This window comes from Lineus longissimus, chromosome 6 (genome assembly GCF_910592395.1).
Source record: "Lineus longissimus chromosome 6, tnLinLong1.2, whole genome shotgun sequence".
NCBI classification, from domain to species: domain Eukaryota; kingdom Metazoa; phylum Nemertea; class Pilidiophora; order Heteronemertea; family Lineidae; genus Lineus; species Lineus longissimus.
This window is the reverse complement of record NC_088313.1, coordinates 2,753,204-2,825,292: the sequence shown is the minus strand read 5'-3', so window position 1 is coordinate 2,825,292 and position 72,089 is coordinate 2,753,204. Positions and strand designations below refer to the sequence as shown.

Sequence of the window (72,089 nt, the reverse complement as noted above, 5' to 3'; positions counted from 1 at the left end):
TCTACATCCGGGGTCTACTTGATTAGCATTCAGGAGCGCGCAATGACCCCTGGGTAAACGAGGTTGAGTGACAACGGTCTTTCTCTTGTGCGACATTTTTATTATAATTATGTTTAATGAAACATCCCTGTGGGTTGTATCTTCATAACCATAATGTTACATGGGCTTTTCATTATCATATACCGCCATACTGCATTCTGGCTACTGTGCTGGTGGGTAATGACCAACTCAGTTGCCTTCATTGAGCGGTTGATTTGTGAACATATACCTTTTCATATCTCTATAACTACATTGTACATGTATTAATGTCGTTTCACATTTTAGTGGTATGGGTGTAGTGTTTTTTTTTCGTTGCTCATCGATCAAGAGGACTACAAAGAATATTAGAGTGTCTTGTTCTCAGTTGTGGCGAGAAACAACTCGGTCTGAATCTGGAGCCTCCTGATCACCTGAAGTGAAATAGAAATTTAGAATTCAATAGATAGTTTTACCGATAATTGATTAACTGAATGGTCTTTTTAGAAGCAATTATCGTTCTTTCCAAACGACATCCATCTATATATTTATCACTATCATCTATTGACCAACTCGCGTTGCAGCCAGCAAATGAACCCAGAAGTATTTAGGTAGCAGGAAGGGTTGGGCGTTTGTGGTTTCTGAGTCTGAGGGGGTTGGTGTCTGTTGACTGTGCTTTAAGAGAGACTAGGCATGGCGCCAGTCTCTCTTAAAGCACAGTCAACAGGCATTTGGTCTCAGTATTTGGGTAAGTACAGAATCAAGGCAGCTTAGAGAGCAATGATTGAACGATGCTGTGGACAAGTCCAAGGATACTGCATCAGTCACGACCAACTTCTCATCAGAAAGCGTCACCACCAGCATTCAGTTCCAACCTGTACCAGTCCAATGCACGTCTGTCATGGTCAGCAGTGGTCAGCTTAGCGCGATATGGAACATTCTTCCGAAACTCAAGCGAGGGAAGTCTGCTCATTAGCATATCTCGCGCACTGCTCCTTTTTGTCAAACATCGTATAGTGAAATCGTAATGGAAAACGTCTGGCTTTGCGCAAGACATTGAGACTAATAAGTGAAGAACTAATAGGTAAAGAACTTCTACTTGCGCGAGACTGCTGTGATAAAATTATCATTGCAGAGACTCCGGTGACGTACACATATATTTTTTACAATCAAAAATGCCCTCAAAAGACGACATGGAATGATTATTTTATTGATATTTCCTACTATATACCTTCCGATTATCACTTTATACAAATAGATCGGCGTTAGGTCGCATGCTTTTCTTTCCTGGTGACACTATAAAGCAAAATAGTTGCAACCCCGTAAATGCGCTATAAGTCCAATAATAAGTGACGGTGACCCGTTATAAATGTTTTGCCAGCTTCGCTTTTTTGCCGCTACGCGGCGCGTTGGGCCCTTGCGTCTAGGATAAGGCATTGATAACAGCAGTATCCGACTAGTCAGTATCACACCAACAGTTCGCATTATTACGATGATCCTCGTCATGAAATCATCCTTTCGACTATACCAACAACGTTCAATAAAACAATCCGTTTTCACCAGATCTTCCGAAGTAACTAGCTCGACAATTCTCAGGAACGTCGTTATTCTCCAGATCTGCAGTATAATTTTCAACTAATATCAGTTGGGCTACTTGGGACAACAAGGCTAGGGAACGGACGTAGTCCCTCGAATACCATTCTAGGTCGCCATATTGAAAAATCAATCCTCGTCGTCACCACGTGACGATTATGACGAGGTCGCACGAGTGGCAGAGTGAATCGGCTAAAGTAGTTCTCCTCAAAATTATCTCACTTTTTGATATTTGTGTGATCTTTTCTCAATATATAGTTTTCAAATAGTTGATAAAGAATGTTTGCCCACCAGGCGCAGACCAAAATGGGCAGCTGCGAAAACTGTGAAGAAGCTGAAGTTTTCTCAAACGGGATCCTGTAGCAGAAAGGAGTACAGGGATACATACAGCATAATCCTGGTGTCATTCTTGCGAATGTATCCGCAGTGACGCCTTCTGAACGACGTCATTAGTTTGTGTAGTTTACACGACAAGTGCTACCGGAAAGTAAGTATACGGAAAAACGCAAGAACTATATTCCATGCGGGAAGCAGTACGTATGATATTAAACAATTTAACTTGCATTTGCAGCTAAATTGAGACTCTTCCATCTTCTATCTCTATAATATCATGATTTGAGAAATATTGTAGATCACGTTGATGTGTTTTTTTGGAGAAATTAGAAGTTTTGCGTTGCCAGGTATCTCTTCAGCTGTTTACAAATTGCACACGGATGAAATCGTAGGTGAACCTCAATTTTATGTCCTACTTATGTGTCACTTACCCGTAGGCGCCATACGTATTTTCCATGCGGATACTTGACGCAAGGGCCCAAAGCGCAGCGTAGCGGCAAAAAATCGAAGCTAGCGAAACATTTATAACGGGTCACCGTCACTTATTATTGGACTTATAGCGCATTTACGGGGTTGCAACTATTTTGCTTTATAGTGTCACCAGGAAAGAAAAGCATGCGACCTAACGCCGATCTATTTGTATAAAGTGATAATTGGAAGGTATATAGTAGGAAATATCAATAAAATAATCATTCCATGTCGTCTTTTGAGGGCATTTTTGATTGTAAAAAATATATGTGTACGTCACCGGAGTCTCTGCAATGATAATTTCATCACAGCAGTCTCGCGCAAGTAGAAGTTCTTTACCTATTAGTTCTTCACTTAGTAGTCTGGCGCAAAGCCAGACGTTTTCCATTACGATTTCACTACGATGTTTGACCAGAAGGAGCAGTGCGCGAGATATGCTAATGAGCAGACTTCCCTCGCTTGAGTTTCGGAAGAATGTTCCATATCGCGCTAAGCTGACTACTGCTGACCATGACAGGATGACAGGCGTGCATTGGACTGGTACAGGTTGGAACTGAACATTGAATATGCTGGTGGTGACGATTTCTGATGAGAAGTTGGTCGTGACTGATGCAGTATTCTTGGACTTGTCCACAGCATCGTTCAATCATTGCTCTCTGAGCTGGCTTGATTCTGTACTTACCCAAATACTGAGAGTGAGACCAAATACCTGTTGACTGTGCTTGAAGAGAGACTAGCGCCATGCCTAGTCTCTCTTAAAGCACAGTCAACAGACACCAACCCCCTCAGACTCAGAAATCACAAACGCCCTATCTTTCCTGCTACCTTAATACTTCTGGATACGTTTTGACGGTGCTGAAAGTCACTAGTATTAGTGTCTTGTACAATGTATAGCGCCCACTCCCAAGAATCCTGCTCACGGGCGCTTTCACAGAAGAGCAGCGTCTTCAGTCCTGGCTTGAAACTGGTCATAGAACCTCTCGCACTAAAGAGTCGATCGCGAGCGAGTTACTCATTCTGCTCGTCTGTAGTGCACTGTGCCTTTTGAGAGTTTCCGTACTAGTAATTGTATCAACGCTTCCTTTTTATATGACCGATTGGAATGGGATCGCTGAACATGTGACCGGATTAAATTAATCACTTTTCTTACCGGAATAGATTTGTTCTGAAATACAAGATCCATTAATCCAAGTACAATTTGGAGAGGGAACCATTTTGCCGCATTATATATTTTAGCAGAGATATGTATTGCTAATGAAGAAATCACGAGTTTGTCAAGCTGCCAGAGTGGAATTGCAATTGACCCAATAGTTTTTATTACCTCATTGTGTTTCCTGCTTTTCGATATTTTTCCAACTGTTGCTGTCGTCCCAAACTGCAAGGATGTGTATCTTCAGGGACAGGAACCGACTGCTCTCCCCGGCAGCTACGGCGGTTTGGTTATCATCCATTTGGCCGCTCCGCACATGTTCAAAGAAGAAGGATATGTTATCGGATGGCAACTGTACAACAAAATCAACAGCGAAACGTACTATGTGGATATATTCAGACCCGTCCCTGGCGTTTCCAGGACGTTCGACCTGGTCCACTCAACAGAGGTTACAAACTCTACGATCGGAAATAAGACATTGTTTTCGATACCCTTTAAGGTTACTGTCTGCTTGTTTCTAAATACTTAGTAGTCTGCCTGTCGCATCGACGCCATGACTTGTTTTCCACTGCAGCAGGAATCCCTGTCACTCACGAATTCTATATCAAACTATTGCTTGATCGGTCAGGAGTCAAGAACGATTGTCTATTGAAACTAATTACAATGTACTTTGATACGATATGACATATTTGAGATGTTAACCATAAAAGTGGATTATTCCTTTACACCTAACATAGAAGTAACAAATATTAGCCAAGAAAACATCTGCTGGGCATGCTGGGAAAGACACCAACACGGTGTACATCATGTATTGGTACTTCATTAATCAAAAAGATAATAAGGCCCTTATATCGTAGTGCTCGCATGGCTTAACGCCCAATAAAATAAAGAAATTCGTTGCCTGCTTCTTTTGTGTCCGCTTGCTACGACCAATCACGGTTTCGTGTAATTGGTCTCTCTCGCCATAATTTTTCCTTTGATTTTAATACACCCTCTGCAAGTGACCCGCACTCATAATAAAACAATAGTAAAAGGCTTGTCGTTTGTTACTAATAAGTAGAGTATAGAGTTGAAAAAACAATATAGAAGATGCAGGGCTAGAGACAATATCCAATCGCATGACATTGTGAGCAAATCAGCAATATCAATGTCAACTTTTAATGGCGATCCAGTCGCCCTGTGCGCCGTGTGTGTGTTTACTTACCTCTTTTTCAACCCTGCCTACTCGTGTTTGTACTACGTGAAGCTGTTATGTCTTTACAGGTCCAAGCTGGTGATCTCACTGGTTATCACAGTGATAAAGGTACGCATCACGGTTTGGCAACTCAGTTTGGCGTCTCTCTGAACGATTGGCGGACGATTGGAGTAAGGAAGCACAGTAGCTATTTTCTTTCAACAAAAAGGATATACATTGGACGTCGGGTTAAAGGCAGGAAGGTAGCCCTGAGGGCGATTGTAGTTAAAGACGTTCGAGGGAAAGGCATGAAAGGTTAGGACCTGAACCGGCAACGGCAATGCTGTCGCCTATAATATTGAGCAACGTGGCCCATACCAATGCATATGGTTATACAATAGACATGTTTAGTGCAGGAGAATTGGGCTAAAAACTACGAAAACGGAGATGTGGTTGAAATTATATAGTCCTTCAGTTTCGGGAAAGATGTGTTGGTACAAATATGCAACACGACATACCAGATACGACCAAGTTTGCAGTACTAACATGGAGTGTGTACTGGTAAATCTACGCAAAGCTTAGTCGTTTGTAAACTGCACGTCTTATCTTACTTTCAGTTCGCGGTTGCCAACAATACTTCTTGAAACTTTTCAACCCAACTACCACTGCAACTCGACTCATGCAATCGGAGACGTGCAGCAGAAAGATGGTGTGTTTGCAAGCCTGTATCAACCATTCCACGTTCAACGGATTTAGTTATGATACCTCCACAAGGCTCTGTCACTTATACTTGGCCATAAAGACCCTGACCACACAACCTGCCCTTGCAGAACCCATTTTGTGTCATTCAAACTTACCTATGGAACACTTTTGCATGTTACTCCATTTGGGCTCAAACACAAGAGTATCCCTTTAATTTTCTAAAGGGAGAACTGAGTTAACAGCTCGGCCGCCAGGCGGCGCCCTGACCGATCCCGCGAGATCGCGCCGATCTCATGCCGCCATATTCAGTCTTTACTCTTGTGCTTCTACGAAGCACATCGTTTTTTCAAAGCTGCCGTGAATTCGATTTAAAACCAAATTCAACCAGCCAAGTCTAGACGATTTTTGGGTTCATTCACCTACGGCGTAGACCGCCAAACTAATCTTGGCATTAGTATTGTCCAGTCTATTTAATTATAGACATTTTCTTAGCTAGCTTAGTCGACCCGGCTCCATTATTTTGATCTTGGTAGGGTAGAGTTAAGTAGGCTATTCTCCGCTCTATTGTAATGAACAAGACTCAGATCCATTGCAATAGTGTTTAATTCAAGTAGGCATGTTTTCCTTTCCATTAATTATTGCGTCCTTTCTGGCCTACTTGGGGTTCCCAGTGTTTTTATTGTCATTGGTACCATTTTTTATATGGCGTACCCCTCCGACGGCATCCTTTGTCTCACCACAAAGGAATGCGTCTGGTGGCGGGAAACGGGCGGCGAAGACGCCTAAACCCTCTTCCGGTTCCGTTTCCGGGCATATAACCCGGAGGTCTAGCAAACCTCCCGCCACCACCCCTTCCGTCAGCCGAGTTCCGGTTCCGGCCGCGGCTGCGAAGGATGCGGGATCTGACATTATTAATGTCTGTGGTCCCAAGGGAGACTTACATCCAATAAGTCTCCAAGGGTTTAATATACCCCGGACCTCAGGGAACCTTCCGGTTCCCCTGTCGTCCGCTCCCCCGAGTACAAGCCCTTTGTACCCGCGGGAGCACCCTGCTTCCGGTCCGCCGATTGCAGTTCCGGTTACTGACGCGGGTTCCCGTTTTTCAGTAACCGAAGACTCTACTGGGGGTTTTTCTCAGTCTTTACTGCGAAATAACCCCAGTCCTCACGGTCACAGTAGAGTAGGGCCGGACCTTATAACGCCACCTCCGAAACGCCATGCGTCTTCGGTAACAGCGTTTCCGCCCTCCGTACCTCCTTCTAAAAGGGCTTCCGGTAGCTCCATACCGGCGAAGGAGTTACGGGCATTTCCGGTTTCGGACTTCGTCCTACCGGAAATGCAGGCACCTTCCTACGTTGGCCAACCTCTTGGGTGGAACCAACCGGAAGTGCCACCCCCTCCTCGTAGCAGAGGCGTCGTTCCCATGGAACGAGCTACGCAGAGAGGACATCTGAACTCTAGTTCAGAATATGGGCAACTTCCGCTTCCGGAAGACCCATTCGCCCGCACATACGGCTTCCAGGGTTCGCTTATGCGCTCACCCTCGCCTCAACCGCCCGTCGTTGAGAGAAGCCGCACGTCGGGTCCGGAACCCGAGTCGGGACAGCAACTGTCCCAGCTCATCCAGATGGTAGCAGGTCTTTCTGATAGACTCAGCCATCTGGAGCAGGGTTCCTGTTCCTCTGGTGCGCCTGGTCCCATCGGATACCCACCATCCGACTCCTCTATTTTAGAGGAATTTTCTGAGAACGAGAGTTCTCAGCCAGGCTACCGCTCCCCCAATCAGGAGGAGCTGTCACCAGAGGAGGCCAGTATCCTGTCGGATATAAGGACACTCAGATCCTTGATCAGAGCGTACCTCCCGCAGGATCTGTGCCCTACCCCGCCGGAACTGCCAGCCTTGTCAACACCGACCTTTTCACTCTGGGGACAGGAAGTGGATCCCAATCCACAGGTTTCTCAAGGCTCCACTCGGGCACTTGAATTCCTTCCTCCCTCCCCGTCGGTGTTAGCAGTCTCTGAACTTTTGGAGCGTACAATCAGAGACTCACAAGGCGCCCACCAACGTACTTCCATCCCTGTCCTTCCGGCAGTCGGACCGGAAGCTTGGTGTAAACCGGGGAAGTTGTTCACGGCACAACTTCCTCCCGTTAGGCAGTACCGCGCTGACTATTATCGAGTCAGCTCGGCCGGCTGTCCAGCTGCAGCATCGACTTCCATATTAAAGGACGATGTACAGCTGGACCAACTCGTGCCTAGGGTGACCTCCTCCTCGGCTTACCGAGACCTTAGAGCACAAGAGGGTCTGGCCAAAAACACGTTAGCGGTGCTCTCCTACGCAGAGCACACTAACCTGGCCGTAGCCAGATCCCTAAAAGATAATGAGTCACTATCTGATGACACAAAATCGCTTGTGACATCCTTGTCACATTCGATTAGGCACGCTATTGCGCTGTCCGCCAAGACCGCAGCAAATAGCGTCCTACTCCGTAGAGACGCCGCACTGGGCTCTCTCAATGTCATCAGATCCCTCCAGCTGGAAGGGGCCTTAAGAACCGCTCCTATGGACGGTTCTTTCCTGTTCGCAGATTCTGTACAAGAGGCGGCTCAAGCACAGAAAGATTGGGACAAATTATATGCCCCCACTGCGACACAGAGGGCCAAGACCTCTCTACCTAACGCTAGTAAGATAGAGAGGCCCCAGCAGGCATCGGGTTCAATCCCGTACGCCAGGCAGGTCCTGCCTAGGCCTACCCCGCCTAGTCAGCCTGCTCCTGCTGGATCCTTCCGACGGGAAGCGGAGGGTCGCCGGACTGGAAAGAGGAAAAATACTTCCTCTAACCAGGGTGGATCCGGTCCGACTAAGCACTCCTTTCGCCCAAGGGGTGCTGGCCGGAAGAGGTGACTCCCCCCTCCTTTCTCCTCCCGGACGCAAAAAGGAGCCGACTCCGGTAGTCGGGGGCCGTCTGCAAAAATTTGCAGACATTTGGGACGATTGGTGCCCAAAGGGGTCCCCAGTCCCAAACATGTTGAGGTACGGAGTGAAACTAGATTTCAACCGTACCCCCCCCGACTACCATATATCCAACCCCAGTTCAGCCACCGAAGGACCCAGTCAAGGCCTCTGCCCTCCAAGCAGAGGTCGCGACATTACTGGAGAAGCAAGCTATCCAGGTCCTTCAAGATCCATGCTCCCCCGGCTTTTACAGCCACGTTTTCTTGGTTCCCAAGAAAGCAGGGACATGGAGGCTGATCATAGACCTTTCCAGGTTAAACACCTTCTTGAATGTTCCTCATTTCAAGATGGAAACCACCAGGTCTATAGCAACGGCGATACAGCCCAACGATTGGGCGGTATCGATGGATTTAATGGATGCGTACTTACATGTACCGATCCATCCAGACTATCAACACTTCCTTCGATTCCATTACGAAGGAAAGACGTATCAATTCAGGGCCCTGCCGTTCGGTCTGGCATCGGCACCCCTAATTTTTACGATGATAGTCACAGCCTTCGTCGCTCCCTTTCACGTGATGGGGTTCAAGCTCCATCACTACCTAGACGATTGGCTACTCCGTTGCAAATCGCGGGAACTACTACTGCAACAACTTCAGGTTCTAAAGCAAAAAGTAGTTTCCGCAGGTTGGATTATCAACGAAACAAAGTCAGAATTCATACCATCCCAAGACTTCGTTTACGTTGGAGTTCGGTTCCTTACGGCCATAGGGAAAATGCTGCCCCCCCTAGACAGGATAAAGAAAATTCTTCATCTCGTCGCAGAATTCAGAGGAAGGACTCAAGCTCCCGCAAGGCGATGCTTGAGCCTTTTGGGACTTCTGAATTCGGCAGCAGACCAAATCCCCCTTGGCCGTCTATATATGCGTCCCATCCAGATGTTTCTAATGTCTCTATGGAAACCCCACAGGGACCCATTAGACAAGTTGGTATTGATACCTCAATACCTACTCAAGAACGTCTGGAACTTCTGGGAGTCGGAGACTCGTCTCCAAAGCGGTTTAGATCTTGCTCCACCGCCCCCAGAAGTGTCCCTGTTCACAGATGCTTCCCTACTAGGGTGGGGAGCACATCTGAACAACGGGGACATGTCCATAAGAGGTCTATGGACAAGGGAGGAGACCATTCTTCCAATAAATATATTGGAAATGAAGGCTGTCCTTCTTGCCGTGAGGGCTCTTTCCCTTCGCCTGAAGAATCGGAGAGTAACCCTGTTCTCCGACAATTCTACAGTAGTAGCATATGTCAGGAGACAGGGAGGCACAAAGTCCGGCATTCTTTGCCAGCTAACTTGGGAGCTTTACCATCTTTGTGCCGACCTTGGAGTATCGATATGTGCCAGACACATACCGGGCAATCGCAACATCCTTGCCGACGCCCTGTCCCGTCAGAACAAGCTAGTTCAGACAGAGTGGACACTCCATCAGGAGATTGTAGACGACCTTTGTCGCCTTTGGCAATCTCCGAAGGTAGATCTGTTCGCCACCAGGCTGAACAATCGCCTTCCCATCTATTACTCTCCACTTCCGGACGAAGAGGCCCTGGAAGTCGACAGCCTTACAGCCTCTTGGGTCGGGCTGAACGCATATGCGTTTCCACCCCTCCCTCTCATCCAACCAGTCCTGAACAAGATCTTGACCAGCCATCCGGTGAGAATAACTCTCATCGCACCTTGCTGGCCAAATCAGGCCTTGTTCCCAGCCTTGCTGGAGCTCCTGATAGATCACCCCAGGAGTCTTCCTACTTGGAAGCACCTCCTGTGGCACCCCCTGGGGAGATGCTACCACCAGAACCCTGGATTTTTCAAGTTTCACGCCTGGAACTTATCCAGTTGCATCTCCACCAGAGAGGCTTTTCGGACATCGCTGTCAAGCGCATGTCCGCACCTCAAAGGGGGTCTACCCTTGATGTGTATCAAGGAAAGTGGTCTACCTTCACTTCCTGGTGCAGGGAGAACGGAGTTAATCCGATCTCTCCCTCTATATACAGATTAGTTGATTTCCTTATTGAATTATTCACGGAAAGACAACTATCTGTCACGGCTATAAAAGGGTACAAGTCCGCCATCGCTTCTACCCTCCATGTTTTAAGCACCTGGGATCTTCGTTGGGAGGACCAAATAACCCCTCTTTTCAGAGCAATGTTATTAGAGCGTCCTAGACCGGTTCACAACACCCCTAAATGGGACCTTTCTGTTGTCCTTAAGGTGCTCATGAGGCATCCTTTTGAACCCATGTCTATTTCATCCATGAAATATCTGACACTCAAAACGGTCTTTCTAGTAGCCTTGGCTACCGCCCAACGGAGATCAGAGCTCCATGCACTTTCTTTTAAGAAGCTGGCTTTTAGAGAGGGAGGGGAGGTTATCCTGGCTTTTATACCAGGATTTCTGGCGAAGAACCAGGGACCGGCCGCCTCTCGGCCCCCGGTTACTATTCCCTCTCTGTCAGGAACGATCTCTTATGATCTTCCTGACAGAACTTTATGTCCCGTCAGGGCCCTAAAGTTCTACATAAATAGGACAAAACCTCCCGGTATCCGCCAGGGGAGAGAGCGTTTGTTTTTGTCCTATAAGGAGGGAAATAAACGAGAGATAGCGGCCGCCACTATTTCAAGGTGGATTGTGGAGACTATTCGTCTTTCCTACAACACCTTGAAGACTTCCTCTGATCTTCGTGCGCTAGCTAACATCTCAGCGCACGAAGTTCGAGCACTAGCCACCTCCTGGGCTAACTACCGAGGAGTTGCTCTTCAAGAAGTCGTTTCCGCTGCATGTTGGAGTAATCACTCCACATTCTCTCGTTTCTACCTACGAGACGTTTCTTCCCTCGTAGATGGCATGCACACAATCGGCTCGATTGTGTCTGCGGGGCATGTTGTTTGATCCTGGCTAGATCAAAAAAGGGGGGGAAGCCCGATTGAAGAGTCAAACGCGCATCTTGCGCCATTTTTGATATGCCCTATCTTCAACATCCAGGCAACCCCTAGTAGACTAGAAAGGACGCAATTTCTTATTGTTGTTTAGCAATAATTCATTCTACACCCTTCAACATGCCTTACTTGCTCTAAGCTCTGTTGCCGGAAAGAAGATGGTTTTATTACGCAATTCTAGCGCTTTCCGGAGAATGGGTCTATTACTCTCTATAATATGATTGTAATACCGAGATCAAAATACCGGTCCTCCGGTTCTCCCCATTTCTTTCCCCTGGCGGTCCTCCTTAGCTAATATGCCGGTGGTGCCTCCTGGATGGAACAACAGCTCAGCCTTAGGTAAGTCCTCGTTTCCCACCTCCAATAGGTTGCTGGGATTCGATGCAAAAGTGTTCCATAGGTAAGTTTGAATGACACAAAATGCCCATTTCCTTACAAGAAATGGCCATTTTGTTAGTTCATACTTACCTATGGAACACGGCCCTCCCGCCGTCCCCACAAACGGGACATACTCTTTATTAACGCTCAAGAGTAAAGACTAAATATGGCGGCATGAGATCGGCGCGATCTCGCGGGATCGGTCAGGGCGCCGCCTGGCGGCCGAGCTGTTAACTCAGTTCTCCCTTTAGAAAATTAAAGGGATACTCTTGTGTTTGAGCCCAAATGGAGTAACATGCAAAAGTGTTCCATAGGTAAGTATGAACTAACAAAATGGCCATTTCTTGTAAGGAAATGGGCATTTACGCGTCTAGACAATGAAGTAAACATACTCCGCGCAGTACATGTAATAGTAGCGTGACAAGGCGGTTCTACTATATTGTGTTGTGTCTGTTTGGAGAATGTGAAATAATAATTGTAAACCGTCAAGGAATTTTCACGCCTCTTCGTTTTTGTGATACGCGAAGATTTCAGAAAAAATAGAATTTTCACGGGTTTTGTTTCTTTGGTGGATTGCGAAACCTCTGGATCTTTATTTTCAGTACATACATTAATAAAACTGAGGAAGATGTGCCCTATGAATATCATCTCATATATCGTGTGTAAGCCGGGTTCTCCTGTTAGAAAGAAATATGTGTTACGCATAGATATTGTATTGGAAATTATCAAGTTGCAGCATGCTTATAGCAAGAACGTGTCGGTAAGGTTAGCATCATAACGGCAATTCTTATTCGGTTTGTTGTCCTTTGCATAGTGACGCTCGGTTTGTTGTCCTTTCAATAGTGATGTTCAGTTCGATTTCCTTTCCATAGTGACGCTCGGTTTGTTGTCCTTTCAATAGTGACGCTCGGTTTGTTTTCCTTTCCATAGTGACGATCGGTTAGTGGTGCAACATCGACTCAAATCGATAACCTAACATGAAATTACTCGTCGAAAGCAAGTCTCAAACAGCTTTTAAAACGACGCACTCTATTGGTATATCCTATCACAGTGAACAAAAACTGATCCCATATAACACCGTCAATGCTGATTTTTGTTCATGGTGTGGTGACGTAAGAGTCGCATACTTCAGTATCCAACATTTCGACTTGGGGAAATGAACTGATCGCGGCGTATCGCAATTCAAGGAAACACTCGATTTTAAGATGCCAGCACTCTTGTGCCACTGCATCATGAAATGCGTCACTTAAAGGAAGGTAGAAACTAGGAGGTAAATTTGAAGTCTAAAAAACATGTTTGATTCAGCGGTAGGTATAAAGTTTCAATAGTGAGACTGAAAAGGCCATACCGACAACTTCGTGTACCGTAACTAATCCTGACCTACCTTACGTTTGCCGGTAGTTACCCTTTAAGAAGTCAAGTGATGGCCAGTCCAGTGGGTCACAGCAAGGCTGTCAAAAGAGACAGCAAGAGCACATTGTGTCAGAAACTGTTGCTCACAAGGACAATATCTTTCGTAAAATGAATCCTCATAGAGTAGCCGAAATCAACTTGTCTTACCTCATTTCCGTTGCTGACAATTATCCCAACGTCATTTACAGTCACACTGCTCGCAATCAGGCCTCTTTCATGCAGCGATGCCATGGCTTTGGCCACATCCTTTAGCACGCTGCGCATGTCCCGCAGCGGCAGTGAGGGCGTTTCGGTCTTCATGGCGTGGGCGAGGTTCAGCATATTGGACTCCTCCACCACGTAAGGCAGGAGATGACTGCCCTCTGGGTAACAGTTGACTACCTTAGGGGAACCGTCCTCATCATCTTCGTCAACTGAAAGTCAAGAAACAAGAAAAGCTCCAAATGACATTGTTACCACGATATTAGTCGGTTGGTCCACAAAATAGTTTCAAACTGTTTTGGATCTTTGGAAAACATGAGGGTAGAATTTTGCCCTGGCCCAAGGAATCGTGACCAAAATAATATACGGAATAACAACCCAATAGCGTAATTGGTTTGGACACGTGTCTTGAACTGAACTAGCAAAACTTCCCAAGATACTGATGGAATGACAACCTAAGGTTGTTGAAGGGAAACGACAGAAAGGACGCGGGATGCCGTACGCGCTGCGCGGATATTGTATCCCGCGATGCAAAGAGCGCTGGAGTGCATGAGTGGTGCTGCAATACAGACGACTCACGATCGTAATCCTACAGTTGACATAGAAATATCAACTCGTAGGAAGTGAGTGAGATCAGCTGCATCGCTGGGCTAGATTCACTCTTACCCTGCATCATTTGGGGGACAGCGAAGAGGAGGATCAGCCGCAAGTCAATATCTGATATAAGTACTTATTTTTAAAAGCCTTTTTACTTACGGGTAGACACATTCGTCCCAGTGCTTCCAGAGTAATCCAACTGTGGTTCTTTCTTTCCACATATCAGTCTAAAAGAAAAACGTTATATCAGCCGATGGACATTTCAATTGGAAATACTTGGTAGGGCTGGTCGAAGATTAAGAGCCGTATATACGAGTCTCAATCTTTTGAGGAACAAATATGAAATGACGAGTATGTTTATTGGAGTTAACTACTGTGGATGAGGAAGCCCTTAACGTCTTATACAACGGCACTGATAGTCGCTTTTTGGTTCTAACAGAGGTTATAGCAACCCACAGGAATAGCCAGGAAACAGTTACCTTAAACATCACAAGCACGGTTTTAAATTCTTGATTTATTCCGTAAATCATAATGAAATCCGTCCATAGCTCATCTAGAGCACCCATAATTCAAGGAAAGAGTCATTCAAAGGAAATATCAAGTCACCTACTTGATGAGATCGAGAGACGACAGTGTGTAGAGTATTGGGTTCATAGCGCTGTTGATCGGCAGCACAAATACTGCAATCCAGGCGTAGACATCACCAGGGATCGTGACTTTCCCGGAGATCGCAGCCAAACCTGAAAGCGAAACGCAAAACTGAATTATCATGATTCCTTCCTCAACTTGGCATTACGAACTGATCAGCCACATCTAACTTTTTACAATACTCTAAACTAAAATCCAGTTTACACTCACAAGCTTGAGTCGATTTCGTATCTTACCATGTTGTCACAAATGTTATACGACCGAAAGGGCCCCAGGGTAGCCCCTGTTTGAGGTCAGCACCTACATGCATGGATTCCAGAAAGGGTTTGTACAGAGGCATCCAAGTCGTGGCGATGGTGTCCAATTAATTGTGAAATATGCTCCAACGATTTGGTTTACTCCTCAAACGGTACTGTTTGTTCGACATGAGCACTATCATTAACATATTTGGTGTTTGAGTCGGAAGTGTCAAACACCAGTGGACGTGTAGTTGTTCTGCTTGAAACCTGTTCAACACGAATGTGCCAATATTTACTCACCTAGAATTATGATGGGCATCCAGCAAGCAAAGTCAGTCAAGATGATCAGCGCCATCTTGCGGGCAACGACTAGTTCCTTGTTTTCTCCCTTCTTCCGACTGGTCTTGTGTTTTATCATATCTGCAGAGCGTTTGATGATGACGTACATCCAAGTGTATAGTACAGCGATGATCATGAATTCAACGAGGTTGAGTCCTAAAAAGATGGCGACCGAGTACTCCCAGCCTGGGGCGGGTTCTGATGTCAGGTGGAGCGAGAGACAGACGCCAAATCTTGAATAGTACGAATGTCGCAAGTAGTCAACACAGAACGTTGCACCGGCTTAAATGACCCCAAAGATCCATATTGATGCCACCAATATCTTCGCCTTCTTGAAGTTGATCTTTTGCTTACTGAACGGGAACACCACAACCAGGAAACGATCCACTGACATGATAGTCAAAGTGAAGACGGACACCTCGTTTGATAAGACGGAGAGGAATCCTGCAATCTTACATCCGATGACCTCCCACCAGGTCCAGTCAACCTCGATGTAGTACCCCCTGAATGTGGTGTCCGCTGCCGCGATGATGTACAAGTACACGCCCATGAGGAGGTCGGACACGGCGAGGCTTGTGATGATCGTGGTGTTCGCCGTCGTTGGTTCCTTTGTCAATATCCTCAGGAGGAGTACGAGGATATTCCCGCCCACAGCAATGGTCCCAAGTATCCACAGAAAGATCCGCAAGGTGCCTATGCGGATGAGATCAGTGCAGGAAGAAAACGGGTCCATCTTTGGAAAACAATTCTCTTCGGGGACCTGTGGGGCCATACAACAAAATCTAAAAATGATTCGACCGGAGTTCCTTTAGCTCTGGCAGATCCTTGAAGTCTTCTTTACCAGTGAAGTCCCCCAGGGTGTTACCAGTGAGGTTAAGGTGTTGTACCTTGCTTATGCTTGAGCCTATTCTTTTCCTTATCTATATCCTACCACTTGGCGACCTGATTGACAGTTTCTCTACCCCACGTCATGGCTTCGCTGACGACACTCAAGTCTATGTTGCATTGCCAATAGGCAAGCACAGCAGAAAATTGTTCAGTTAGAGGACTGCCTGCTCAAGATTCAGGACTGGTTAGCCAAGAACATGCTCAAGGGGAACCCAACGAAAACTGAACTCAAGTTGTTTGGCTCTCAGCAAGCTTTGAACCGTCTCAATATAGAGTCCCTCTCAGTAGCGGGGATTGACGTCCAAGTGACAACAGGACCAGTGAGAAACCTGGGAGTTCTTTTCGATCAAACAATGTCAATGGAAAATCAAGTGAATAGTGTTGTAAAATCTGCAACGTACCATCTTCGGAACATTGGCCGGATACGCAATTGTCTTACCGAAAGTGCAGCTAAACTCCTTATCCAATCCCTTGTGTTAACAAGACTGGAATATTGCAACAGCCTCCTTGCCGGCATTACCAAGAACCTAATGCACAAACTCCAACTTACACAAAATCATGCAGCCAGGATAATAACTCGAACTCGTCGTGACCAGCACATTACACCCGTGCTCAGGAGGCTACACTGGCTTCCTATTCCTCAAAGAATTGACTTCAAGGTGTCACTCCTTTTGTTTAAGTGCAAAGCTGACCTTGCCCCATGCTATCTATCAGATATTGTGCCACTGTATGAACCCAGCCGATCCCTGAGGTCCCAGAACCTAGGTTTGCTCCAAGTACCCAGGTATCGCCTGGCATCATATGGTGGCAGAAGTTTTGTGGTGTATGCTACAAAACTCTGGAACAGACTAGACATGAATGTGCGAAATGCTCCAACTGTGAGCACCTTCAAAAAGGTGCTGAAGTCGAGATTATGGTGACTTTGTTTTCAAAGTGTAGCCGAGCAATCATACGTTATTGGATAATTGCGCTATATAAGTCTTATTTGAATTGAATTGAATTGTATACCTGAATGTGCCCATGGTTTCATGTTTAGGTGGTTGTTTGATATAAAGAAATTACACGTCATTTTTGCACGGAGAATAGAAATAACCCTTTACTGAATTGTTCCGTATCCCTTCCAAATAATGACCAAAACGAATTCAGATATTTCCTCAGCAGTGGTGTTGATATGACCAGGGCCTCTGTACCAACATGGTTCAATGCTGCTTTATTTGAAGCAGGCAAAGAATTCAGTTAGAACAAATGATTAGAGTTTGACAACAATCCGCCATAAAAAAGCAGTCGTCGGAAATTTGGTAATTATGGCCTGGTACCAAAATGATGTCCATTTCAGCATAACAACCATGATTGGTCAGTGCGATGGTTCCGGGTCACATGATATTTATTACGTCAGCAGCCACAGGCCAACGAAGCACCCAAGCTGCAACCTCTACATCCGGGGTCTACTTGATTAGCATTCAGGAGCGCGCAATGACCCCTGGGTAAACGAGGTTGAGTGAGAACGGTCTTTCTCTTGTGCGACATTTTTATTATAATTATGTTTAATGAAACATTCCTGTGGGTTGTATCTTCATAACCATAATGTTACATAGGCTCTTCATTATCATATACCGCCATACTGCATTCTGGCTACTGTGCTGGTGGGTTACTGACCAACTCAGTTGCATTCATTGAGGGGTTGATTTGTGAAAATATACCTTTTCATATCTCTATAACTACATTGTACATGTATTAATGTCGTTTCACATTTCAGTGGTATGGGTGTAGTGTATTTCTTTTTTTCTCATCGATCAAGAGGACTACAAAGAATATTAGAGTGTCTTTGTCTCAGTTGTGGCGAGAAACAACTCGGTCTGAATCTGGAGCCTCCTGATCACCTGAAGTGAAATAGAAAATTTAGAATTCAATAGATAGTTTTACCGATAATTGATTAACTGAATGGTCTTTTTAGAAGCAATTATCGATCTTTCCAAACGACATCCATCTATATATTTATCACTATCATCTATTGACCAACTCGCGTTGCAGCCAGCAAATGGACCTAGGATAAGAAATTGATAACAGCAGTATCCGCCTAGTCACCATCACACCAACAGTTTGCATTATTACGATGATCCTCGCCGTGAAATCATCCTTTCGACTATACCAACAACGTTCAATAGAACAAATCTCTTTGTAGGTCAGATCTTCCGAAGTAACTAGCTCGACAATTCTCAGGAACGTCTTTATTCTCCAGATCTGAGGAATAATTTTCAACTAATATCAGTTGGGCTACTTGGGACAACGAGGTTAGGGAACGGACGTAGTCCTTCGAATACCATTCCAGGTCACCTTATTGAAAAATCAATCCTCGTCGTCACCACGTGACGATTATGACGAGGTCGCGCGAGTGGCAGAGTGAATCGGCCAAAGTAGTTCTCCTCAAAATTATATCACTTTTTTTATATTTGTGTGATCTTTTCTCAATATATAGTTTTCAAATAGTTGATAAAGAATGTTTGCCCACCAGGCGCAGACCAAAATGGGCAGCTGCGAAAACTGTGAAGAAGCTGAAATTTTCTGAAACGGGATCCTGTAACAGAAAGGAGTACAGGGATACATACAGCATAATGTGTCATTCTAGTGTCATTCTTGCGAATGCATCCGCAGTGACGCCTTCTGAACGACGTCATTAGTTTGTGTAGTTTACACGACAAGTGCTACCGTATAAGTATACGGAAAAACGCAAGAACTGTATTCCATGCAGGAAGCAGTACGTATGAAATTGAACAATTTAACTTGCACTTGCAGCTAAATTGAGACTCTTCCATCTTCTATCTCTATGATATCATGATTTGAGAAATATTGTAGATCACGTTGATGTGTTTTTTTTGGAGAAATTAGAGGTTTTGCATTGCCAGGTATCTCTTCAGCTGTTTACAAATTGCACACGGATGAAATCGATGCTGAAGCTCAATTTTATGTTCTACTTACGTGTCACTTACCCGTAGGCGCCATACGTATTTTCCATGCGGATACTTGATACGTTTTGACGGTGCTGAAAGTCACAAGTATTAGTGTCTTGTACAATGTATAGCGCCCACTCCCAAGAGTCCTGCTCACGGGCGCTTTCACAGAAGAGCAGCGTCTTCAGTCCTGGCTTGAAACTGGTCATAGAACCTCTCGCACTTAACAGTCGATCGCGAGCGAATTACTCATTCTGCTCGTCTGTAGTGCACTGTGCCTTTTGAGAGTTTCCGTACTAGTAATTGTATCAACGCTTCCTTTTTATATGACCGATTGGAACGGGATCGCTGAACCTGTGACCGGATTAAATTAATCACTTTTCTTACCGGAATAGATTTGTTCTGAAATACGAGATCCATTAATCGAAGTACAATTTGGAGAGGGAACCATTTACCGCATTATATATTTTTTAGCAGGGATGTGGAATGCTAATGAAGAAATCACGAGTTTGTCAAGCTGCCAGAGTGGAATCGCAATTGACCCAATAGTTTTTATTACCTCATTGTGTTTCCTGTTTTTCGATATTTTTCCAACTGTCGCTGTCGTCCCAAACTGCAAGGATGTGTATCTTCAGGGACAGGAACCGACTGCTCTCCCAGGCAGCTACGGCGGTTCGGTGATCATCCATTTGGCCGCTCTGCACACGTTCGAAGAAGAAGGATATGTTATCGGATGGCAACTGTACAACAAAATCAACAGCGAAACGTACTATGTGGATATATTCAGACCCGTCCCTGACGTTTCCAGGACGTTCGACCTGGTCCACTCAACAGAGGTTACAAACTCTACGATCGGAAATAAGACATTGTTTTCGATACCCTTCAAGGTTACTGTCTGCTTGTTTCTGAATACTTAGTAGTCTGCGTGTCGCATCGACGCCATGACTTGTATTCCACTGCAGCAGGAATCCCTGTCACTCACGAATTCTATAACAAGTAGTGCTTGATCGGTCATAAGTCAAGTACTATTGTCTATTGAAACTAATTACAATGTACTTTGATTTACGATATGACATATTTGAGATGTTTATCCATTAAAGTGGATTATTCCTTTACACCTAACAAAGAAGTAACAAATATTAGCCAAGAAAACATCTGCTGGGCATGCTGGGAAAGACACCAACACGGTGTACATCATGTATGGGTACTTCATTAATCAAAAAGATAATAAGGCCCTTATATCGTAGTGTTCGCATGGCTTAACGTCCAATAAAATAAAGAAATTCTTTGCCTGCTTCTTTTGTGTCCGCTTGCTACGACCAATCACGGTTTCGTGTAATTGGTCTCTCTCGCCATAAATTTTCCTTTGATTTTAATACACCCTCTGCAAGTGACCCGCACTCATACTAAAACAATAGTAAAAGGCTTGTCGTTGGTTACTAACAAGTAGAGTATAGAGTTGAAAAAGCAATATAGAAGATGCAGGGCTAGAGACAAAATCCAATCGCATGACATTGTGAGCAAATCAGCAATATCAATGTCAACTTTTAATGGCGATCCAGTCGCCCTGTGCGCCGTGTGTGTGTTAACTTACCTCTTTTTCAGCCCAGCCTACTCGTGTTGTACTACGTGAAGCTGTTATGTCTTTACAGGTCCAAGCTGGTGATCTCACTGGTTATCACAGTGATAAAGGTACGCATTACGGGTTGGCAACTCAGTTTGGCCTCTCCAGGAACGATTGGCGGGTGATTGGAATACAGAAGTACAGTAGCTATTTTCTCTCAACAAAAAGGATATACATTGGAGGTCAGGTTGATGGCAGGAAGGTAGCCCTGAGGGCGATTGTAGTTAAAGACGTTCGAGGGAAAGGCATGAAAGGTTAGGACCTAAACCGGCAACGGCAATGATGTCGCCTATAATATTGAGCAACGTGGCCCATGCCAATGCATGTGGTTAAACAATATACCTGTTCAGTGCAGGAGAATTGGACTAAAAACTACGAAAACGGAGATGTGGTTGAAGGTGTATAGTCCTTCAGTTTTGGGAAAGATGTGTTGGTTCAAATGTGCAACGCGACATACCAGATACAGCCGAGTTTGCAGTACTAATATGGAGTAGTCGTTTGTAAACTGCACGTCTTATCTTACTTTCAGTTCGCGGTTGCCAACAATACTTCTTGAAACTTTTCAACCCAACTACCACCGCGACCCGACTCATGCAATTGGAGACGTGCAGCAGAAAGATGGTGTGTTTGCAAGCCTGTATCAACCATTCCACGTTCAACGGATTTAGTTATGATACCTCCACAAGGCTCTGTCACTTATACTTGGCCATAAAGACCCTGACCACACAACCTGCCCTTGCAGAACCAATTTACGCGTCTAGACAATGAAGTAAACATACTCCGCGCAGTACATGTAATAGAAGCGTGACAAGGCGGTTCTACTGTATTGTGTTGTGTCTGTTTGGAGAATGTGAAATAATAATTGTAAACCGTCAAGGAATTTTCACGCCTCTTCGTTTTTGTGATACGCGAAGATTTCAGGAAAATAGAATTTTCACGAGTTTTGTTTTTTTGGTGGATAACGAAACCTCTGGATCTTTATTTTCAGTACATACATTAATAAAACTGAGGAAGATGTGCCCTATGAATATCATCTCATATATCGTGTGCAAGCCGGGTTCTCCTGTTAGAAAGAACTATGTGTTGCGCATAGATATTGTATTGGAAATTATCAAGCTACAGCATGCTTATAGCAAGAACGTGTCGGTAAGGTTAGCATCATAACGCCAATTCTTATTCGGTTTATTGTCCTTTGCATAGTGACGCTCGGTTTGTTGTCCTTTCAATAGTGATGTTCAGTTCGTTTTCCTTTCCATAGTGACGATCGGTTTGTTGTCCTTTCAATAGTGATGCTCGGTTTGTTTTCTTTTCCATAGTGACGCTCGGTTTGTTGTCCTTTCCATAGTGACGCTCGGTTTGTTGTCCTTTCCATAGTAACGCATCGGTGTGTGGTCGTTTTCATCGTGACGCTTCGTATAAAGTTCAAACGCCACACTATGTTGAACAAGCAAATCAATTGTCGTACATCTTAAAAGCCATATAATTCTGTCCTATCTACACGAATACACGAACATGTAAAAGTGAAATTAAGATATCGAGCCAATACAATTTAGAGAGCCTATAGAATCTAGTGGTGCAACATCGAGTCAAGTCGATAACCTAACATGAAATTACTCGTCCAAAGCAAGTCTCAAACAGCTTTTAAAACGACGCACTCAATTGGTATATCCTATCACAGTGAACAAAAACTGATCCCATATAACACCTTCAATGCTGATTTTTATTCATGGTGTGGTGACGTAAGAGTCGCTTGCATAGGTTGCCGAAATCCTGGATATTATCTTTTAAATCTCGCGGAATCAGGGCTTGTTTCACACCTGAACATAGGAATGCCGATTGGACGTTGCAAGTCATCGTTACTTTCTGAAATAGGATAATATGGTCTAGTTTGATTATTGTACAGCTAAAGTTGGCCACTTGCTTTAAAATGCATTGTTACTATGCAACCTTAGTTCAACAGTAATTTTCCTGTCACACCGCTAGCCGCCCGCGCCGGCCAGATCGGTGGAAGATCCATTCTTCAGTATCCAACATTTCGACTTGGGGAAACGAACTGATTGCGGCGTATCACAATTCAAGGAAACACTCGATTTTAAGATGCCTGCACTCTTGTGCCACTGCATCATGAAATGCGTCATTTAAAGGAAGACTATAGGCAGAAACTAGGAGGTAAATTTGAAGTCTAAAAAGACATGTTTGATTCAGCGGTAGGTCTAAAGTTTCGATAGTGAGACTGAAACGGCCATACCGACAACTTCGTGTATCATAACTTATCCTGACCTACCTTGCGTTTGCCGGTAGTTACCCTTTAAGAAGTCAAGTGATGGCCAGTCCAGTGGGTCACAGCAAGGCTGTCAAGAGAGACAGCAAGAGCACATTGTGTCAGAAACTGTTGCTCACAAGGACAATATCTTTCGTAAAATGAATCCTCATAGAGTAGCCGAAATCAACTTGTCTTACCTCATTTCCGTTGCTGACAATTATCCCAACGTCATTTACAGTCACACTGCTCGCAATCAGGCCTCTTTCATGCAGCGATGCCATGGCTTTGGCCACATCCTTTAGCACGCTGCGCATGTCCCGCAGCGGCAGTGAGGGCGTTTCGGTCTTCATGGCGTGGGCGAGGTTCAGCATATTGGACTCCTCCACCACGTAAGGCAGGAGATGACTGCCCTCTGGGTAACAGTTGACTACCTTAGGGGAACCGTCCTCATCATCTTCGTCAACTGAAAGTCAAGAAACAAGAAAAGCTCCAAATGACATTGTTACCACGATATTAGTCGGTTAGTCCACAAAATAGTTTCAAACTGTTTTGGATCTTTGGAAAACATGAGGGTAGAATTTTGCCCTGGCCCAAGGAATCGTGACCAAAATAATATACGGAATAACAACCCAATAGCGTAATTGGTTTGGACACGTGTCTTGAACTGAACTAGCAAAACTTCCCCAGATACTGATGGAATGACAACCTAAGGTTGTTGAAGGGAAACGACAGAGAGGACGCGGGATGCCGTACGCGCTGCGCGGATATTGTATCCCGCGATGCACAGAGCGCTGGAGTGCATGAGTGGTGCTGCAATACAGACGACTCAGGATCGTAATCCTACAGTTGACATAGAAATATCAACTCGTAGGAAGTGAGTGAGATCAGCTGCATCGCTGGGCTAGATTCACTCTTACCCTGCATCATTTGGGGGACAGCGAAGAGGAGGATCAGCCGCAAGTCAATATCTGATATAAGTACTTATTTTTAAAAGCCTTTTTACTTACGGGTAGACACATTCGTCCTAGTGCTTCCAGAGTAATCCAACTGTGGTTCTTTCTTTCCACATATCAGTCTAAAAGAAAAACGTTATATCAGCCGATGGTCATTTCAATTGGAAATACTTGGTAGGGCTGGTCGAAGATTAAGAGCCGTATATACGAGTCTCAATCTTTTGAGGAGCAAATATGAAATGACGAGTATGTTTATTGTAGTTGTCTACTGTGGATGAGGAAGCCATTAACGTCTTATACAATGGCACTGATAGTCGCTTTTTGGTTCTAACAGAGGTTATAGCAACCCACAGGAATAGCCAGGAAACAGTAACCTTAAACATCACAAGCACGGTTTTAAATGCTTGATTTATTCCGTAAATCATAATAAAATCCGTCCATAGCTCATCTAGAGCACCCATAATTCAAGGTAAGAGTCATCCAAAAGAAATATCAAGTCACCTACTTGATGAGATCGAGAGACGACAGTGTGTAGAGTATTGGGTTCATAGCGCTGTTGATCGGCAGCACAAATACTGCAATCCAGGCGTAGACATCACCAGGGATCGTGACTTTCCCGGAGATCGCAGCCAAACCTGAAAGCGAAACGCGAAACTGAATTATCATGATTCCTCCCTCAACTTGGCATTACGAACTGAACAGCCACATCTATTTTTTTACAATATACTCTAAAATAAAATCAAGTTTACACTCACAAGCTTGAGTCGATTTCGTATCGTACCATGTTGTCGTAAATGTTATACGACCGAAAGGGCCCAGGAGTAGCCCCTGTTTGAGGTCAGCACCTACATGCATGGATTCCAGAGAGGGTTTGTACAGTGGTATCCAAGTGTAGTTGTTCTGCTTGAAACCTGTTCAACACGAATGTGCCAATATTTACTCACCTAGAATTATTATGGGCATCCAGCAAGCAAAGTCAGTCAGGATGATCAGCGCCATTTTGCGGGCAACGACTAGTTCCTTGTTTTCTCCCTTCTTCCGACTGGTCTTGTGTTTCATCATATCGACAGAGCGTTTGATGATGACGTACATCCAAGTGTATAGTACAGCGATGATCATGAACGCAACGAGGTTGAGTCCTAAAAAGATGGCGACCGAGTACTCCCAGCCTGGGGCGGGTTCTGATGTCAGGTGGAGCGAGAGGCAGACGCCAGATCTTGAATAGTACGAATGTCGCAAGTAGTCAACACAGAACGGTGCACCGGCTAATATGACCCCAAAGATCCATATTGATGCCACTAATATCTTCGCCTTCTTGAAGTTGATCTTTTGCTTACTGAACGGGAACACCACAACCAGGAAACGATCCACTGACATGATAGTCAAAGTGAAGACGGACACCTCGCTTGATAAGACGGAGAGGAATCCTGCAATCTTACATCCGATGCCCTTCCTCCAGCTCCAGTCAACCTCGATGTAGTACCCCCTGAATGTGGTGTCCGCTGCCGCGATGATGTACAAGTACACGCCCATGAGGAGGTCGGACACGGCGAGGCTTGTGATGATCGTGGTGTTCGCCGTCGTTGGTTCCTTTGTCAATATCCTCAGGAGGAGTACGAGGATATTCCCGCCTACAGCAATGGTCCCAAGTATCCACAGAAAGATCCGCAAGGCGCCTATGCGGATGAGATCAGTGCAGGAAGAAAACGGGTCCATCTTTGGAAAACAATTCTCTTCGGGGACCTGTGGGGCCATACAACAAAATCTAAAATGATTCGACCGGAGTTCCTTTAGCTCTGGCAGATCCTTGAAGTCTTCTTTACCAGTGAAGTCCCCCAGGGTGTTACCAGTGAGGTTAAGGTGTTGTACCTTGCTTGTATACCTGAATGTGCCCAGTGGTATCATGTTTAGGTGGTTGTTTGATAGGTCAAGGCTCGTCACGTTACCAAGCCCTCCGAAGGATCCTTCGTTGAGTTCTCGTAGAGAGGTGCCAGAGAGATTCATCACTTTAACGCCGAGATCCCGTGCAATGCCTGAGACATTCTTGACAACAAATGCACTTGGCGAAATGGTAGTTAAGTTATTTTCCGTAAGTAACAGTTCTCTGAGATTCTGCAGCCCCATGAAGGCATTTGACGATAGGTTAACAAGCTTGTTTGACCTCAAGTCCAAATGATACAGGTTTACAAGATTCCTGAACACACCTCCTTCAAGAGAGGCAATGTCATTTTTACTGAGAGTCAGTTTCCCGAGAAATGGATAAACCATCTCACGTAACGAGTTATCTCCGAGACTGTTGTTTGTCAGGTCCACGGCCCGAGCATCTCCAGGTAGATTTGGGATTGACTGAAGCGATTTCTCGGAGCACTGGTAAGCATCACCGATGCATGTGCAACTATCCGGACAAAATGAACATGATAGCTCGTCATCACCATCGCGGCAGTGTTCAATTCCATCGCACACCTTTTCTTGAATGATGCAATTCTTTCTGTCCTTGCACTGGAACATGCCAGGGCATGCAAATGATTCTGAAAGTGTATACAAGGACAAATCAGAATGGTTAGTAAATAGATAGCTATTGTTTTATCTGTTCTATCCCAAAGATAATTTCAGAAAGTCACAATGCGTCTTCAGCAATTTTCGGATCATCGGATGGCATTACTTTAAAAATGATTTAGATGTGATATTCGAATCTAACGACTGGCAATGCAAAGACATAAACGACCAACCTACCGCAATTCAGTTCGTCGTCGCCACTGGCACAGTCTCGTGTGCCATCACATATCATCCTCAGGGGTATACAGTAACTTCCAGGACATTTGAGATAATATGGCGGGCACTTAAAAGACTCTGAAAAACATTGCCAATACCGCTATATCCAAACAACCAAATGATTTTCATTCCTGAAAATTTTAGGCTCAACGGCAGGTAATATACATAAATTAACATTCTATTGAAAATAAAGAAATTATTCCACCTCCTTCTCGTTCTCGAATTAAAATCTGAACCACCCTATTGTAAATATCACTTTGGAAAAGGAAACTTCAGATATTCTATTTTTGTGTTAGCTGGCGACCTCTTTCAATTTTGGCAGCCATCTTTGTTTTGAACAACATTTAGGGTGGTGCCCCGGCTTACATAAAACAGCTTTTAACATGTTTAAGAAGCCCAGATCAAGCTTTCCTTGTCTCTTTAGTTAAAATGGATAAATTCTTACCGCACTTCTTAAGATGAGAGAAGTCCCTGCAGCCAGTCGTATATCCAAGGAAATCATTATCGTATATGCAATGCTGTGTTGCAGGGTAAGGCATGAAGTTGGTGCTGCAGTTCAAGTAGCCCTCACCTGAAAACAGGAAGAAATAACAAATTCGCCAACTCTAGTATGGCAAATCTGATTGTCTGGTAATGCAATGACATAATGATGACACTGAAACCCTTATCTGGAAAGCCAGGCGCCGATTCGAACTATCATCCGCAGTGACCCGCCTCGAACGCCTGGAATCAGAAAGCACTTCAGTGTGTAGTGTTCGGGTTAGGCGACCTCTCACTGGAATACTTATAAATCGAACAAAAGACTGGCGCCAGGCTCTACAGAAACCACGGCTCAGAAAACTTGCACATATCTGACTCGATTGGACAAACGTTATCTGTTGGTTATTCGAACAGACTTTAAACCTAGACTTAAAGACTGCTCCCTTATATTTCAGCATCCGATTGAGTCCGACCTTTGCAGATGTTCCTGTTTTGCCATTATATTGACACAGCCTTTTTATATTTGCCTCGCCACCAAGTCTAAAAGACGACATAAAATAACCACATACATGTATGTGAATGACCTCTATTGGCATGCAACTTTATCTACATGTATCATCGAAAAGTTAATTAGGGCTGAATCACCACATTCAGATTCAGCAATGGCGGCCAATTCAAGCAGGGACGGAACGACGTCGATATAAATAGTTCCGGTCGTGCGCAAGGAGGTTGATACTTGTACATACCCGCAGGTTTGTTGCCGATATTAGTACAGTCGGTTTCGTCCTCAGAGTAGGTCCCCGGACAATCTTTGACACCGTCGCAGTGAAGCTCGTGTGGGATGCACTTGCCATTAAAACATTCGAACCCATTGCATCCTAGAAAGAGAACAATTTATTGGTATCTTTAATAACGGGCGCACATAGGCTATCGTTTCGAGAGAGGACGTGGCGACGACTGAAAATCTTTTCTTCTACCAAAAGTCTCGCCTAAACGTTTTGTCTTCAGGCTAGTTTTTAAGTGGTCCGGCGATCGCCGAGTGCGCCGCCCTTTTGGAAACTGCGAGTCATCGTCGAAGCGTGAAATTTATGGATGTAAATAATGAAGTAGCAGAGACGTATATATCGGTCACTTCATGAGCTTTGGAACCAATAATTACCTCGAACAGTTTCATCCGAGCCATCGACGCAGTCTTTCACAAAGTTCTTTACCATTGATGTGTTGGATAGGCACTGCTTGTTCATACAAAGGAACTCGTGTGTTTTGCATTCAGGCCAAACTAAAACGGGAAAAAATTAATTTAGTTTCATTTGGCGAAGTTCTTTATCAAGCACTGCTTGTTTATACAGGTGAACTCACTCGTATGAAAGTGTCATATAACAGCCTGTACATGTATACACACGTGCTGGGTAAAATGGAAAGCAATTTCTGGCTTACCAACACTTGTATCCGACTCATGAACACATGCTAATGAACTCATCCCAAATAACCATCCAACGCTTCCTTATTACATAAGAGTAAGCGGATGGGCACGAGTCTGGAGAAGGCAAAAGCTTGTAGCAGACTGCGTATCGGAGCATACTGTATTGTATTTCTGTTAGGCCAACCGGTACGTTTATTTTGATACAGACTATACTGTGTTTAGGCCGCACCGGTTGGTACTAAGCTTACCGCATCTACTTTCATCTGTCTTGTCATTGCAGTCATCTTTAAAGTTACAGTAGCCTGATGCGGAAATACAACTGCCACTTTCACATCGGAATTGATTGAAGCCACAACTGCCTGGAGAAATAAGGGAAAAAAAGATGAGCTGAAGTCGTCATAAATGAGGATTAACTGAGAATGCTCGATTCCCAAAGATTTTTAAGAAACAAAATTTAACTAGAAATTTGAAATTTGCTTGTCAGCAAATTTGATAGCCCCCACGGGCCCAACACAGTACACGTATGGAGGAGTGAAGTCTATTCCGTTTCGCGGATGATCTATTTCCGGACAAACACGCTCGCCCTTTCTCAAAATCACACGCTCAATAACATTTAAACAGCACCCTAACCTTTTCAGATGGGCAGGATGGATCATCGATAAGCATTTAAGGCTATTCCTTTATTTTATTCCTACATTCAACCGTCGTTCTTTGCTCAAAATACTCGACAGCAGCTCGCCACTTCGGCAAAGAGATACCGCCGCCATGATGCATGAGGATATGACGTCACCATTACGGGGCGGAGCTTATATGCTGATGTACGTGTGATTGACAGAATCACGTCGGAGATTTGAAGGCAAATCAGAAAATCGGCGCATAAAAACGCTTCAAAGTCATCAAAATTATCCGAATTTCGAAAAAAGCTTTGCCAGGTGCACTAGATCGAGTTTAGTTTGATGGGACAGGGGTGACAGTTTTTCAGTTGAAATAGCAGTTTTGCTGGACTACCTCCATAATATAACCTGGGAAGAATGCGGAAGCCTAGTACCTTCTCCTATAATCTCAATATAGACCCCGCATTTGTTGTATGTGGGGTCTATAAATACTATACTGTTGGCATCACTTGTAAAAATTTTAGGCCGGGTCTATTTGGCAAGCCGCTCGCCGAACAGGCATCTTTTTTGTCCTGTTTGGAGAGCCGCTTGCCAAACAGCACTAAAAAGCCACCCTGTTCGGCCAGCCGGGCTTGCCAAACAGGTAAAAAATCTACCCTGTTTGGCGAGCTCTTCGAAAACTACAAATATTAATGAGTTCGGCTCTTCATTCAGGACAAGAAAAAGTCGCTGTTTGGTAAGCCGGGCTTGCCAAATAGTCACTTCCAAATTTTTTATTCGATGTACCTAGTCATCAGAGTCATTACTGTATGATAATGTGGAGTGTGCATTCACCATATTTAGCGTTGGTGTATTCTGAATATGGTAATACAGCTATTAACTTTTTGTTGTAAGTGTAGCAACGAGTGGAAGAGTAGTATATTCCATCTGGTGACTCCTTTCTCATGGTGCTGCAGCATTTCTGAAATCTAAAGATTTCACGGAGCAGCCCCATTTACAATCAATAAGTAGACGGAGAGTATTCACTGCGAGTCTGTTACAGTGGATTGTCCGCAGACAACTGAGCAAGTCTGCATTTTGCAACGGTTACCAATCGCGAAGCTTGGATAGTACGAGCAACTATGAATCGCGCCATTTCACCTCTGATAGCATAGCAACTTGAGTTAGTTAGTGTGCTGTTTCAGCAGAAAACAAAGTCATCAGATGCGTATATTTCGGTTTGTTTACCTTGGTAATGAGTTTGATTGCAGTTCATTTCGTCCCTGCCATTCCGACAGTTCTTATTCCCGTCGCACACGAACAGATTCTGGATACAGTCACCATTGCTGCACGTGAACTGACGTTTTGGATTACACTTCCCGTTCCAAGATTTGATGATATCCTTGCTTCTGATAGCTTCCTTTACTTTGACTTGAAATACGAGAGAAAGATTTGAATGAAGTTTTAATCACAATTCAAAACCTGATTTTCAACTCGTCATTATTGCAGCTAGGCAATTATGGTTGGCAATAAGACATGATTCAAGATTTAAAGGACCAACGTAGTTATTAATCAAAAGGCATTAATACCAAGCAGTCGGCTGCCCAGTTACCTCCCACTCCACAGCTAGTAAAAGCTTGGCCGCTTGATTAATTGATGGAAAATGTCTTACCACCAACTGCAGACTTCTTACAGATGAATTGTTTCGTCTTCCTGATGGCGCACGGAATGTCCTGCCAATATCTCCCAGAGCTCAGGCTGTTGATCTCAATGATGCTACAGCCCTCCAAAGTGCTACCATCTGGCTGTCCTGGTCGCCTGTTGATATTTTGCAAGTAAGGATAGAACCATTTTGAGTTAAAGTCACTTTGAGGCAATACCAAACATTTGTGCTATAACTAATGGTAAGCAATCCTCTCCACCCTCTGCCAATAAGCTTTGTCAATTGGAAACCAAAGTGTATTTCAACAAATTCAATTAATGTTGCAGAACTGAGAATGCACGGTTACAGTAAGAGCCCGACCCGCGAGCTATTTTCATGCTTCCTAACTAGTCTAAACTGCGCTTGGATGGTTTAAAGTAGCAAATATTAGTTTACTTCATAAATGTCTTTTTCATGTTTAAATCTTGTCGAGAGCACAATGGGACATGTTTTCCTTTTTCCATACATGCTCCCCTATTACGTGGGGGCGAACTTTCAGGGCGTACAAACACGTGCAATTGACGCCAATAAAGTCAGAGACTATACTAGTATATTGTATTATGACTGTGTGGAGAATGAATTGTTGTTCAGTTAGCCTACCAGTTTGTGAAGCTGACGGGAGATCCGTCAGTCCAAGTATAGCGTCCATCCCTTTCTTGGTCCGTCAATCCTAAAAAAGCAAACGAAATGGCCTATTATTTGGACAACGACTGTCCTGGAGTTGGTCCTTGGCCGGAATGAATCTGGCGCCACGACAGGGATGATCTCAATGATATCTTTGAAGGTTTCCGGGTGCATACAGCATTTCAGGGCTATTACCGAGGGGCTTCTGAACAGCAATCTCCATAATCCTGTATTCGACGCACTATTACTGCTCGGTATTTTCTAAAATCCTACAGGGAAAAATAAAATATTACTTCATTTAGAACTGTTTTCTAGTTTTGAGTTAAAGAGAAAAGTAGAACGATCGTTTTGACTCTTACCGATATAAACGCCCGGGTTCTGCCAATCCCATTCCCAGTTTGTAAGCAAATTATAGGTGATAAAGTCATGTTGGTCATGGTCTTGAACACTTGCCAGATGTGCGTACATGTCTTTACATTTCCCGTCTGCCGCCGTCCAAGTGATCAATCTCTCGGCCTTGGAGAAGAAGTAACAGGCTCCCAGGTGCTGCAACCACCCTTTTGGACACACCCCTGTAAATCGGAAAGTAAGCCTGAGTTTAGCAAAATGCTGGTTCTATAGACAGGTTCTGCAACCTGCTCTACGAAGGACGAAGTTCGAAGTACGAAAGTCTGTTGTGAATATTGGCCTGCACAAATTTAGCGACACACGGAAATCAGCTTTGATATCGATGACTCGGCGGCATCTTAATAATCGACGCCGACAAGTACTTTGATATCCTTGTACTTCGACGTTAAAAGCTTATCATGAGATTGCGAACCTGCATAGCACTAAGTATGGATTAATCTATACCGGATGATACCGATCAGAAACACAGTGTTCAATCTTGCACGGTAACTTTAAGTTGCTGTGTGTAGGCCTCTGTTTTTAGACAATGTTGCCTTAACCTGACGCTGAGCAGGTAGTTTCGTCAACCGCCAACCGTTGTCAGTAACGATCATTTTCTTTACTGACAGGCAGAAATATTATGCAATTATATCTTACCATACGTTTCATTGAATAACTTCTGATCGATGTTGACTTCAGTTAATTTGATGATAAACCCTTTACCAGCGCCAGCCTCTGGTCTAACTCGTTGGTACCTCACAGAGATTTTGTTCCAGTTGGAGTTCATAGTTGTGAACGTCTTGTCCCCATTGCACACGATCTTTCTAGGTGAATTCGCGTTGTCACCCAGGCCGGACAGCAGGACGGCCACCTGGTCACCGGTGCAGGCAGCACCGTCGCCGGCAACATCCAAGTTCAGAAATTCGAGTTGGATGAAAGATGTCCAGCGCCCAGCGACATCCCAGGCACAGGTTCCAGCGATCGGGTAGACGTTAGGGAAGAGGGGTGAACCGATGTAACCACATGCCTGCTGAGTGGCGTTCAAGTCAACAGAGACTGCGCCTTTGCAATTCTTCTTGTTGAAACCGAAACCAGGGCAATCTGGAGAGAAAGTGTTAATATGTTTTTACCACCATACTGCCAAGGGTTGTTCAGCTTATAAGCTCGCAGATAGCTGCTTACATTCAATGGTCAATCAATTTTCCTCAACTGCGCTACTCTTTAAAAAATTTCCATCCCGGCACTCCCGATTGCGACTGGTGCAATGTTTTCATCACCGGAACAAACGGATCATGAGAAATTCGTATATTGTATTCAGGACAGTCATCAAGTGTCACACGTTAACTAAGCTTGAGTTCGAGCCGGTGATCCAAGGAACCTTGGGGTTACATGCTTAGAGGAAATTAAAAAACTACAAACCGACGAAGTCGACATGGGCCTGAAACCATCCCAGAGGATGATAGGCAGACTGCTGACATGCAAACAATTTCAGTGTCACGGGTCCGCTGTCATCGTGGATGTAGTACCCAAAATCTGAGACAATCGGCTGGCCATTTTTATACAGAGTGTATACATCCTGACACAAGGTGTCAGAGGCTTGTCGCCAGTCACCAATGTTCATCTGGAGAAAAATAAGAGCAAGGTATACATCCTGACACAAGGTGTCAGAGGCTTGTCGCCAGTCACCGATGTTCATCTGGAGAAAAATAAGAGCAAGGTATACATCCTGACACAAGGTGTCAGAGGCTTGTCACCAGTCATCGATGTTCATCTGGAGAAAAATAAGAGCAAGGTATACATCCTGACACAAGGTGTCAGAGGCTTGTCATCAGTCATCGATGTTCATCTGGAGAAAAATAAGAGCAAGGTATACATCCTGACACAAGGTGTCAGAGGCTTGTCGCCAGTCATCGATGTTCATCTGGAGAAAAATAAGAGCAAGTTACACGTACGTGTACATGCAGCATAATACCTTATACCATCACCACCTTGGACAAGCCGCTGTCTCAATGTTTATCCCTTTATGCTAGCATGTTACATAGCATTCCAATCAACGTCTCAGAGCTAGCTACATGTAGCTATCAGAATTTAAAAATTTGCAGTACATAAAAAGTGCAGCTTCATATTAAAAGCAAAGGCATCGTACCTCCTCTAATCTATTCTTAAGAGTTGAGTTCAGCGTTACATTGTAGATCCTGACGAATTGGCCGGTAGGTGGAGTTATCGTCCAAGAGATTGTGCGATCTGTCCCATAGTAGTTTGGCTTATTAGGGCTGTAGATGGTCGTTGGTTGGGTTATTTTGAATTCTGGGTCGGCGTAACCTGAAGTAAAATACAAGCATTAGGTCCTCATTGGCCTTTGCGATAATTCAGCTCAAGCACTATGCTATTTTCAAGACGTATTAATCGTGTGTATCTAAATGCGGTAGGCTTAGCACAAGTTTTATCCATACTGAACTTCCAGCGGTATTGCCCCCGTAGCCTTCGCCTTTGTCTGGAAGCTGAGCAATGTCAATACATTGAGGGTCAAGATGGTTTTATCTACAAATGCAAATCCTTTTTCTTGTAGAACAGCACTAACACAAGAGCTACCAATGTTACCTCCTGCATGTGATTCAGTTGGCCGGGGGCCTAAAATTTAACGTCGACGAGGAGAGAAATATTATGAGAAACAGAGGAAAGGATGCTAAAGTCTTACATCTTGATAAGTAATATGAATGAAACACAAAAACGATGTTTGGTAAAACATCAGCATCACCAGACACTAATCGGTGGAAGCCCACGAAGCGAACCAAGCTACCACTGCGACCGCTATCTTGGTGTTAAAAATGTCCAATATCTCGAACATGTTGCCTTGTCAAACCTACCTTGTTTTTGGTAGCCAAGTAGTTCAAATCTCAGACATGCTGCTTGATTGAAGCTTTCGACGTGAATTTGAAGAAAGCGACATCGTATCTGTGTCACCAGTTGGAAGATGTTGCTGGTTTGTCCCAATCTCTCAGTAAAGAATACCTTCGTCAGGAATAGAATGAAAGGTTCAATATCACATGATCACAATTACATCGAAGTAGACCACATAATGTACGGTTGTTTTGCGGATTGCATTAGTCGACATCAAATCCTGGTCAGCACAGGCCAACAGAGAAACACTGAAGTTTAAAACACTTCAGAGAAAAACTGAACTACTAAGTTCTCTTACTTCACTTAACCTACCATTGGCTGCATCGTTTCGTCGAGATACCATCTTAACGCATTTTGATCCGTTCCATATTTTAGTCGGAACCCAGTAACACCATCCTTCTTTCTTCCCTGTGTTTCCAGACCAGTGATGCGGTATTCCGACCTCAAATCGACCTGCGGTGTTCAGAAAGAAGAGTAACCATATGTTTCAGGCCAAAAAATACCGATAAGGCAACTCTTTGAGAAAACACCTTATAACATATTGTATCTCTAGGGATAGTCTGCCAAACGGTTTCAATTAATGACATGTAAGAATTTTAAGAAACAGCTTGACTGCGGAAGAGTCAAACGGTTTAGACTACGATCAGAACCGGATGCCCACGCAATAGGGGAGCATGTATGGAAAAAGGAAAACATGTCCTATTTGACGCTAGGCTCAAGTCCCTATTAGTTAACTCTCCAGAAAATCCGATCTGTATATTAGGCAAAATAAGGATGTGGATTGACTGGTTGCGAAATGGATGCAACTTGCTTAAAATACCCATGCCGGTCATGTTACACGAAGTACAAATGTATACGCGATATGGCGTCAATCCTAGCCCAAACTATACACGATAGCCATAGGTACATCGTGACCAGCTGGCGTTCTTTAGGGATATCCTTGTTATCCCCCACAGTGAGCTGAGCGGGGAGCTGTTTGTTGGCGTGATACGGTAGATGGATTGTTTTCTATTACAAAATACTGACAGTGGTTATTATTAGTCAGTTACTCACTTGCAAGTAATGTTTCTCTATCACATCGAAGTCAGTACACCAGGCGCCACTGGAGTCTAACCGTGCTTTGTGAGGTTCATATCCGCTCAGGGAACCGCTGGCTGTGAACTGTTCGTCTAAGATGTAACCACTTGCAATACCCAGTCGTGCATCTCCCTCACCTAAAAGAGTAATCAAAATCAGTCCGCTTAATCTAACGATAATAGCGAGTTTCCGCATCGCTTACGATTACGATTACGATTACGATTTGTGTTTGACGTCAGCGATTTTTGGTGCTACGTCGTCCCCAGCGAAATCGTCGATGGTACTTTCGTCTCGTTCTTACGAGGATTCCGGCTGATCTTCGTAAGTCGAAAAACGATTACATGGAATAGCGAAAAGCCTATTTTCCACGCTACATATCAAATTCAAGGTGAAATATTCATTGAAGAATTCTTTAGAACATATCTGTCAAACATAGGAACTGCATTTAATTTGATCAACGGCGATTTTGATCATGTTTTAGGGCCGAGAAAAGTGCACCCAGAGCATGAGAGCAGAGTATAGGGCCTATACTACAGTACACCAAGTCGTTGGTGTGAATGCGGAAACAAAATTTCTGGTTCATGCCGGTTTTGAGAGTATTACGATTACGACTTTGAAATCGTAATCGTAATCGTAATCGTAAGCGATGCGGAAACTCCCTATTGTCACTTTAATACGGACAATCGTGTGTACAGAAACGAAGTACACCACGGGAAGCTCGAGCATAAAATCCGAGCTTTGTGTATTCTCAAAATTCTTTCGTCCCCCGTAGAACATTGCAGAACTGCTCTACTGATAATTTTGACGAGTTGATATTGATGTTGCACCTCGCTGCTAATACGACTCATTGGCCTTTTGAGGAAGTTCTGGCATTGTCACTTGAACGAACGTCACACCGTACACATATTCACATTAAAAACGAATCATGGAAAGTTTTTAGAAACTACTCCCTTCAGCAGTTTATCCGGTGTGGTGGCACTAGAAAACGTCCGCACTACTAGCCATTTCTTAACTCCACAATGTCATGTATAGGACGTTGTTTTGTTCATAAACTTGGAAGCGACTACTTGGCAAGCCCGGCTTACCAAACAGCGACTTTTTCTTGTCCTGAATGGAGAGCCGAACTCATTAATATTAAAGTAAAGTCTCCAGCTCGCCAAACAGGGTAGATTTTTTACCTGTTTGGCAAGCCCGGCTGGCCGAACAGGGTGGCTTTTTAGTGCTGTTTGGCAAGCGGCTCTCCAAACAGGACAAAAAAGATGCCTGTTCGGCGAGCGGCTTGCCAAATAGACCCGGCCCATAAACTTACGATCACCGAATACTTCAACGTCGCATATCTCCATCCCTAGGGCATCACCGACTTCCAGTAGGGTGACGAAGCGCCCGCTGTAGCACACTGTACAAGGGAAGGTCACAAAGGTATTCTGCTTTGTCTCAGTTCGATTCAAATTGTCAATCTTGCCGACGTAAAGCGGATCCGCATTGGACCATGTGTTTTCCGCAGTAACAATGAGTTGAAATTTTGGGTTTCTTGGCCCATCTTTCTCTTTTGAAACGATGATTTTGGCTGAAAAGGAAGTGAAATCACATTAATCATTCTCGAAAAGAAGATAATAGTCTTTCCATCATTTCCACCCATAATATTACGTGATTTAATTCGAACAAGTTATTCGACGAGACTATGTGCTTAAAGCACCGTGTAGATAACCTAATTAGATGAGGGAAACCTCGTTCGGAGAATCTTTCTGAACGATTGCCCTGTGTAGAAATTATTGAAAAAAGCATGAGATTCTCGTTCTAAGTCATGGAATGAGTACATGAGTACATGTATTTCAAAAGTTGACACTCTCTTTACATTCTGTACAAACGTTCCAGTAAGAATCATGTAAAAATCTAATGATAAAAGAACGTCATTTTATTCTGATTATTCTGAGACAATTTCAAATATTCCTAGGGCGGATTCCTCAGAAATGCTCGGTAACCACAGCTAGAATGCCTGGGGGCAATTTTCCAATACCTGTCACACTGTCATATGTGACCAAGAGATCTATCTGCAGCCATTGAACGCTCTCACGGGCGGCGCCAATAGCAACACATGGTCCATTCTGCTTCCAGGGCAGCCCTCGCACTCGGGTCGATGACGCCGGGATCGGGGTTGTTGATGGCGATTCGGAGACTGAAAACAAAACTAACGGGAATAATTTCGCCAAACAATGGGATTGGATGGTTAAATTTGGCGCTTGTCTGACCTCATTGGCATGTCAATACGCAATGTGTCGACAGAGTGAGTTGGCTTTGGCGCTTGATATTGATACATGGTGCCAATTAATCATAGACTTACACGTCGCTATCTGGACAAATAGCTCGCGGGCTCGGGGCTCTGGATGGCCAGCAACGGCTGAACAGGCAGAAGGAGACACGTATGCAGAAGAAGCCAATCTTATAGGGTTTTTAGTCTGAACTGCATGAAAGATTCCAACTACATTATCCTAGTCAAATTGTCGATCGTTTATAAAACAATGCTTGTCGCGTTCAATTCACATGAGCTAACAGTGTCCGAGTTTTGAAAAGGTTTGAGCGGGTATAAACGAACCGGCTTTCCAGCAGACTTCGGTGTTTTGTGAGAATTAAACATTCATACCTTCGTTCGAATGACGTGAACTCAATTTGAAGGTCTCGTATTTTAATTGTGTTTAAAAAGCGAGCACAACCTTCTTCCATGATTGTGTAGCGTCAAGATACTTTCAAGTATTGCTGAATTGACCATTGTAATGGAAGAATGTCAATCGCGATACAATGAAAATGAGATGTCGTTGAAACTTGAAAGAATTCCTACCTTTGGCTGCAAAGACCTTCACATCGCAGATATTTACGTGGTCTGACCGAGAGATGGCGACTGATGTCGTTAGTTTATCACATTGGAACAAGGAGGCGCTATAACCATCCATGAATGACGTCACTCGGTGACAGGGTGCGCCGCCAGCGGAAACATGCACAGCAGATTTCTCAGTCTGGTTCAAGGGGAATATGACTAAAAAAAATCGTAAACTTTATGTAGATCATGCAGCGTAAGGAATTGAGGAGATGGGTTTCTCCTAAGCACGAACTGGAACGTAAAATCTGAGTCTGCTTGCTCTAATCCGGCCCTGTATTCCATGTACCACTGGTGTTCGTCCTTTACTGAGAGGGAGCAAATTGCTCGGAAAAGTTGTTAACTCAAATGGTTATGATTCTCTTTTATAGCATTTGCCTAATGAATACATGTTATACAGTCTGGTGCCATCCAAAAACACGGTCTACAGTTACAGTATGAAGTATGGGAGATTGCTCCTCAACCTCACGCAAACATATCAGTTTAGTCAGTTTTCAGCGAAGAACTAATTGAACAGCCCAGGAATATTTTTGGAGGTGCAATTCAGGGGGAGTAGGTCGAAACAGCTGACCACGACTAATGCTTTTGCCCGGGCATTTCAAACTGTACTTACGGTATTTTTCATACGGGTTGCATAATTTCAACCAGGATTGTGGAGAAAACCAATTCAGAGCTTTAACAAAATAAAAACCGGCATTCAGTTGGCAGTCCGGACCCCAGGTGTAGGCCCAAGAACACATGTCGTCAATAATGCATCTCTGGCCACAGTTTGTGTGGTGAAAGCTGGCCTGCCGCCAGAAAGGCGAATAGTACGCGCCGTATGGAACGGATTTCGCTCCCATGAATTCGGCTGGTGTGGCTGACCGGGTGATAAAGCAGCGATGGGGAATGAAACCTGGAGATAAGAAAATTGGAAAGGTGCCGTAATTGTGATCAAGGATAGCTTGACGTGCATTTTGCCGCAACGAGGAAGATTGTTGCCTCGGTCTACATGTACATGATAAGGCATTTTGTTTTTTCTCAAAACCAGTCGACTATTTATGGCGAATTGTAGCATCATTCCTTAAACAGACTTGAAGACTAACGAAGAAAGTCTATTACGTATGATATTTTTTCTCAAATTGTTAGATAGCATAAGACCGTCCGATATTATAGGACAGAAATACATAACCTCATGTATAAAAATTAAACCTACCGACTGTTTTGGGAAGTGTCCAAATGCGAAACGGCAAAACGAGACTCATGTTTGAGGTTACTGGTTTGAAATCCCCGAGCGCATACTCATAGAGATCAGCTGTCAGCTGATTACTTGATTTCTGTTCAGAAAGTTGTAATATGTCAGAAATGTTCTCGGTATTGGTTCTGAGACCAATAAGGTTACCCTTTTTCAGTGTTATCATCCCTTCTCTATTTAGCATATAACCACCGAAATTGATGCCTCTCTGCCAGAAGGACATTCTCTGTTTTTTCGTTTCTTTCAGTGAGCCATCCGCGTTCTTCTCGAGAATGTATAAATACATGCTCCACTGTGGACGTTTCTGAATGAAAATCTCCCACTGAATCAAGTAGGAATCCACCATCAGCTCAGGAAGAGCGAATACGGCCATGTCATTGACGGCTCCGACGTTCACGGGGGCTACAGGCGGTTCCGGTAGGTTGATCATTGGGAATGGGTAGACATCTGTGTAGCAAGGAAAAGGGACACAAATGTAACACAGGGTGTTTCTTTAAACTTGAAGGAGGAATAATTGTCAAAAACATCGTTTAAAATGAGTAAACCTTGATGATCGCTGATTGGCTTTCATTAATGTGACGTCATCTACATGTATAATGTACTGCAAAGGGGTCAATATCTGTATCACGCAGGCCAAGAAGGTGGTCCACGGGATTGGCAATAATACGATGCTCGTGCCGAAATCCGCTATTACGGAAGTATAGAACATCATTCCGTGGTTACACGTATTGGGAACGTTTTTGAGAGTTGTCATTTCTGAGTGTTCCCCCTCTTTACTTGGGAACGCTTAAAGATAGAGTGACACGTTATTCTGTAGTTCCCTCTATTGAAAAGTCATGATGTCGATAGCTGTCTATTGTATCGAAACACTGAAATATCGGGGACAATAACTGATGTAACACCGGGCTTAGGCGTAAGCGTGTACTTTCAGGACAGTCATTTCAGGTTGCTTTGGTAAACAAACACTGGGGCCGCATTCTTACCAGATGCGCGGCTCCTACACACACTGGGGAGCTTCTCGAAGCATAGTTTGGTCCTTCCAAGTGAAGAATATTTCTCTTTAACGCCAACGATGAAAACTGAACATTCGGTGCCTGCAAAGTAAATAGTATTTTTTACTTTACCATGTTTTACTTTACCGAACGAAGGATCTCTCCATTCTATAATCGGTGGATCTGAATCGCAATAATCACACATGTAACAAGAATTAATAAAGACCAGTCGTTCTTGATCATACCTATACGTTTTCCCCAGACCTTTTCGGCGCTGTATTCAATGTAAAGCCAATTCCGGACGGCGTCTCTTTCGGCAGCTGATAGATCCTCGAGAGGGACACTTTCCGATGTCGGTGGGTTCCATCTCCTGCATGTGATTTCCTGCTGGTCTGATGGTGCCGGTTCTCCGATAAACCGGTAGCAATAACCGCCGATCGCACGAGCGTCGACATCAGCACAATAGGGTAACTTGGGCACAGAATCTAAAAGCGAAATATTAACTTATTCTAATTAAGCATAGCTTCGTCGGCGCCGGTACAAAAAGTCGATGCCGGTATGGGTATCGGTCTACCTTCAACAATTACACTCGGTTTACTCTTGGTGATTGTGTACAATTGAAAACACTTTATGGATTAAACTTTTCAACTTTTCAATCATCGGAAACATCCCCTCTGAGTATGAACACTTATATTAGATTCCCGGCAGAGGTTACGATTTCTTAGAACGTTTACAGTGGAACCTCTGTTAGCGGACACCTCTCTGTTAAGGACAACCTCTCAATTAAGGAGACTAGGTTTGGTTCCAAATTGGTTGCATCCATTCAGTTTGTCCTCTCTATTAAGGACAGCACTTGGTAGTCCCGAGGATGTCCTTAATAGAGAGGTTCTAGTGTATTTTCCTTTGCCTGGTTAGGGCAAAATCGACCGCCCCCCCCCCCCCCCCCCCCCCCCCCTTGGAGTAATTTCGTGGGTCGATGGATTTGATATTAAGACAGTGGAAACTGGGAATTTTGGCCTAGGTGCGAACGGGCTGAGACAATTATAGACCGAGGGTTGGGCACAGCCAAGGGGCAAAACAACGTCAAGATCGATAAAACTGGAGGGGCGCATCTTTGTGTCTGCTGGTGATCTAAACAGGTGTACAAAAAAAGTTATTCACTGCTTCTTCAGTCCCGAGTCCCAAAAGCTGATAAAACGCTATCTCACCTTCCTTTAAATTGACCGGTTCCCCAAACACTTCTAATTCACATAGGTTCAATGCTATCTGGCGCACGCCTAGCATACTCTTCATGAGGATGACATATCTGCCGACCGAACCGTTCCGGCACTCGTATGTTGCAATTGGATTGCCCACGTCGAGTCTATCGCCTTTGTAACACATAGCCTTGGTGTTATTTTGCCAGTAGTCGTCCATCGCGGGCTGGTCCTTGGGCACAGAGTGAGTCACAAAGATTTTGAAATCGATGAAGTTATCGTCGAGGGGGCCACCTAAGTGAAGAGCGCAATAAATCATATATATTGTGATAGGTTACTGTCGCGGTCAAGAGAAAAAATTAGCTCAGCCTGCAATCAACTAATGTATGTTGTCACTACATGTAATGCTACCAATACTTTTGGAAAGTTCGTTTGAACGTGCGATCATCTTGCACAACAACAAGACAGGTTTGCATGTCACATACATGCTCATATATTGTGACTAAATTTCGTTTAACACTTGTGTACTTTACTCTAACCGATAAATTTTCGCTAGGGTTTTATTTTTGGCGGATTTCGGGAGTAACATTGATTCGCGAAGACGGAAATCGCGCGAAAATATTAAGGTTTCCTGTATTCTTAAGACCCCTGCTTTGGTGCCGTATTGAAGGCGAAGCCCTATATCTATTTCCAACTAAGCTTAGTTTCCACTACAACTTGCAACCGCGGCGAACGCAAGAAACCGTACAGCTTTCATAGGCGTTAGATTATTTTGTTGTAAGTTACTGGCCTGAAACTGAAACCGACCAGAAAGCCAGTCTGAGAAGGCGGCAGAACCGCGACAGTTTCCCGCTGTGGTGGAATCAGCCCTTGGGCTTCGGACCTGTGTGAGGGAGGAGCCGCATGACAACCTCACAATATCAGAATTCTGACATTTGAACACTTACAGCAATTTCCCCTTCTGACCACGGTGACGCCATGGACATTATATATGCCTTGCAGATCAACATACCACCAGTGGTAGGCGCCAGCGCTCCCAACAGCCGTCCAGGTACAAACTAGCCAGTTCTCCGCATGGTTGTTGTTTCGTTTCCCATCGTTAGCGCTGGAAGCGGCTCCACCCCAGTTATCATCAACGATGGAACTTACGACGGATGGTCTGCCAGCCGCAAGATTAAAATCTGTAGTAGTAATGATAAAACGTTTTTTCAAGTGTTATTAGACTTCTAGATGTATGTATGCAGTCCATTTCATCATCCCGATCGCCTTTCCTTCATGGACTGCGCCAAATGGCGCGAATGCTTGTTGTTCGATGATCAGGCAATGGGCGTTGAGGATGCCATGCAAGCTCTCAGAGGGTTTTCTGTCACCGAATAAAAACTCTTCAAACCAGCCAAGGTTGAGAGGTCATGATCATGTGGTACGGCGGGACATGGAATTCTTACAAGTGAAGAAAACTCCACGGATCTGTGGGTGCCTCCATAGCTCAGAGGTCAAGTGCGTTAAATCTGTTTTTATGGTGTTGGCGTTGAGTGATCCAATCCTGCCCAGCATTATTTCTTTCTTTTTTCCCCCTTTTTTTCATGTTACAGTCCAAATCACAATGACATCCTTTTTGTTACGCGTAAGTGCACTTATTGGCTCACTTACATGGTCTTCGTGCTATAGGCGACTCAGGGATCTTATCGGGTGGTCGATGGTACCCAAGAGGTGGCGATGTACCTGAAATTTCAAAAAAAATCGATTCTGCAGATTTGAAGTACTGTTTGAATTCAGTGTAAACAATCAATGCATTTCGTCAATGTACACACGAAGGTACATCATTTCGTAACGGAATAATGAAAGGCCGGGTCTATTTGGCAAGCCGCTCGCCGAACAGGCATCTTTTTTTGTCCTGTTTGAAGAGCGGCTTGCCAAACAGCACTAAAAAGCCACCCTGTTCGGCCAGCCGGGCTCGCCAAACAGGTAAAAAATCTACCCTGTTTGGCGAGCTGTAGACTTTACTTTAATATTAATGAGTTCGGCTCTCCATTCAGGACAAGAAAAAGTCGCTGTTTGGTAAGCCGGGCTTGCCAAGTAGTCACTTCCATAATGAAATTTGAAAATCTTCTTGGGTCCAACTAAGACTGTCGGTTTGCAGTTCAATGCAATCCTGTAAACCAGGAAATTCTCGTTAAAAACTCTACGCAAACAAGCGATTTTAATCACCGCGATCTTCGTTGCTGTGATGACATGACAATTGCGACTGGAAAGCGCAGCGGCTGCCTATCGGTCACATAAAAATCGAAATGAATCGTCATGTTGTCATGTCCACGTCGCAGGTGGCAGCGACTGGAATCGCTATTTTGCGTATCGGATTGCTGATTGCACAGTCAATGGTAAATTCCTTTCTCGCGATGATTTCGGCTTGCTACAAAATGAGGGAATTCACCTGAATTCATAGTCAGCAAAACCGACGACACCCTGTGCTTGGTTCCCAATTCAAGGGTGAAATTTCCACTCTTCCCCATCTCACGACATCCATGTGCGTTCTTCGGAAGATTGGTGATGTTACCCACATTGGGACCAATGACTGGCTTGGTAGACAGGATATTGGTATACACTGGAACTATGTTAATAAATACGAAATTGAAAGAAACATTGCGTTCATATATGTATTGATCGAAATAGATGGTGTTGCCGTGTTGATCAGAATGAAGTCTAATTGGAAAGAGGAACATGACACCAGTTCTTTCTATCAAATTTGGTTTTAATGAGTGTGTAAAGCTACGATACTACCGTGTCTTCTTCAGGACTGTCGCAAGCTAGCTGCCTACATTTAGCTGATCAGATCCGCGTGCTCGAGCATCCGGACGGATGTGAATTATGAAGGGATCCGCTGATCACCCACGCGGGCTCCTTCGCGTACCATCCAGCTAGTATTCGTCAGTACCTTTGTAATCCTCGCAGAGACATGGCAGGACGACATTGCATGGCACCCGAACAAATTTGAGGATGCTCACGTTCCAAGCGGGGCAGAGGCCGGTCCATGAGGCATTTAGATCTTGCAGATTGTCAAGAGTTATATTAGGTTCTACGCTGTCTTTGCCGACCCACATCGATACAGCTGAGAAATGGAAAATAATGCAAATGGGTTTGATATTTTCTCTATCGTCATCATCACCATCATCATCATCATCATCATCATCATCATCATCATCTTGTCCCGCAGCCGTGCGCCCATTGGGACGACCCTGTGCTATCATTCAACGATGCGGCACCATTCGGTTCTGTCCTTGGCAAAGCGGATCAGGTCACTGGTCTTTCTTCCAGTCCACTGCTTCACACCGTCCATCCAAATTCTCTTTGGACGGCCGAGTCATAAAAAATGATTCTGGGCAGTCTAAGAAATTCTTCGAAACTGCACCACTTTAGATGATATAATTATCAAGATGCATGCAAAATTATAATTCCACTGGTTGAGCACTTTATGATTATTTGGTCCTTAAATTTGACGCGTTTTTATTGGGTCACTTGTGGATAAAAAATGCAATCGAGTTACATGTATAGCGTTGCGTTCTGCCACTGGTACTTAAATGTGGAATTTAAATATCATCCATTCTAGACTGTATCTCAGAAGTAATGTATACTAACTGAATATTCGGGAAGCCGGCCCTTTATGACGACAGGTACCACAGGTTCTTGAACAATGCTTCAGGCCATCCAACGGGGCCGATTCGCACTGGCCATATCGCGACTTCTCAAGACACCGGCTGGAAAAGTCATAGCAGTTTCCTCTTTTGTTGTCTGAAATATACAGAATACATACATAAATTGAGTATACTCACAAAAACATGTAATTATATATTGTAAGTAAGATATGATCAATTTGTGTTATGCTCCTTCTTAAACGAATTTTTAGAAATGCCTCAAGAAGGGGTACCCAGTTCGTAATTACTGGTGGTGCAGGAAAATAGATCTAGAAATGCAATAATACATCATGCCGTTAGTGCTAAGATTTATTGGAAGTGACTATTTGGCAAGCCCGGCTTACCAAACAGCGACTTTTTCTTGTCCTGAATGGAGAGCCGAACTCATTAACATTAGAGTAAAGTCTCCAGCTCGCCAAACAGGGTAGATTTTTTACCTGTTTGGCAAGCCCGGCTTGCCGAACAGGGTGGCTTTTTAGTGCTGTTTGGCAAGCGGCTCTCCAAACAGGACAAAAAAAGATGCCTGTTCGGCGAGCGGCTTGCCAAATAGACCCGGCCAAGATTATTATGCGTACGAATTTGCTGAAACTCGGTACTTATAGTTTTTGAATGCCTGCCCACACAACGGGCAAACCCGGTACTGAAATTCATATATATACGCATTTACGAAATTATAAATTTTCAAATTCAATTTCAAATTCCATATATCCAACGAGCGTCGTTGGCCTTAAGGTCAGGCATCGACATCTCATTACTTGCACCTGTTTGCATTGGGTATTCGAAAAAGCTGGATCGCTGGAATGCTGGATTTAATGGATTGTGACTCATGGATCACAACCACCTGGATTGTAGCTGGCACTGCATGCTATAGTGTTTTGTAGCATACTGGTAGGCCTACCGACTTACACGACTTACCGCACACATTACATGATAGGGAGCAGTTTCTGAGGATCCAGCCTAGTGGCCTATCTTTCTGTTGTAAGTTTTCACATCCGCCATTTGGAGCGTTCCTGTCACACTCCCATCTAGTTAGATCAAAACAGTTGTCGGCTAAAGGGTAAGAAATGGCTCTTGTGAGAGAAATAATAAGGCCACTTATTTTATACACGGGAGCAAACCGATTACGTGCACGAATGTGATCTGGTCTGGTCTGGTCTGGCTCGATGTAATGTACATACTTTACGTCATTACGATACTTTATATGTCAGTCATGACGTCGTGAGCGATGTGATTTGATCCAGTCTGGTTTTGTCCGGTGTAAACAGCCCTTTTGTTGTTATACATTATCGGCAAAGGGGTATACATATCCTAGGGGTATACATATCCTAGGAAAATCTGTTTGGGAGTTGAATGCATATGGAACTGACAGTGTCTCTCAACGAAGACAAGGCAGATGTTGATAAAACAAACAGTAGGCCTACATCTAAATTGACAGTCCAGCAATCATTCCAACAATGGCTGTTGAAGTTTGTCAAACAAGAAGACAGAGTGTGTTTACAAAATATAAGATACTTCAATATTGACCAACCAGATCGGCGTTTTGCTCTCGCTGTCACGAAGATTTTGCGTCGCAAACCAAAATGTACTGAAGTAAACAGTGCAACAGGAAGTATGTAATTTCAAAAATGTTGTTGTATGGACAAAGGTTTGGATTTACTTGATAAGTCTGTGTGAAGTGGGGTTAAACAATATTTAGATGCTCCCAATAAAATCGACAAAATCATTATGCTAAGACGACTCTTCTTTAGGCTTTTTAGGAGATTTAACATTCGAGTCCGGACCTGTGCATAAGGGGTAAATAATGAAGATCTAAACGTATGCCGAGTGCGACTTCGTTATTTTCGGTTTTTATGCACACTTCAAATGAAATGGGTGTTGAAAAGGCGATTCATCCAATAATGTGAAAAGCTTTAAAGTGAAATTCACGATGAAACTATTTGAGTATTAATCATTCTCAAAGGTGAGTCGGAGTCGTGAAATTGATCTCAACCTAAATAATTGTCATGCCGATCTGCCGTTGTTGTGAGTTATCATCCTTTGAAAGGAGGAGACTTTAGAATTGATGTTCACCGCCAGTTAGTCTGCCTGAAATATTGTTTATTTATACGTGATAGAAAGAGTGACTCTGCTGATAGAGACCAAGATCTGGGAACATTGTTACCATATTCCTGTTGGGATTCCCAAAGTGCTTTCGCACTCCCAAGTGGTGAGATATTCATCTGTCTCCTCTGACAGAACTCTTGACACTGGCCATGGCTTGCTGTTAGGTTCAAGTAGAGACCGTAAGTAGTGTGGTCATGCTCGATGTAGACCGATTCTCCGAATGATGCTTTCCGGGTGCCTTAAAAATAACAATTGTTAGGAGCTTTTGATCTAGACACGACTGACCCTTTCCCACTACAAGTGCATGGGATGGAAATTGGCCTCGAATTGTGGCGTTTCATTCGCCAGGCCGAAAGTAAACATCACTATCCCATCAATTATTTCAACGTAACGCCTACGTAACATTACAAATCGCCAAATGCACCGTGATTGGCGGATCGAAAAAAACATAAGACATGCATTGGTCATTCCTGAAAATAGCGCTGTGATACTGTATAAAAATGTGGCGAAAGTAACATTGATAGACGATAGCACTATTACAGGGTGAGTATATTGATTTTAATATAAAATGAAGACATGGTTCTGTTGAAAAAATCTAATGGCATATGTCATTAATTTTCAGAATACAATCCCTCGCAATTAGCATTATTGTGCATTACAAGGTAGTCGTTGTAATCAAAGTGGTGCTATTTCAAATCAGTTTATAAGACTGAACTAACCTTCCTTTCTCTCTGGGCATACTCCTTCAATCAACTTGACTTTATCAACTGCTACATCTCCAAAAAGATTGATATCGCGGCTCCCACCAATAGCGACCTGTCGTCAACAAAATAAAGAACAGTGATAACAGTTTGAACTGTTTACCCTTCAGGCTTGTAATTGCTCGCAATCGTTTTTGGCTGATGCCCAAAAGAAAGGCAAATGTTGAAGACAATGCGATCATGTAAAGGGCTGGCACCGTGTAGCAAAGATATAAAACTTAGCGCAGTGCAGTCTTTACGTGGAGACCAAGAATTCTATTCGACGAGTATACTCTTTTAGATGTAGCTCAATTGTTTCAATCAAAATTACAAGCGCAAATCTCAATCAAATATACATGTACGCTATCAAAAATTAATAAAGACTAGTCTTTAATAATATTCTTGACGTTATTTGTATTTATTCGCAATAATTTCATATTAAACAACACCAATGTATACCTACCACAAAACTTTCATATTTTGCTTTCAAAGCAACCTGCACGAATGTCCAAGACCGTCCGCGATTTTGGTTGTCAGCCCAAATGATGTTTGTCACGTTGCCAATGGATACGGATACATTCAAGTGCAGATTGGATGGAAAATCAGGCCCTGGTCCGTACATCCAATAGTAAAATTGGACACAAAAATCCTGTCCGATAGTTGCCGTCACTTGTTTAGACATCTTCGCATAACCACCGGCGTGACCAGTTGTTGCAAGGAGGTAGCATCCTTTTTCTGAAGAACAGAATTATTGCTTTCAAGGAGGTGGACAATGTATAATCCATATGGATACCACCTTCCTCTGAAAACTTCGAAGGCTGTGATCAGGATTATAGACAAAAGCTATAGGGGGCAAAAGGTTAAGTCCCTTCACGTCAAAAATTCTCTCTTTTGGATAAATACCGCATATGATTTCAATAACAGTATGGAAACATGCCCCCTCTATCGCCTTTATTTCTTTAGAACGGGAGGAGAAAGTGGTCTCACTGTGTCGAGTTCAATATAAATTCCGATAGTTCATTTCATGGATGGTCGACACCGCACTCAAAAAAGCCTAACATCATGACATAATGGGCACTCCAGGAAAGTGTACCAGAATTTTTCGCTTCAAATTCTCGTCGTTTGGTTGGTAATACGTTTTTCAGTTTTGGGAAAGTGTGTATTCCTAGATATTTCCGACTTAGACGTTTCACATGAAAAAAAAACGCATTTTGTTCATCTATTAATTTTCTGTGTGACATCGGCAAACAATCCGCGTGCATTCTTTTAAATTATTTCTTGTGAAATTGACTAATAGCAAAAGCATGATATAAGACCTCGCTAGATGGACGTACGATGGTTTTCTGTGTCCCATAATGGTTGTGAAGTTGTAAGAATGTCTGAACGGGTTTTTCTCCATGTCGGCAGGGTGCCGTTTTCCGATGGGGATATATCCCAATTCCCAGGGTTATAAACCTCTGGGCTGCATTCAGCTGAAAGTAAAAATATCAGGTGGTAAAAAGCGACCTTCCCAAAATGAAATTTCCTAATCTGTCTCAGTTGATCGACATACATGTATATTGTGTCTGGACTGGCTTAAACTCGCATGTTGACTGTATGCATACTTTCATAAGTTCTTCTTCAAAATTAGTGGGAATTTCACCTATCTTTCTATCATTAAGAGCGAGGTCAGGAGTAACAGTTTGAAATGTTGTGGGATAAATTGTCTGTGAGTAAAGTAATTTATCATGCACATTTTCGAAGGGGGAGGGAATTCAAGACAACTACGTCAACAAAGAAAAATTGATTATGTATGCGATATGAAGTATCCGTATTAATTGTACGTGTGATGTATTCTGGATTGTTAAATCGACTCATACATACATTCACGTCATATTATGCGAGGAGGGCCTGGCTTCGTAATTTGCTGTAACTTGCTCTTTCTCGAAGGAAGTTCGTCAATCGGTCAGCATTCATATCAGACTTCCCACAAGTAGCATGTGGCCAGGAATCATTCAAACTTGATCCATGTGGCCAGGAATCATTCAAACTTGATCCTCAAGACAGCTGCGTATGACTCTTTGAAAAATAATTGTCAAAAAATGAAAATGCATGTGATAACACGCTCACCTTCTTCACACTGTTTACACGCCTTGGCACAGTCGACGTTCATCGAGGCTCGTGTCTTACACAGATCACCCCATTGTGATGCGAGTGAGTAACACTGCATATCCGGCTTGAGTTTATTTTCGCAGCCATCTTTAGTAAAGAGTAAAAAGCAGAGGTTGTGGATATAATTATTTCGAAATTAATTTCCCAATTTCATACAATAATATGGTAGCCCTAGTAACTACACAATATACTTTGTAGACGCTATAGCCGGTTAAAGGAATACTGACCTTCCAGCGGCCTCAGCCGGCGCGCGTTGCCGGGAAGCCGAGGAATGTCATACGGGCGAATGCACAAAAGGCCTATTGGACGTTTAATGGGGCTACATGCATGTGTAACAGACGCGCCAAACCGGTTAAGGTGAGACTTTGCCAATCTAAGAAAGACTCATCCAAAATTTACCAAATGGCAAATGTATCACTGGTATGCATCCCCTCCGAACAATACTTTCTCAATATTTTTAATGTTTGAATTAGTTCTGGTGTTCCCTAGATTGGCAAAATAGAGTCACTATAGCGTCGACGCAGTATACGCGGTCGTTAACGGCATTGGTTTGCCTAAGAAAAATACGTGCTTACCTTGAGAGGAAATGACGACACAAACGAAAATTTCAAAAGATAAGTTCATTTTGAGGGGCGTAAGGCCCGCATTTATCATGTTTATCCGACTGTACCCCTCCAACACTGTGATGGGAGGGCCTGGTTTCTATTGTGTTGCAAAGGTAAACAAATACCTTTACCCCCCCCCGCCCTCCCCCCGCCCCCCGTGGCATATTCATTATGATTCTTAACCAAAGCAAAACCTGGACTGACATAGGCTCTATCTATCACAGATATAATTCACAAATTATTTCAAATTGATTACTTGGCTACTCACTTGCGTCCGGCACAGGACATGTGTTACAGTCTTGGGCGCAGCTCCACGACATCCAGTCTCGATTTTTCACACATTGCTCTTCCCAAGTCCAAAGAGCGCAGTTCCATGCACTCTCTATATTCGTGCAGTTTCCTAGAACAGATATGAATTTAAATATAGGCCTACCGTGTATAAGAAATTAAGCCGTTGTAGCAAATGAAACCCTAACATCTCAATGTGGAGGAGAATGGCTAGCTAGGCATAAACGACTTGTCTGTCAACTTATACCATTGAGCACCACCTGGCGAGGGACTGATGTAACACTTCAGTCAATCAAATGTTATCGTGTATTCTGCCGCTGGTGTGAGAGTAAATTAACAATCTTGACACTAAGGGCGCTGATTTCGTTCCTTACAACGCCTCTAGAACTAGTAAGTTGCCACCATCTTGAAAAGCGGATATAGATCAGGAAAGAATCTTTCTTAGTTCTTCGTACAATCATCTTAAAACCCACTAGTAGTGTCGAATTTTATTGATAAAGATCTTCTTTTTTTTATTAATAAGATAAAACGTTTTATTAGAGAAAGTGTCACTAATTCGGCCTGAAAATGATTTACAGTCTGAACTGGCGACACAGTTTTGACGTAGGATTGGCAAAACCCTGAATCTCAGGATGCTGACATCCAAGATGGCGGCAATTGATCAAATTGTCTGAATTTTTTTTAATATCGGCACTGGGGCGAGCTTGGTAAACTAACTATCCCTTGATATTTTTCATATCGAATTCAGTATGATTTGACCTTAGCAAAATACCCTGGCGGTTAAACAAATCAATGTCATGTAATTATCCGTTTATCTAAAATCCAGATAAATATTTGAATAATTACTCTTTGGTCGATATGAGTTGCTTTTTTTTCATAACTGTCTCTTGGTTATATCCATTAGAGACCAAAATACCCAATGGTAATCATTGCCTTGGAAAATGCGTGTTGAACCTGGGACGACAGTCAAATCGAAGATAATTATCCTTCAGGATAAGAACGATGAGAAACACTTTCACCTAACATGTGGAGTTTAATTTGGTAATTAGCTGTTTTTCCGCAGGTTATTGACCTACAAGGGTACTACTTGTCGTCAGAATACGGCCAACGGCTCTCGGTCAGCGGGTTCGTGTTGCTGTCGTTCGCCGGGGAATCTGACTGGTTGGCGTAGCGGTCCGTCCTTGTTGTATGGTGACGGGTTAAGGTACAAATATGGTCCTATAGAGGCCATGGCCATCAGTACCTCAGAGATTAACAGCGCATAATACAGACCTTTAAACCCCGGACACTTTATTCTAACTGAATTATCACGCTTTTCCGATATTGACTCCGATTTGACCCGAGTAAGCTCATCATGTGTCGATACTTGTCATGTGGAATGATGAACTAGTTAGGTGCTTCCTGGGGCAATGGACCTGTGAAAGGTCTTTCGCACCAGGACTTGCGCGTACTAAAAATAACGAATAACGTGTTTTCTACCAATCTAAAAGCTTGAAAAAAATTGAAAAAGCATCAAACACGTTGAGAAAAATAGTTTACTAATGAACCAGAAGAAGAACAAACTGCAGTAAAAAGCCGCCCATTGCTTTAACCCCAAGGTCGACGCTAAACATGTAAAGAGGTTCAACTGTCATAAAGTGTCGAGATCTGTCACAATCATGCTGACTAAAAGCTGTCGCAAGTACGCAAAAATCCAATTAAGGTGCAACTCTCGTCAGATCAATTTCCTCATTAATAACAAAATGAGTAAACATGGCGAGGACGTCAATACAGTTCGACTGCATGCACAGAACAAAACGGTGTTATTCGGACAAAAAGGTATCATTCGTCCGTATCTTATTCGACAACGCAATAATGAATAGTCTTCGATTGTTTTCATCAGTTCGATGGCCAAGACATTAGGGAGGTTGAGATAAGAGACGTATAACGGATCATTTACCTAGTACACGGATAGAAATGTGCACAAAATTCGTCCTGTTTCTACAGAGTTTTATCCTTATACGCATGAGTATCCTTGGTAAGTCGCTGTTCTCAACCGCTCCCATTGCTCTAGAACTACAATCACGAATTCTTTGTAATCGGACAAATATTATAGATTTTTGAAAACCTTTAAGTTTATCACCGTACGCCGCGAGGGTAAAGTTGGGCGAAGGGACGTCTCCATGCCGAACGGCGGTTGGTGAGACAACTAATTTCATGATATGCCAACGACATTTCTAGGAAAAAAGGACAAGCTGCAGACAACTGTGTAAACTATCATTTACAGTTTAAAATACCCTGGTGTGAAAGGACAGGAGCTTTGCCCATGGTCATTGCATGAAGAAGATAACAATCGAAAGTGTCCTGACCATTCCAAATAATTTGCCAGGGGTCGAGGCGTGATATCTTTTATCATCTTGGGTTTGGTTCGGACATACCCGCCCGGAGATGTACGCCATCAATATAATTTGCCCCAAGAAACATTGCAATGAGTGTGTTTAAAATCATGAGAGGATAATGAGTTCACATGAATAGTTGATAATGAAGTGGATGATATTTAGTTTTCTCACCATACACGCCGCGGGGACGCCTCCTATCGAGCGGTGTTTAGTGAAAGAGCTAACATCAATAGTTATCAATAAATGTTCTAAAGCACTGAATTCTAACCATATGATTGGTGATAACTTCTCATGCATCTCATTTGCTACATAATCAACTACCTCAGGGGAACTCGAAACTGCTGACATTTATCAATGGAAGCTTATTCCCGCCTTCGGTTTTAACCGGGCCGTTCAAAACTCCCCATTTTTATAAGCGCTTCGGTATAGGTTTCCTTTAATAGGCCCTTGATATGGAGGATGAACTCTGCGAAGAAATCACCTGAGGGCGAGTCACATGTCATTGAAACACTTTCTTACCACCAAGAAGAAAGAGCGACATGTTTCCTACATGTTACATGTACATGCTCATACCACGATGCAATCGTCCAATGCATTTTAACCATTTCTTGTTATTTTCCAACAAGCTCAGAGTGCAGCAGAAATCAGGACAAAGTTTTCTGGTGACATCCATAATGCCAAGAGTAAATGAAGACTATTTATATTAGCTTGCGACTGAACCCGGGTGTTTAGAATGCAAAGTTGTACAAACACAGTTTGTATCCTTTGCTGATGACAGCTTGCTTCGTCAAACAGACTAACTAGTTCAACGGAAATTATCAAAAAAGACCACTGGGTCACAGTGAATGTTGCAAAACTGCATGCGTAAAACTAACCAGCATTGGTGATCGATCAAAAAATGTATAAATCGACCACCCGAATATGGAAAATTAACAGCCATACATGTAATATGCGATATCCCTACTCCTATATTTAAATTTGGTAACTGTGAAAAATGACCCGTGAATCACAGGCACATAGAAATAAGAGCTCAATAGCCCCCAAAATCGACTGACAAACACACTCCCACTGACAGCATATGAGGATTTAGTCTTTTTTTACGTGTGTTGTCAGTGGGGCGGTGCTCTTATTTACAAGTGCCTGTGATAAATCTGACATTTCCAATGACCTTTCTACCACTACAGCCATGTATGTGTCTACGAATCACAGGCAATGATGAACCAATACAAGTTGATTCCCTCGAGGAATGTGGTGCGATAAATACATTTACAATACATGCATGTAAATCTTATGGTTAAAGCATCATCATTCCTAATTTGAAGTATCGGCTAAATTTGTTTGCTTGAAAACAGTATACGAGTTTATCACATAACGATTGATAGGTTTTAGAACGATGCCAGATCGTTTTACAGTCTGAATACAATGGTGAGAACGTGACTGAATTGAGAAAACTCCTTTAAATACCACACAGACGCATATTTGCGTATTGCTAAACTGAGATTGGTACACACTACCAATGCTTATAAAATCAAGGCCGGGTCTATTTGGCAAGCCGCTCGCCGAACAGGCATCTTTTTTGTCCTGTTTGGAGAGCCGCTTGCCAAACAGCACTAAAAAGCCACCCTGTTCGGCCAGCCGGGCTTGCCAAACAGGTAGAGAATCTACCCTCTTTGACGAGCTGGAGACTTTACTTTAATATTAATGAGTTCGGCTCTCCATTCAGGACAAGAAAAAGTCGCTGTTTGGTAAGCCGGGCTTGCCAAGTAGTCACTTCCTAAAATCAAATATTCGGAGCTTCTGAAATGCATTTTAGGGTTTTTCAGCGACACAGATACATGTAAGCACATCCTCATGCTTATGGAGGTTTTTGAGGGAAATCGATGTTTTTCACAAGATCAGAAACCTTTCCATGTATGTCATCATCAATTTTAAGCAGATCCGAAAGTGTTTATTATTGGGTTTAAACAGATTTCCGTGGCCCTCACACAGAAATAATAGCTCCATTTTAGAGGTAACTTAATGAATCAATCAAATAGCCCGGGAGAGTAAATTATACGTACTCACGGAAGAAAGTCCTTACCTTTTACATCTGCCGTTTGCCCATGATGCGACGAAGCCAAAAGAACCAGAATCCAGAGAAGCATTTTGTGAGCTTTCCTGTTATTGACGAAGTCAGAGGGAAACTGTCATGATCAGTTCAAGTCCGAAAAATATCTTTATATCAAGAAGATATTTAATTGACTATACGAAGATCGAGCCAATTTGATGGTCACCGTAAAATCGACGTGATCATTTCCAATATTTCCTCGGAGATGCCGCGTCCCCCTTTTGTTGAGATGTTGATCCTGCCTTAACGAAATCGTAGCAAGGGGTTCTAGCACAGTGATGTTGGTTGGCTATATCAATGTTTTGAAAGACTCTAGCTACATGTGGGCACCAGTTCTAATTGCCTGCTCTCAAATCGTTGACTTGGAACAGGACTGAGACACATGTGTATTCTCAGAACTTTAGCAGTATCCCACCTATAAGGAAAGGTAGTGGACTTTGAAACGGAAAGTGAAATATTTCAAATGCGTAAAACTAACGTAACAGTATGATATTTTTTCACATGCAACTTTATGATGTTTGAATTCATACAATCTTTTAACGGGCTAGATTTTCAAACATATACAAATTATTTTCGCAAGGAATCGGTAGCAACAAATACATGCAGCGCACCCAAGAAAGGATGCCGATTCCCAATACGTAACGATAGATATGATAAATAGGAACCTCCGATGAGAACTATTTTGGCTCATGTCCCTCGGAACTCGAACACAGTGTGAGCTCAACCAAATTCTCTCATTCTTATTCAACTATAAGTTAGTCCTTTTACAATCAAAAACCGATTAATCGGCAGAGGAGCTTACAAGGGAACAGATGGGCATGTAGACGAGGACGATACGAATAACGGCAGATCTTTAGTTTACGGTTTAGCCACGTGAAATCGGATGTAGACCTCATAAAAATAAATAAAACTATCTTTAATGCAATTCGTTTCTGGGCTACACACACGAGAGCTCGTGGAGAGAGAAGAGAAGAGAAACAACTCAGGCATCAGCATCTAAAGTTTTAGCCACTAAAAGTGAAATCCGACGAAGTCCCTTCATATTTCAACAGAAATGTCTAAAATACGATATCATGCGATCAGAAAACTTCACCAACACGATGACAGCTGTTGCCTATAAGAATACTGAATGCGGCCATCGAGGCGAGACTGACTCCTAGAGCACATTCCAGCGGCCGCCAGGCGAGAACTACTTGACACGCACCCAAGACGGGATAACTTAATATTGATCCCGTTAAAACAAACAGAGGCGAATCGATTGTCCTGGGAAAGCAATTTATTTGATATGCAATTATAAAGCGTGTTCGTGATCTCAAAAGTGTAAGGAGTGTTAATTATATAAAATATATCACGAAGGCTACGCTTCGGGCTTAAAGGTCTTGACTAAAGGCGTGGCTAGCTGCTTCATGTCACGTGACCTGGAGCGTCTGAGATATAGAGCAACTCATATACGTAAGGACACTACGTTTAAAGGGAGTATAAGACTATGAGGTTCAGGATGTCGAGTTTATAACTGGTTTTACACTGACGGAGCAGTCACAATAGGGCGGATCCAACTAACCCGACCTACAGTAACACCACCAGTGATTACAAATATGGATGATCATCCAGAGGCCGAGTAGTTACTATAAAGTTCTTAAAAGCGATTTCGTATACGAGCAATACAATGCCCCTAATTACCGCGCCTCAGTCAGGTTCTGAATGGAACCCTATTGCAGGCCCTATTGTCCACATGTTCACCAGGCCGAGTCTAGTTTTCTGATCTGCGCCGGAGTTATAAACAAGAATTGAGAAGGTTGATTTCACGGCCCGTGAAAATTAAAAAGTATAGGCCGAAACGTTGGTCATGCGAAATCCCCTTCAACTGCTGATACAGGAAAGTTTCTGTAAGGTTCGCCTTTCGTTGTAAAGGTATTCAGTGAATCGCATAGGCTACAAAAGGAAAGGTCACTGCATTCACTAATCATGGGCGCAGCCGTGAGCGATCTAATTGTGGATCTTGTGATCTTTTTCACTACTTTTGTAAACTTCATATTTGAATCATGTTGGCCAAATAAACTTACCTAATACCTAATACCTGTAACGCTAAGCACTGTGACATTGCTACTGTCGTCAACGGCAAAAGACCAGACGGACGAATTCCTTCCGGACATCAGACCCGCTGAGAATGTAAACAAAAAAGTTTATGGAAAAATTAACGGTCCAAAGCAAGTCGAAAATGTTCATATAGGGAACAGAAGTAACGTAATACTGTGGGAAAAACTGAATAATTTCAGCGAGAAGTGCATTAGGAACTGATAAAAAGAGAAAACTGCAAGATAACGACAGGAGCATATTGGTGACCTTCTTGACCTTCACGTCTTTTCCTGAATTTCTTTCTATCCTTGGGCGACAGTTTATAGAGGCTATTGTGGCTATACTGAGGAGTAACGTTAAACCGACAGGGGTGACAACAAATACTCCCGCCACAACAAAGTGCGATGATTGATTATGTTTCTCCATAGCACATCCAATGCCTTTAACATACTCAGTTTGCCACACATGGTAACACTGTGAGAAGATTGCACAAATATGGATGACACAGATCTGAAGATTCGCCGCCTTTTTCGTACAGATGTTCCTCCCTGTGATTGGTAAAGTGATGATGACGAATCTTTCCAGTGCAACGAGCACGATGAGCCAACCACATATAATGTGTACATGCGTCACTAGAAGCTCGCAAAGAACACATGAAATATCAGTAGTTAATGCAACGAAAATATCAACGTTGTAAAATATTGCCATGAAATTGACGTAACCGAGAAGGCGGACTATAAGGGCAAAATTATCATACACGGCTAAAGTAGCAAGAAATGAGCTGTATGATGATTTCTTCATTTTAGCTGACACCATGATAGAAAATGACAAAATGTTTCCCGTGAATCCGAGGGAGATACAGAGCGGCAGAAAGAAAATACGTAACATCTTACCCCAGTTCTCCGTGTAAAGCTGTATCTTGCTCTCAATGACCTGAGACCAGTAGTTTGGCTGCCACAACTTAATATTACACACAGCATTATTGCGAACATCCTTGACGCAGTTCAAGGTATCCGCCGTCCCATTTTTTTGTATTGACGGCTCGGTTATGGCTCCTTGTGAGGGAGACGACGTCTCGGAAAAGGAGTCAGTCGGAGTTCCGACTGCATCTGCCGAACTACCTGTCACAATGCACGCGGCCGAGAAAGATATGACAAAGCAAAAAAACATTCTACATGTATGTATTTTTTCTTGATTCAAAACTCTTGTGACATGTTTGCAATAGAAACATCAGTTCAGTTGATTAGCAATGCTTTTCGAAAGACCATCGAGTTTCGAGACGAGAAACAACGAGTTTACGAATCGTCACTTGCTATGACACAACACAATGTATCCAAGGAGTAGTTATGATGCTAATAGAAGCACGTTGCAATAAAATGGTTGAAAACACCTGGCTTTGACGTAGAATATGCCGCGTACGTCGAAGCTGGGCACCAGGCTTAAATTTGGGTTTCTACCCACTGCCCGCGTTTGGGCGCCGACAATCTTCATCCTGTAACATGGCTTCGTATTATATCGTAAAAAACATATGTACGGATGCATCATGACTGATTTCCAACAACCGACAAACAAAAAATTATATGCGTGAAGTATTTCCGTGTAAGATGATGCACCTGCACTCGATTGTCTTTGTCGCCATGGTCGTCTATACAATGGAATACGATGCCAGGTGTAATTATCATGGACTTGTATTATAACCATCTCCATTTGATGACAACATGATCAGTAAACTACACATAATTGTGATGGTGTCAGTTTTTTTTCTCTTTAAATGAGTAAGTCGATAATTCATTCGAATCCACCCGATACATGCATGGTGACAGTGTCCGAGCTACTGAACAGGCCGGGTGTCTCAGAAAAAAGTATTCATACTAGTCCTGTAAGTGCATTCTCAGAAATTCCTTGACAGTTTTAGAAAAAAGAGGATTATCAGGACAGAGACCAGGGAAATCTTAACCTGTTCATCGGACCGGTGTAACAGTAACAAATGGCCCCCTGGAAAAAGTGTCCGGCCCTATTGTATATGTTTATTCGTACTTTCAAATTGAAACGTACAGTTACAATTATAAATGATTGTGCAAAAAAGAATACAGAGTTGGGTGCAAGTGCAGAAATACATCAACAATCTGTATATATAAAGTATAAATGTTAACCCGGACTGTAAACACCAACATACTAAACATATACCGTACTGTTAGATCAACCGGTACTCTGAGATCACCCGTTACACAAAAACGTTATCAATATGTTAATCTCCTCTATTGTCAAAATCTGACCCCCTGTCTCCCTGATTTCAATCAACTCCCTTACTTGGGTGGCAACCAGATTTTGCTCAAATCCCCTAACTCCCCGATTTATTTCCCTTAGCATGACATATTCACTTGGTAGTTCATCCCTCTTCCAGCTATACCTTTGTACTAACTCAGTAATACTTTTCCCTACCGATGATGTGCTCCAGGCAAAGAGTAACCCAACAGTAACCTTCACTAATGAATTTCCTGACTTCCTCAAACCATTGATGAATTTTACTAACCTCTTCTCCAACTGAGTTTGAATACTGCAGTCTTTAATTATGTCCGGTAACAAATCGTTATGAGTGCGATGAGGCAAACACAAAACCTGCCGAATACATTGTGTACATTTGCGCCACGCAATATATAACTCTTGCATGTATGGCTTCGAGACATCTAATAGCTGATAACCGTACAAAGACATGCAAAAACTTTTGAACAACCTATATCTTATTTCAGAGTCGGCGAACCTAAACTGAGCCATTAACATGTTAGTCCGTTTGTAAAGGTCATTTACTAAAACATGAACCCTTCTTCGACGAAGATCAGGGCCAATAAGAATGCCCAAATGAATTTCTTCAGTAGAAATTTTAACCCTTGTACCCTCAAATACAATCTCTCCTGGTGGGTCACCTGACCCGAAAACTAGAACTCTGCTCTTTGATGCGTTATCAGATAACCTGAATTCAATAGAAAAATTATGAGCTGTATTTAGCATCCTCTTTAATCCATCGCACGATGGTGCCAACAGAATCACATCATCGGCATACGCAAATATACCACAAAATATGTTGCCAACATGGCAGCCGATTCCGTCAGTTTTTAGACTGTTGATAAGCTCATCAAGATAAATTCCAAATAGAACGGGAGAAAGCACCCCGCCCTGCTTGACGCCATTGGAAACAGTAAACTCACCAGAAATGTTCTTCCCCCACTGAACCTGTTCACGTTGTTGGGTATAACTATTGGCTAAGAGCCCAGCTGCTAATGGACACAGCCCTTTCCTGAGAAGGAGACGAAATAACTTGACGAAATGAACACAATCAAATGCTTTGCTTGCGTCAAGCATTACGCAATAAACTGCAGTTTTACAACTTTTGTAATAATTGATCACTTCATTTATAGCCGTACTGCACGTCGCTGTGGACAGACCAGACTTGAAACCGAACTGGGCATCGGATGTCCGTAACTCATTCTCATACTTTTTTAGGAATATCTTATCCAATATTTTTCCAATAACACTACTCAGTGAGATCCCTCTATAATTATCAGACGCATTCAGCGACTTCTTGTTGTTTTTAGGAATGGGAACAACTCTAGATCGAACAAACCCCGTTGGACAGTATCCGTGGTTCATCATTGAGTTAACTAAGAAAGAAATGTAAACATGTAATAAATGATCCCCATTTATAAAATGTTGTATTCTGCAATATGGTTCCAGAGACCCTGGCCGTCAATAGCTCAGAGATTGAAGCGCATAATAGAATCCTTTGTTTCCCGGGCATTCTATCCCATAACATTTTAAACTTCTACACCGGGCTCACTTAACAAAAGAATACTTGATACTTGATCAGCGCGTGGCTTGCTAAATACCCCCGGCCTTTTTTGTAATGATCTGGGGCTTATTATAAACCGCGAGATGCGGAATACGAAATTGCGAGATGCCAACCTCGGTGAGAGTACCATGCGCCACAGGATGTATTGCAAATATGGAACCTGAAAAGGCGAACATTCATGAGACCGAGGCTGTAGTAGGGAGATATCCTTGTTTTGATTGGCCCATTGAAATAGACTCCGCTGTGCGATGTGTGGAATTTAACCTAATTTAACGCCTAGTTTCGATGGTCAGATGATCCCGCGCTATTTTTAGGGATGACCACACGTTCACCAAGTGCATGCCCTGTGTTATCGGTCAATTATTGTGCCGCCAGGCGTAACGGGAAAATAATCTTGACACATGCAGCACCCGGAACCTCGTGGTATCATACTCCCAGTATATCTTGATAAGTTTCAAAAACCTTTCTGGTCAATGTACAAGTGCAGTGGTTCATTGTGTTGTGTGGTTGCGACTTTGAACATTCACTCACCCGATTTGGGGGCAGAAATTTACCAAATTAAATTTACTTCCCCAAGACTATCTCGAAAAACGTGTCTTTCATGCATGTAGTCTTTTTTTACCGAAGTTGCAGTATAATTTATTCTTGATACACGTATGCAATTTCTGTCCGCTCCAGATGTTAATCTTGCTGACTAATGCCTGTTCATTGGCTAACTAATTTAACCAGGCACTAGTCTCAAATTATACAATTTGTTTTCCAATGGATGCCACCAAGAGGAACGAAATTAGCCCCTCTGGTGTCAAGATTTGAATGCACCCATTGAGTAGATGCTCACAAGTGACAATTAATATAGTTTACAAAAATATGCATGAAAAGAAGGACGTGACCTATTCGTTCTATTAAAGCCAAAGAGATTGCAAAAAGAAGTGAAAAGTTCGCGAGATGTCCCTGATAAACATTCTTTCAGGCCAGGCTAGTCAGGTGGTGTCTTTGCTGAAATATTGCACCCGGATTTACCAAGTGTCCACAAAATAAAAAATTACACGACAGCTTTATTTTAAAGTTTATAATTTTTTTCCGATACACTCATTTTTACTCCATTTAGGATACACACAATTGCATCAGAGTTAATGATCATCAACTTTGATACATGTAAAAAAACCCTCAGGACATATTTGCCAAATATGTCCTGAGGTACCTTCCAGCATATACGGTATATGCTGGGAAGCAAGACATTGACAGGGCATGTGATCGAGCAAGAATAGCTTTTTGGAATGTCTGCGATATTCTTACAGACCTGTCTGCGATATTCTTGCAGACTGGTCTGATAATAAACTGTTTTACGTATGTATTATAGGGCTCTTTTTCACCTTTGACCTCATGAGGACCTCAATAGCTACAAGAGGACCAATACGATTTTTGACGACATGTGCCATTTTATGCTGCAGGTTCAAAGCGGCACCCTCCTTTCGTCCTAAAACTGGTTACTCGTCTCTTGAATAAATATGTGTCTCTTTTACGGGAACAATATTTCTTTTTTACTGAATAAAAATCTTCGTCAAAATCGATTGGCATTTTGTGGAGAAAGTGTAAGTTAGACATCACGAATATTGATACCAGAAGCCCATTACTAGCCCTTTTTAAAAAAACAAACCAGCTTTTGGTGATTCCCATTGAAAACCCCCGTGGGCATTTATTTTTCAAAATGGCATGTTTGGACTCGATCCCCTCTAGACTCCTGTGCAGTCTCGTATGCTACATGTACTTCGTTTCACGGCTGTCAACACCGGCCACCATTTTGTATCCGCTACTCCACGATTCGTGAAGTGGATAACAGGCGAGTGAAGATATGGGATCGGGCTCGGGATCAGCCCAAAATTAACTTTTTAACACAATCGGAAAAATAATACAAGTATCACTCTTTTATGTCCTTGGTTATATATTTGTGGGTTTTCTATGTAGGTGTTATGGGGACTGATCGATCGCTCTTGATCTGCTGATTCGGATATCATCACATTTTGTGTGTCACATCCGGGACCTCACGGTATAATTAATATTAGTTCTGGCAGAGAGAATATCAATTATTCCTTAGATCTGCATGGAGAGCGGACAACGTTATTATAAGCGGCCCATACCAGGATTTTCGTCATTCCGGGCGTAAACCAGGCTGTCGAGGGAGATCAAGACATTGCAGTATTACACAAATAGCTGTCGGAGACGAAAATGGCGAGTGTGAGTATAAGTTCTAGCGTATATGACTACAGACTCAGCTTCTGATTGTTTGATCCACTAAATCATTTCGACTTTTAAAATTGATTTCATCGTACTTTAAGGACAACTTGGCGTGCTAATTATATCTAGACAAGAGGATAATCAGGGGCTTGTCCAGGGGGGTCCAGGGGGTCCGGACCCCCCCCCCTGCTCGCGCAGAACATACCTTTTTTTTTCTTCAAGTATATCCCTCAAGATGCCTGGAAACCGCATTTTTAACACATAGAATTTCAAAATTCGCTCAAACATCCCATTCCGCATGATTGGTTAGGTAGCCTCCCGCCGACTTATTTTCGTGCCTGACGTCATGGGGATTCTTGGTAGTTTACAGACTGAGCTAGAGATCTGGCGTGGGAGGTAGATTGATTCGGGAAATTCACCAGATTCTGTCCTCACTTCACCTAAATGTTGCCCGAATGACCTGTTTCCAAATCTTCATACTTTACTCCAACTTGGTTGTTTGATACTAGTCACCAGCTGTGAAGCGGAACGATCATTTTCTGCTGTTCGTGGCATAAAGACGACTTTGCGATCAACAATGAGAGAGGAACGCCTGAGTGCCCTTGTGTTACTCAATACATACAGAAGAGTAAACATCAACGTTGAAGACATTATGGAACGGTTTATTCTCAAGAAGCCACCCAGACTTTTTTCTAATTTGTATGAATAGGCCTAATCTGCGTTCGAGTAAGCTGCTAAAAAAAGTCGTCTCTCCATAGGTCGTCTCCTACCCGTCCCCGGCAGGGGCTCTAGTCTTATTATAAATGTTCCAGGGTCGTGTCCAGCCGCTCCCCCCCCCCCCTCTGCTCTTGACGACCAACGATTTATTAATGCTGTTGAAATATTTCAACCTATTTTGGCCTCAGATGCGAGGAAAATATTTCCTGCTCGATGCTTTCTGACATAATTTATCGTCAGGAATGGACTGAAATCGCATCTACATTTCTAAAATTTCCTATCATTAAAGGTTCAGTAACAGTGATATTTAATGTCGAAAATGGTCTGAAATCGCATCTCAGAGCATCTATGTTTCACCCCTGATAATGACCCTGCTTGCCCACATTCCGCCGTCACTTGTAGTTTCACTGATGCTGTTCTCCATTAATGATTTTTTGCGAGCGGAAAGAGGCAGTTTTGGGCATGGGTTGTAGATTACTGAGACCTATGGTTACACCCTATCCAAGTGCAATGTTTATTGCAGATCTATAATTTTTCAATTATCCTTTGTCCTGGTGGAAGCCATCTTTCTATGGAAAACCAACATACTTCATGCCCAAGCTGTCGCCTTTATACACATATACTTGATTCTTATTGAAAGTCGCAGAGGAATCCCAATAGATTTAATGGTACATGTATTAGAAATGGCTGGTAAAGAGATGGTATGATATTTCACTTTCCTAATAATGTTACGAGTGTTGCGCAAATAATGGAAGCCTTGATGGAACACAGACCTGACCTCGTTATCTGCCTGCAAACAAGTGAATTGGCAAATTTATAAACATGATGGCAATGGTTGCCTGGTTAGTGCATGACAGACCCGGATCGAAAAAAAATTGCGAACTGTTAGTTTCTCATATGATTTGTCTGTTTCAATCATAAATTTGGGATTGCAGAATCATCTATCATCTATACTGTATATCTGGGTAACGAAATGTTAACAAAAGAAACTGTCAAAATGGACATACATATCATTCCACTTTAATGCATAATAAATCTTGAAATCATAGGCGTGAGGCTAACGGATCGGGCCAGGGATGCAATAGGCCTCCCTTCTCCCTTGGAAAATCTTTGAATTTGCCGTGAAAATTAAACTGCTGATATACATCTTAAAAACTCACCACGAAACCCCCTAACATTTTGGAAAACGCCACTACCTACCCTCCAGACTTCGTAATCTCATCCCTATACCTAGCGGTGGCTGAAGTGGGGGACTTAGTTATAGTGAACGGCCGGTGAAAGAGTCTACCACCCATCTGACAATCCAATACTACGCCTATGAATGTTATTTTGACTAAAGGGAAGCGCTGCAAAAGTTCTGTACACTTGGCGTTAATGAAATCTGGAATGTTTTACCTGAGGCTGAGGTGACTTTAGCTAGGAGTGGAGGTGGCAAATCAATTATTATGATTCTGTACTAGTAAATATATATGAACTGTTTATACACTGTAGCTTCCAACAAGGTCAAACCAAAGGCGATGTGAACTTGGATCTGACAATAATGCCCCGATCGGCCTCCCTATGACGTCATCTAATTTGTTATTTCGACTTGTATATTGCTTTTCCATGGACAGTGCTTCGTCATTCCAGTCCCAAACAATCTTCAATGGTGCCAAGAATTTCATTAAAACCGAGAGGGCTTCTGACGGAAAATATCTGCCGGCGTTGAATAAGGAGGCGCTTGATGAATTAAAGCAAGTCACTCAGAAACTTGTGGTCGTTTCGGCTGTTGGACCTTACAGAACTGGCAAATCCTATTTACTGTCTAGGTTGTCCAAATTGGTTAAGGGGCCAAGTAAGTATATGTTAGGCATATATTAGTGGTTTAATATTTAAAGGAATTTAAAAAATAATTATCTCATCAAAATGATAATTATGACGAAATATCATGTAGACTGTAATACTTGGTAATTCGTACGCTTTGTTGTATATACAGGTTATCCTTGCCTAAAACGTCTTTGGGTGACATGGCAATGAGGCTCGATTGGGTACATAATAGTGGTTCTTGAATAATCATATGTAACCGAGCAAGACGAGGCCTAGAGGGCGGAGTTTACTACAAAGATTTCTTGAGTATTCACACCCACTCCTGATAATACCCCTTTGTGGGTGAGCCTAATTAAATGTATGGTACATCTTCAGTTGCACAAGAAGGTATAGAAGACATTATAGGCAAAGAAAACCTGTATGTGGGTATGGTGGCTTTGGGGTGGGGGCAAAGCACAACGATTTTTCAGTGCGCCTCTCTCCAAGAAGCAACTAACTAATTTTAACCCTCCTATTTAATGGTGTGGGGGTCCTTACCTAGAGAAAAAGGAAATTAAGTGCCCAAAATATGTGTTTTCCGGACATTTCTTGATTTCAAACTATACGATACTTTTACATTCTTTGAGTGGAATTTCTCTCAAAAAAATGTAATATTTGCTGATTGGTCACATCCTGAAATCATCGACGGATTGACACGTAGAAATATTTTCGAGAAACAAACGAGGATTACGGATCACCAACTGCTTTAGTCTTTTTTTAGGTATCCATATTTACATTATATGTTAGTACCTGCAATCATTATATACTGCATTTAAATTGGTACATGTAATTATTTTTCATCTAAGAGTTTACAGTTGGCCACAAGTCCGAGCCTGAAACCAAGGGAATGTGGCTGATGTTAATTGATCATCCAAGCTCACCTGACTGCAAGCTTGCTCTGCTGGACACAGAAGGCGTCGGCGATACGAAAAAGGTAGCGTGATGTATATTTTTCAACGTGTTTAAAGCCCATTGCCCTTAGTATTGAGCGAGGAAGAGAGATGAACAGATCCTCGTAGAAGATAGAAATTACAAGCCCCAATAAATCCTAGTCTGGTCAAAAACAAAATGCTGTATTTTATCGGAAACTTCAAAGTCTTAAAGGGACAATATAGGCAGCAGCTAGGTAGGCAAGATAAAGTTATACGAAGTCGCCAATAGGGGTCTCTCACATCTCACAGTACGTCGAAATGATTCACGCTTGTACGAGGAATATTTTTAATGCTGAGTCTTACGACATGACCAGGGGCCCTTACTGTGTATACTAGTCACTTGAAGATGACCAAATTAGCCCCATACTCCTGCGTATAGTCCCCCTATAAGTACCTGAAACTTCCTACCTTGTCAGAATCGGACAAAGCATGGCAAGAACGATCGAGCCATTTGAAGTCATTAAAGTTGTTCAGATGATCAGCTCATATGCATATAATATAAATAAATTACACATTCCGATTGCATTTAGCATTGCGATTGCATTTAGATAGTCAAAATAAGTATATATATGTTTAGGGAGACACGCAACGTGACGCGATGCTTTTTGTTCTTACCTGCCTTCTGTCAGACACCATGATCTACAATGGATCAAAGGCAATTGACGAAGTTGCATTTGAGAAGCTGAAGTATCCTTTCTGAATCATTAGACCATTTATATAGACCCTTCTTAGCTTTTAATTCTACAGAGTGAATTGTTTTTCTTGTGCAGAAATATTATGAATGGACTGGCGACATACCCGTCAGGGCTGCAAGAAACCACTTACATTTGATTCCAATACTGCTTGAGATGAGCATTGGGCCATATCTTTCGATTTCAGTGATCAGACAAATTCACACGTCATAGGAGGCAGTACGTTTATTATGTACAATAACGTTGTTATCCCTTCCTTAACTTCGCCTATCTTTACTGCTGAAATGTCGAAGTACTTAGTTTCGAAAGCAAAGAAAGAAGGAGATGATGACAACTTCCATAAGTTCTTCCCAGAGTTGGTATACGTCGTTAGAGATTGCCACGTTAACCTGGAAGAGAACGGGAGGGAAATCACGGCAGACGAGTACTTCGAGAGTGTCTTGGCTGTTGATAACAATGATGACAAGACAGGACAGAGGGCGAAGACACGGAATTCAATCAAGAAGTACTTTCCGCGAAGGAAATGTTTCACCTTGGATATACCAGCAGCCAGAAGGAGTGTATTGTTAAAGATGGACACTGTTGCCGATGATCAACTGAATGAGGACTTCATCGAAACCATGAATAAATTGCTTCAGTACATCTTATTTGAGAGCAAGTCCAAGGTGTTGCAGAATGGAAGACAAATAAATGGCCGTCGTAAGTTAGCCGTGACGAATGAAACATTCATTTAGAATTAAAACAGACACTATGACTTGCATAAAAAAATCCGATCACAAGTTGAGACACTGATGAGCTCAAGTAATGGTTTTGATACTAAATTTATAAACGGTTTTAATACTAGTATTATAATTCTGGATAAAACTGGAAAATGACCATGCGTATTCCCCCTGATTTCAGGGCAGTTTTCACATGTGGTCATCATCAAAATATCACCAAGCATTTATTCATAATGCCAATTTAGAAAATGTCTAACATATTTTCCGATAATAAAGAAAAGAAAATTAAAAGTGTACATACTTAACATGAAATGTAATCATCTGGGGGAGATGGTGCCTTGTTTTGCCTTGACCAAAAAAGTGACAGGTTTGTCTTCTTCACATCCCAATAATGGTCTATTAAATGTTTTTTACATGTAAATTGCTACCTCTTAAAAAGTCTGCTTTAGGCACGAAAGGGTTTTAGTCATTGGGATGATCAAAACAATGCTTCGTTTTGTTCATTTTGTTCATTTTTCAGAGGTAGCCACGTTGGTCGAGACTTACGTCAACGCCTACCGTAACAAAGATGTTCCAAATATCTCCTCGGCGCTGGAAGACCTAAAGGCAGAGGAAAACAGGAGAGCGCTTGAACAAGCCGAATCGCTATACGGCCAAGCTATGGATAGTTTTAAACACAACATGCCAACTGAGTCAATGGACGACGTTGAACATCAGCACAAAGCCATATTGAAAGCGATATCAGCGCGGATATGTGCAGATGTTATACTCGAGGACGATGAAATAAAAGAGTTCATCAAAGTACTTGAGGTATGGCAATCTAAAAGAATGTCCCAGTCATTGGCGAGTATTTTGTGGTTAAAAAGCACGCTGAGTCGTGAAAGTTGGTAGTTTAAGAATACTAGTGTATAAGGAACAAGCCGAGGGGGTCAGGCTTGTGAAATCAAATGAGAGAACTTCATCAGCATGCCGGTAGAAAATGAACACGTTCTTTGGCAAAATGACAGACGGTCAGAACCTCATATATCATCGATGTTATAGTTATGGGATCATGCACAAGAAGACATTGTAAAATTTCAGGAAAAAACCCACGAAATTCATCAGACCCCTTCCCTCTTTCAGAAATTCCAGATTTTAAGGAATGGGTTGTTGTAATGCCTAGACCACAAGGAGTGACACATATTGGTGTATGTTTTGTTGATGGTCTAAACAGTGGTAAAAGTGACCCAAACCCTGATTTAAATGTATCTGAGATGATATTTCAGAAAATTCAGATTTTGGTGATAAATTTCACCCCTCACCCTCGAATTTCTGTCGGCTTTTCCCAAAATTTAACATGATTTTTTTTCTTTTCTTCACGTTCCCTATGACGTAACTTGCTTCTTTTGCTTCAGCAAACTCTCAACGCGAAGAAAATATTCTACATCGAAGAAAACGAACGTCTGTCGAAGGAGAAGTGTGATATTACACTCCAGGCTTTTAATGAACAGCTACAGGCCAAGAAGGTCAATGGGTACAATCGTCCTGGGGGTTACCAGGAATACCGTACTGACATGAGCAACTTAAAGGACAAGTACAGACAGATCAGTGGATTGGGCGTCATGGTAAGTCGATGTACAATGATTGTTGTATGTGTATAGGCAACCGTAGATCTGCTATAACCGTAGAAACACTCCTCAAAGAATAGGAGACTTGATAAAGCTGGAACTATACGTCAGATATCCGCCATCTGGGGTCCTCCCTAGAAAATTTTGAAATTTAAGAGCTAACCATGCATTTTCCTGGTATCTCAGAATAAGAATCCAGTTCTTTGTAAGTCTGAAGTTTTGGGAAGATTTCGCTTGTAAGTTGACCTCGTGCAAATGCAACCCTGAATATGACCAGTGTTAAGATCATGCCAAGCATGTGTAATGCCCCGCAAAACTTCTTCTTTCAGAGAGAAAGAAAATTGTTAGAATTCCTGGAAGAGAAGAGGGCTGAAGAAGACGTTATCCTGGCCATGGACAATGCACTCACTGAAAACCAGAGGCAGCTCGAAGGTGGGTCGGAGGGTGTATTATAAAGTCGTGCAGGCAGGCAAAAACTAATGAAATACGTCAGCTGATTTCTCAGTGTGTAAATAAATCTTTATTAAAGACCTCTATGATAATTATGAGCAATACAAAGTACATCTTGACCACCTAGGTTTTTGCATCTTATCAAGATATAAAATATTGCCTGCATTTAAAAAGGGAATATAAGACAATGTGGTTCACGAATGTACAAAGTATAGAAATATGGGTCAATAATGGCATTGCTTTAGCACGTTCGGTCAGTTTAATAAGATCCAAAAGGCACACGCCACTGAATGACCCATTGCATAAGGTATCAAATGATGTTTTACTCGTTTTATTGACAACACGTTCATTACTTTATAGAGCAAAAGCGGAAGACCGAGCAAGCCGAAAGAGAAAAGGAAGGACTTGAAATGCAACGAATTGAAGAAGAAAAGAGGAATGCCGAATTATTGGAAGACATACAAAAACGAAATGAAGAAATGATGTCCGATATGAGGCGCGATATGAAAGACGAGGTAGAGAAGAGGCTCCAAATGGAAGAGGAATACACTAGAATGAAGATGGAGAACATTGTAAGTACTAGCATATTACCCGTGGCTCGGGTTGTTTTAGGTTGTTGGCTTACTGTGGGGTTGGGGCAATTTGGGTGAAATGAAATGATATTTCTGGGGGTTGTGATGTTGTCTAAACTCCACCACTCTTCAAAGTGGTCTCGAGTTATTTTGACGACTTATTTCGCGAATGGTGAAGAGGCAATGGCGTGAAGTTACGAACTTAGTACA

The 72,089-nt window shown here is 42.9% G+C and overlaps 2 protein-coding genes across 2 annotated transcripts; one reads left to right on the top strand and one right to left on the bottom strand.

Moving 5' to 3' along the window:
- Positions 1 to 21,715: 21,715 nt before the first annotated feature.
- LOC135489413 (uncharacterized) lies at positions 21,716 to 58,467 on the bottom strand. Its single transcript, XM_064774762.1, has 42 exons — positions 58,251 to 58,467; positions 56,161 to 56,602; positions 51,683 to 51,814; positions 50,768 to 50,896; positions 49,993 to 50,130; positions 49,122 to 49,393; positions 48,638 to 48,734; positions 47,977 to 48,156; positions 46,731 to 46,865; positions 45,760 to 45,912; positions 45,059 to 45,232; positions 44,558 to 44,734; positions 43,777 to 43,848; positions 43,074 to 43,307; positions 42,139 to 42,420; positions 41,176 to 41,415; positions 40,922 to 41,032; positions 39,900 to 40,385; positions 39,318 to 39,599; positions 38,669 to 38,863; positions 37,850 to 38,008; positions 37,142 to 37,399; positions 35,809 to 35,969; positions 35,068 to 35,208; positions 34,722 to 34,866; positions 34,001 to 34,176; positions 33,274 to 33,475; positions 32,512 to 32,955; positions 31,827 to 32,039; positions 31,444 to 31,513; positions 30,814 to 30,959; positions 30,390 to 30,572; positions 28,797 to 28,907; positions 28,285 to 28,404; positions 27,872 to 28,003; positions 27,091 to 27,216; positions 26,607 to 26,723; positions 24,818 to 26,401; positions 24,379 to 24,508; positions 23,928 to 23,995; positions 23,118 to 23,383; positions 21,716 to 22,520 (listed from the first exon to the last, which is right to left on the bottom strand). The coding sequence occupies exons 2-42, from the start codon at positions 56,222 to 56,224 to the stop codon at positions 22,365 to 22,367; spliced, it is 8,661 nt and encodes a 2,886-aa protein (XP_064630832.1). The 5' UTR covers positions 56,225 to 56,602; positions 58,251 to 58,467; the 3' UTR covers positions 21,716 to 22,364.
- Positions 58,468 to 68,808: 10,341 nt separating this feature from the next.
- On the top strand, positions 68,809 to 71,957 carry LOC135489412 (guanylate-binding protein 3-like). Its single transcript, XM_064774761.1, has 5 exons — positions 68,809 to 69,230; positions 69,771 to 70,060; positions 70,645 to 70,854; positions 71,187 to 71,289; positions 71,668 to 71,957. Exons 1-5 carry the CDS (start codon positions 68,816 to 68,818, stop codon positions 71,955 to 71,957), a joined length of 1,308 nt encoding a protein of 435 aa, XP_064630831.1. The 5' UTR covers positions 68,809 to 68,815.
- The last annotated feature ends 132 nt before the right edge of the window (positions 71,958 to 72,089 follow it).

Bases quoted from the DNA above. Each gene is read 5' to 3' on its own strand.
- LOC135489413 (XM_064774762.1), bottom strand. From the start codon at position 56,224: ATGCTTCTCTGGATTCTGGTTCTTTTGGCTTCGTCGCATCATGGGCAA. The intron at 43,849-44,557 runs GTGAATTCCCTC...TTGAAATTTCAG, and splicing joins TTTGCTGACTATGAATTCAG to GTACATCGCCACCTCTTGGG. The intron at 33,476-34,000 runs GTACGATGCCTT...ATTTTTCTCCAG, and splicing joins TTAAGAATAGATTAGAGGAG to ATGAACATTGGTGACTGGCG.
- LOC135489412 (XM_064774761.1), top strand. From the start codon at position 68,816: ATGTCGAAGTACTTAGTTTCGAAAGCAAAGAAAGAAGGAGATGATGAC. The intron at 70,855-71,186 runs GTAAGTCGATGT...TTCTTCTTTCAG, and splicing joins TCAGTGGATTGGGCGTCATG to AGAGAAAGAAAATTGTTAGA. The intron at 71,290-71,667 runs GTGGGTCGGAGG...ATTACTTTATAG, and splicing joins AAACCAGAGGCAGCTCGAAG to AGCAAAAGCGGAAGACCGAG.